General features: G+C 42.4%; 1 protein-coding gene across 1 annotated transcript; it reads left to right on the top strand.

Annotated features, from left to right (window-relative positions):
- Positions 1-29,202: 29,202 nt before the first annotated feature.
- Positions 29,203-59,190, top strand: TMEM248 (transmembrane protein 248). Its single transcript, XM_049789543.1, has 7 exons — positions 29,203-29,328; positions 43,708-43,884; positions 47,870-48,155; positions 50,818-50,968; positions 52,410-52,593; positions 55,275-55,418; positions 56,570-59,190. The coding sequence occupies exons 2-7, from the start codon at positions 43,726-43,728 to the stop codon at positions 56,588-56,590; spliced, it is 945 nt and encodes a 314-aa protein (XP_049645500.1). The 5' UTR covers positions 29,203-29,328; positions 43,708-43,725; the 3' UTR covers positions 56,591-59,190.
- Positions 59,191-69,471: the final 10,281 nt, after the last annotated feature.

Here is a 69,471-nt window from a genome sequence, read left to right on the forward strand (position 1 = left end):
GGAGCCATGTCATCCCCATGTTGCCTGCTGAAGCTTTGGACTCCCCCAGAGGCGTTTGCTTCCTAATTGCTGGAAGCTGGAAGTTCACCAGTCCCCTCCCAGCCCCCTGCAGGAACGGGAAAGCCTGGGGTCTCCTTTAAACTACTCCTCGCCAGAACCCACTTGCTGGGACCCTGAGCAGGAGGCCAGAGTTAACCCTGGGGACTGGGAGGAAGGAGAGAGAAGGCTGTGGGGGAGCAGCCAAAACTGCATCTTCCCCTAAGCTTGGCCAAAAAGCCTACCGCATGGAGCCATTTCATTTCGTACCCTTGTTGCCTGCTGAAGCGTTAGCTTCCTAATTGCTGGAAGCCAGAAGTTCACCAGTCTCCTCCCTGTCCCCTGCAGGAACAGGAAAGCCTGGGTCTCCTTTAAATTGCTCCTTGCCAGAACCCACTTGCTGAGACCCTGAGCAGGCGGCCAGGGGCAATGCTGGGGATTGAAGGAAGGAGAGGGAAGGCTGGGGGGGGGGGAGAGGCAGCTGAGGCTGCTTCTTCCCCTAAACTTGACCAAAAAGCCAACTGTATGGAGCCATGTCATCCCTGTGTTGCCTGCTGAAGCTTCAGATTCCCCCAAAACATTACTGTGAAAGATATGCAATACTAGGGGCTGGAGAGATAGCATGGAGGTAAGGCGCTTGCCTTTCATGCAGAAGGACGGTGGTTCGAACCCAGGTGTCCCATATGGTCCCCGAGCCTGCCAGGAGCAATTTCTGAGCGTGGAGTCAGGAGTAACCTCTGAGCACTGCGGGTGTGACCCAAAAACCAAGACAAAAAAAAAAGAAAGAAAGAAAGAAAGAAAGAAAGAAAGAAAGAAAGAAAGAAAGAAAGAAAGAAAGAAAGAAAGAAAGAAAGAAAGAAAGAAAAAGAAAGAAAGAAGAAAGAAAGAAAGAGAAGAAAGAAAGAAAGAAGAAAGAAAAGAAAGAAAGAAAGAAAGAAAGAAAAGAAAAAGAAAGAAAGAAGAAGAAGAAAGAAAGAAAGAAAGAAAGAAAGAAAGAAAGAAAGAAAGAAAGAAAGAAAGAAAGAAAGAAAGAAAGACAGAAAGAAAGAAAGAAAGAAAGAAAGAAAGAAAGAAAGAAAGAAAGAAAGAAAGAAAGATATGCAATAAACCTTGGCCAAAACAAAAATCATTAGTACAAAAAAATGGTTAAATGTGGGGTAATAGGAGGGAGTGAGGAAGTAAAGGAATAAAATGAGCTTCAGGACAGTATTCTGAATATGAAAAACAGATTAAACACAATGATATCAAATATTTGTGCCCCCTCCCCACACGGTTTCACATTGGACAGGGTTAGTAAGGAAAGTTCCCATGCTGGCAAAAACTCCCAGCTCCCAGGAAGGAAAGATATCCTTCAAGAGCTGGGAGCCCCGAAGTTCAAAGCCCCCACCCAAACCCTCCCTCCGGAGCCGAGTGGGAAATGGGCAAAGCCTAGGGTAACCTTTAAGCTCCTTGTCGGGACTCACCTCGCTGGCTTATCACTGTACTTTTTTCTTTTTCTTTTTTTCTTTTTGGTTTTTGGGCCACACCCGGTGGTGCTCAGGGGTTACTCCTGGCTGTCTGCTCAGAAATAGCTCCTGGCAGGCACAGGGGATCATATGGGACACCAGGATTCGAACCAACCACCTTTGGTCCTGGATCGGCTGCTTGCAAGGCAAACGCCGCTGTGCTCTCTCTCCGGGCCCCACTGTACTTTAAAAAAAAAAAATTTCTTCCTGGGGCCGAATAGATAGCATGAAGGTAAGGCTTTTGCCTTGCATGCAAAAGGACAGTGATTCAAATCCCAACATCCCATATGGTCCCCTGAGTCTGCTAGGAGCGATTCCTGAGCATAGAGCCAGGAGTAATCCGTGAGTGCCGCCAGGTGTGACCCTCCCCCCATTTTTTTCTTCCTTTTTAATTTTTTATCTTTTTTTTTATTCTTTTTTCAATAACTTTCTTCTCATTTGTCTGAAAACAAATGTATTATGGTCAACTATGTGAACTATGTGATGCATTTTCTTTAAATAAAGTAAAAAATAAAATAAAAAAAAACAAAGAAATGTTGATATTGTTCATACCTCTCCATATGCCAGCTAGCTACACATTAGCTTGGCACCTTAGCCAAAATTCATAAGCTGGAGGCAATGCTCTCAGATGTGTAGGAGATAGCCTTCAACTTTAGAAAAGAAAATCGTTCACCCAGGCATGGCTAAGGGTGTCTCTAGGACTATAGCACCACAAGGCCCAAACAGCACTGCATCCTCAGGCCCAGAGATCAAGAAGTGCCAAGAGAGACTATTGATTCTCTTAAGTGCTACTTGGTAGGCTCCTGAAGCCCAAAAAGAAAAACGTCCAGTAAAAATTTATGCCAGAAAATGTAGAGCATGATCTTTAGGGGGGAAAATAGTCATTACTCAATGCCTGAGGGGGCCGGGGGGATAGCATGGAGGTAAGGCGTTTGCCTTTCATGCAGAAGGACGGTGGTTCGAATTCTGGCATCCCATATGGTCCCCCGTGCCTGCCAGGAGCGATTTCTGAGTATAGAGCCAGGAGGAATCCCTGAGCGCTGCCGGGTGTGACCCCCCCAAAAAAAATTAAATAAAAATGAAAATAAAATAAAAAACTATTGTGCTCACTTCGGCAGCACATATACTAAAATTGGAAAGCTACTAAATACCTGAGACTCCACATTAGTGCTGTGACATAATTTTAGCATGATTTTAACATTTCAATTTCCTTAAGAGTACAAAAACTGGGGCTGAAGCAATGACACAGTGGTAGAGCCTTTGCCTTGAACACAGACGACTTAGGGCAAACTGCAGTTTGATCCCCCGGGGTCCCATATGGTCCCCCAAGCCAGGAGCGATTTCTGAGCCCATAGCCAGGAATAACCCCTGAGGGTCACCTGATGTGCCCCTCCCCCCAAAAAAGTAAAAACAAATAAATAAAATAATCATCTATTTTCTTTTTTTGTTTTGTTTTGTTTTGGGGTCACACCTGGCAGCGCTCAGAGGTTACTCCTGGCTCTATGCTCAGAAATCGCTCCTGGCAGGCACAGGGGACCATATGGGATGCTGGAATTCCAACTACTGACCTTCTGCATGCAAGGCAAACACCCTACTTCCATGCTATCTCTCCTGCTCTAATCATCTATTTTCTAAAGATGTGTGAGGTTTACATGTAATGAGAATGACTTTTCATCATCCTAGACATATGGAAACAGTTTAATTAATGTTAATCTTTATTACAATGAGAAGGTAAGGTACCCACAAACAGTGACCTTATCTATTTATCCCTACTGTATTTTTTACTTGAACCTTGTCTGACACATAGCAAGCACTTAATTATATTTATTGAACAAATATTTTGAAATCGAGGAGGGAGGACAGAAAGAATGTTAAAGATTTTTTAAAATGGCATGATTCTTTTTTTTTGTTTGTTTTTTGGGTTACACCCGGGAGTGCTCAGGGGTTATTCCTGGCTCCAGGCTCAGAAATTGCTCCTGGCAGGCACGGGGGACCATATGGGGCGCCGGGATTTGAACCGATGACCTCCTGCATGAAAGGCAAACGCCTTACCTCCATGCTATCTCTCCGGCCCCAAACTGGCATGATTCTTAAAACTACCTTTATTCTTAGCACCAAATTCTTTTATGAGGTAGGATATTTAGGATTATTTTATTTTATTTTATTTTTTTAATCAGGTTACTCAAAAGGGAATAGGATGCAGCATTTGTATAAATGTTTAAGATCAAGTTTGAAGCTTCCAAGAAGTTTCATACCTGGGAAATCTGCTTGACTCAAACTTGACAAAATATCCAACCTTCTTTTTTTGGGGGGTGGGTGGGTCACACCTGTCAGCGCTCAGGGGTTACTCCTGGCTCTATGCTCAGAAATTGCTCCTGGCAGGCTCGGGGGACCATATGGGATGCTGGGATTCCAACCACTGTCCTTCTGCATGCAAGGCAAATGCCCCACCTCCATGCTATTCTCCAGCCCCCACCCCCAACCAACCTTCTTCTTGAGGAGAGAAAGTGAGGTAGGTTGCCCTGGTGTTCTTCATGCCCCATACTTCAGAGAAAAGAAGGCCACTTCAGCAGCTTGAACAGTCATCTCAAATGCAAGTGAAAATGTGGCATTCCACCAAATGAAGTTTCTAGCCACAGACCTCTATAAAATGATAGAAAACAGAATATAAATACATGTAGGTAGTATACCAATATAAATAATATTTATAATAGGTATAATGCTGCTTAAAGCAGAAATATATAAAATGATCATAAGAAAAATTTTAGTAGGAATGAAATGATGGAAAGAATGAAATCAGGATAAGCAATTTTCCAGAGTAGTCAGAGATATGCCTCAGTAGAAGAGCATATACCTTACAGGTCTAAAGTCCTGGGTTTGATCCCTGGCACTGCAAAATTAGAAAAAAAAAAAAAAGTTTCACAAAGCATAGTGTGGAAATTTGAAGTGCTGGAATCTGAACACTTTTTTCATAAAGCAGCCACATTTTATAGTGGAGCCTACCCACTGAGGCTCATAGGTCACCTTGTTTCTCTATTCACTGAATGAGCACTTCCTTTTCTCTTTTTATTTATTGCTCTGTTTCTTTCTTGGGGGTGGGGGTCACACCCATCAGCGCTCAGGGGTACTCTTGGCTCTATGCTCAGAAATCGCTCCTGGCAGGCTCGGGGGACCATATGGGATGCCGGGGTTCAAACCACAATCCTTCTGCAAGCAAGGCAAACACCCTACCTCCATGCTACCTCTCTGGCCCTGATCTGTTTCTTATGTTTTTCTTTCTGTAGTGGTTGGGGAGCTAACCCAGATCTCATGAATGCAAGGCCTTTGCTTTACTGTTGGTGTTTTGTCGTTGTTGTTGTTTTTTAATTAAGACAAATTTATTCTGAAAGAAAAGGGAGGAGATACATTCTCAAGAGAAAACATAAGTTTCTCCAGAATAGAAACTATTTTACTGCTGAGCCACATCTCCAGCCACATCATTATTATTATTATTTATTATATTTTTATTTAAAGAACAATAGTTAAAGAAGTTACTTGTTAACTCTGAAGGTTTAATAGAATTCATGAGTGAACCAGTGAACCATCTGGACCACGACTGTTCGAGTAACCAATTTTTACTTTATTCAGGATAATTCTTTGCGTATGCTTGTCCTACCTGAGTAGAATGTGCCTCTGGTTTGGCCCCCTACTACCTGTTCTCCACCCATGGGGCTGATTCTACTTTCCCAATAAAGACTAATGAAGACCTCGGATCAGAGAGACATCTTTCAGTTTTAGTCCCACAGCTAGCCTGTCTGCAGCCGGTATCTGCCTGCTTACAAAGAACTGGCGGTGGAAGTTTAATTGTTTCATCTCCCTAACTTTGTGTGGATTGTTTCCTATCTTAGCATTGCTTCCAAACCCACATTTCCCAGTCCTTCATGATTGGGCCATGAGGCTACCACTATACCTGCTGGCATGAACAGGGACCTTTTCAACTACAGGTAAGATGTTTCCTGGCATGATTTTATGGTTACTCAACTGGATAATTCCACCTGGGCTATAGAATGCAGTTCCTGTTTGGCTCAAGGCTATGATAATGGCTTGGATTTGGGTCAAGGAACCCTGAACCTTCTTTGCATTTATTGCTACCTTCTTTCTTCCAGCAATCAATATTAAATTACCAAAGTAGTAATTTACATATTAGTCATTTTTGTATTGTCCTAGTATGCATTATAACTTTTATATACTGTTCACTACAGAATGCACATGCCAAGTGTTCTGAAATACGTCCAACTTCAGAAAATAAAAGCGACTTCCCAGTAGACACGCACTCAAGCCAAAAGCCCCAAGGCTGGAAACTCACCACCCTCCACTGGCATCAGGCCAGAGGAATTACCATGATGCTGAGATTAATATACCAGTTGAAACAAATGCCGAAAATGAACTAACCACACAGGACTTTTGTTCTTGGGGATATTCTAAATTCATGTTTTTATTTTCTTACTTGTGATTGGCTTATTTAGTCTTTCTACTCATCATTATTCAGCTTTGGAGATTACTTGACTCTAAGAATCAATCTATTTCTTTTAGGTTCTCCAGTTTAAGAACATAAAGTTGTTCATAGCAACTTCTCATTGTATTTTGAATTAGTTATGGGTTCATTGTAATTTCTTTTCTTTCACCTCTTATCTTGTTTATTTGAACATTTTATCTTTTTCTGAGTCTAACTAAAGGTTTATCTATTTGGGGGGGGGGGTCACACCTGGCAGCAATCAGGGGTTACTCCTGGCTCTGCACTCAGAAATTACTCCTGGGAGGGGAAAAAAGAAATCACTCCTGGCAGCCTCAAGGGACTATATGGGATACCGGGATTCGAACCATCTGTCCTGGATCGGCTGCATGCAAAGCAAACGCCCTACCACTGTGTTATCTTTTTATTCTTTTGAAGAAACAGCTCTCAGTTTCATTGATGCTTTTAATTTCTTTCTTGATTTCTATATTGTTTATTTCTGCTCTCGTTTTAACTATTTCCCTCTTTCTGCTACCTTTTGTTTTGTTTGCTGTTTCTTCTCCAGATTTTTGAGATGCATATTTGGGTTATTGATTTCGGCTTTTTCTTCCTTCTTACTATAGGCTATGAATTTCCCCCAGAGTCCAGCTTTTGCTGTATCCCATAAATTCTGATAGCTGTATCTTCATTGTCATTAGTTTCAAGGAAACTTCTTATTTCTTCCAAGATTTCTTCTTTGATACAGTTGCTGTTTAGCAGTGTTTTGATCAGCTTCCACATGTTGAAAATTTTCTCCATCTTCTTTCTGTGGTTAATTTCTGCTTTCACAGTATTATGGACTTAGATAGGGTATTGTGTACAATTTTGATGTTTATATATGTTTAAATTATGCCCTAATATGTTATCTATATTAGAAATCTTTTATGGACACTAGAGGAGAATGTGTATTCTTGTTTTCGGTGATGAATAGCCCAATGTATGTCCAACAACTCCATGTCTTTTAGCTCTGCATTTAGGGCTCTTGTCTCTTTACTTATATTCTGTACAGTTGATCTGTCTAGTGGTGGAGTGTTAAATTCTACTCCTATGATTGTGTTTCTGTCAATATATTTATTTAAGTTTTTTAGTAGAAGCTTTATGAACTTCACTGTATCTTCCATTTGGTGCATAAATGTTGATGACTGTATTTTTGGATCTATTATTCCCTTTAACTAATAAGTAATGCTCATTATTGTCTAATTATCTTCTTTATACTAAATGCTATTTGGTCTAATATAAATATGGCTATCTCAGCTCTTGCTTGTATTGACTTGTTTGATTGTTTTCCATCCTTTCACATTGAATCTGTCAATTTAGGTGTGTTTCTTTTTTTTTTTTTTTGATTTTGGGCCACACCGTTTGATGCTCAGGGGTTACTCCTGGCTAAGTGCTCAGAAATTGCCCCGAGCTTGGGGGGACCATATGGGACGCCGGGGGATTGAACCGCGATCCTTCCTTGGCTAGCATTTGCAAGGCAGACATCTTGCCTCTAGTGCCACCTCACCGGCCCCTTAGGTGTGTTTCTTATAGGAGCAAATGGATAAAATTTTCCTTACTGATCCATCCACCTACTCTTTTTTTGTTTGTTTGTTTGTTTTTGATTTTTTTTCAGCCACACCCGGTAATGCTCAGGGGTTACTCCTGGTTATGTGCTTAGAAATTGCTCCTGGCTTGGGGGACCATATGGGACATTGGAGGATCAAACTGTGGTCCATCCTAGGCTAACACGCGCAAGACAGACACTTTCCCGCTTGCACCACAGCTCTGGCCCTTCTGTGTCTTTTATAGAGGAAAATGAGAGAAATGTATGAAATACAGATCTTTGTTGCCATTTTTGCATATGTATACGTGGAATCTAGTTGTTTTTGCAAGAATTTGATTTTAAAAGTGGTTGTTCATTAATTCTTGTATTATTGGTTTAGCTGTCACAAATGCCACAGTTCTTGTTTCTCTGGAAAGGTCCTTAGCCCTCCTTCAAGTCTCAATGATAGTTTCAAAGGGTAGTGGATGCTAAACTGAAAATTTTTTCATTCAATAATTTAAATATATCATTCTACTCTCTTCTGACTTGTAAGATACCATACAGAATGTCTGTTGCGATTCTTTTGCTGTTTCCCTTAGATTCAAGGATTTTTCTTGCTTGGTGTGTGAAGTACACAGTACTTGTCTTTTTTTATTGTTGTTTTTTGTTTTTAGGTTTTTTAGTTTTGGGCCACACCTGGTGACTCTCAGGGGTTACTCCTTGCTATGCACTCAGAAATTGCTCCTGGCTTGGAGGACCATATAGGATGCCAGAGGATCAAACCATGGTGGTCTTTCCTGGGTCAGCCGTGTTCAAGGTAAATGTCCTACCGCTGCGCCATCGCTCCGGCCCCTGTACTTGTCTTTTGATTTTTATTATTTTGATTATTATGTGTCTTGGTGTTGTTTTGTTTGAGTTTAGTTTAGTTTAGTTTTGTTTTTTTGTACTCCCAGGGCCTCTTGAGTCTATGCAGGTGCTTTTCTCCAGAGATCAGGAAAATTTTTTGTAATTATTTCTTCTACCAGCCATTCTTTCTCTTTTTATTTTCCTTCTCTTTCTGGTATTCCCATGATTCAAAGATTATTCCTCTTGATATTACCTATCATATATTTGATGTTCTCTTCCATTAATTCTTTTCTCTTTCTTTCTTTCTTTCTTTCTTTCTTTCTTTCTTTCTTTCTTTCTTTCTTTCTTTCTTTCTTTCTTTCTTTCTTTCTTTCTTTCTTTCTCTTTCTTTCTTTCTTTCTTTCTTCCTTCCTTTCTTCTTTCCTTCTTTCCTTCTTTCTTTTTTTCCTTCCTTCCTTCCTTCCTTCCTTCCTTCCTTCCTTCCTTCCTTCCTTCCTTGCTTCCTTCCTTCCTTCATTCATTCTTTTCTTTCTTTCATTATTTATTTATTTCTTTCTTTCTTTCTTTATTTCTTTCTTTCTTTCTTTCTTTCTTTCTTTCTTTCTTTCTTTCTTTCTTTCTTTCTTTCTTTCTTTCTTTCTTTCTTTCTTTCTTTCTTTCTTTCTTTCTTTCTTTCTTTCTTTTTCATTTTCTTTTTGTTGTTGTTTTTGGGTCACACCCGGCAACGTTCAGGGGTTACTCCTGAATCTACACTCAGAAATTGCTCCTGGCAGGGGCTGGGAGATCATATGGGATGCCAGGATTCGAACCACCATCCTTAGGCATGCAAGGCAAACGCCCTACCCACATGCTATCTCTCTGGCTCCTAATTCTTTTCTTTCAGCACTTCATTTTGTTTTCAGTATCACTGCTGCAGTTCTCTGCATACTGAATTCTGTTGTGGCTTGCTATTGTATTTATATAATTTTTTTTTGCTTTTTGGGCCACACCCGGTTATGCTCAGGAGTTACTCCTGGCTATGCACACAGGAATCGCTCCTGGCTTGGGGGACCATATGGGACACTAGGGGATCTAACTTGGTCCGTCCTAGGTTAGCACGAGCCAGGCAAAAGCACCACCACTTGTGCCACCACTCCGGCTCCTTGCTAATATATATATAGGTTTTTGGGCCACACCCAGCGGTGCTCAGGAGCTACTCCTGTCTATCTGCTCAGAAATAGAATAGCTCCTGGCAGGCACTGGGGACCATATGGGATGCTGGGATTCGAACCAACCACCTTAGATCCTAGATCGGCTGCTTACAAGGCAAACACCGCTGTGCTATCTCTCCGACCCCGCTATTATATTTTTAACTCCTTCAATTCCATTTGTATGGACTCTTTGATAGCTTGAATCATTTCATTTTTCAGTTGGCTGAACTGTTCTTCACATAGTTGCATTATTTCCATGGCTATTACATGGAGCACAGATTTAAGTTCTTCAGCAATGAGGCATGATGTTTTATTTGAGCTTGATGATTTGCCAGGACAATAAAGCATGTTCATTCATTTCTTTGTTGTTTTTAAAGGTTTTTTGATGCTGAACTTTGAGCTTCAGATTACAAATTATCTGAGATCTGAACAGTTTCTTTATATTTTAGCAAAATGTTACTTCTACAAACTGTTAATCTAACAATGTCAGCGACCTAACATGCTATTCCAGTGTGTATACAGTTGCATAACTAATTATCCCATTTGTATAGAGTAATTATGGCAGTGTTTGAACCAAAATATAAAAACCAGAAACACTAAGAGTTAATGTAGTTGCAGGGGTGAAATTGCATGAGGACCTTCAGCCAAGTTTTGGGTTCCAGAGGCGGTAGCAGCAGGAGGTGAGGATGGGTCTTCCAGTCAGTGTATGCATGCAAAGAAGTGGCACAAGTTCAGTGGCAGCAGGATGGGCATGAACAATTTTTTTGTTTTTTGCTTTTTGGCTCCCACCCAGTGGCACTCAGGGGTTAGTACTGGCTATGCACTCAGAAATCACACCTGGCTTGGGGGACGGGGGATTGAACGCGGTCCATTCTAGGTTAGTTCATGCAAGGCAAACACCCCACCACTTGCGCCACCGCTCTGACCCCATGAACAATGTTTTAAGGTAACTAACTGGCTGTCATTTATATTAAGTCTCTGATCTGGTCTTTATTGCAGGTGGTTGAAAGTACTTACAGTTCTCACCCCAAAGCTCCTTTCTCATGACTGAGACAAGGTCACTGAGAAGTACATATTGTCTGATCACCCACAAAACATACAAGGAATGTAAGGAAGACCTAAGTGAGGTTGCTCTCACAGAGCTCTTCACAGTATTCTGCTGCTCTGAACCTCACAAGGAGGCAATTAGCCCACCACCAGTATACATTTTGTCCTCTGCAGAGAAAGCTCCGTATGCAACACAGGCTGGTTGTTAGAGGGTCTTTGGTGGTGTCATTATTGCCTTTAATAGCAATTATTATTAACTTTAACATTTCTTTTTTAATTTATTTTTTACTTATTTATTTTTATTCCTTCCCCCTGCCTTTAACACTTCTAAGGTGTCAGGTGTAGACCAGTTGCCCTGAGAGATCACAGTAAACGGCATATGCTGAGACCTAAAAGTTCACAGGAACTAAGCATTTGCCTTTCCCTTGTTCTTGTGGAAGTCTTTGGACACTCCCATTTTATGGAAGTTGTGTGGTAGGCCCAAACCATGAAGAATGTGCATGTATGACTCACTAATCCCAAAGAAGGCAGCATGAGACATAGATTTTACTTACAGAAGCACTGGTGGAAGCAGGCCTATAGAGAATCTGTGCCTCCTCACTGTTAGGGGATATATGTATGTCCAGGGAATAGATATGTATACATGTATATATACATGTTATATATATTAGAGCTCAAGAACAAACAGCTGCATGCTATACAGCCTTGAGGAGGAATAAGCAAGAGGACACCAACAGTTTCATATAATAAAGCCTCGAGGAAGAACAGATGGCATGGCTATGTCCCAGGGAAGAACTTGGCTTCTCACCTAAGAAGTTAGGGAGGGGCCAGTGTTCTTTACTGGTTTCTCCACTTCTACCCCTACTTAATCATCCTTATGGTGCTGAAAATCTTCCAGAAGGTTCCTGGAAGTCTGAGTGATGATTCACATTATATCCTTATTCCATAAATACTGTAGAGCATACAGCAAGAAAACAATGTTAACCATAATCCCCCTAAAGGGGAACTGAGCACTATACTGCAGGAAAGGGGGAATGCTAGCAGTGAAATGGTCATTTTGGAAATTAGTTATAGTTTTTGTAAGTCATTATAGTTATATAATTCCAGAGAGATAGTAAAGTGGGCAGGGCACTTGTCTTGCACGCAGTCAACCTGAGTTTATAACCTGGCATCTCATATGCTGCCCTGAGTTCACAAGGAATGATTGTTGAGTACAGAGACAGGAGAATCTCTGAATATGATGCAAACCTAAAAGAAAAAAAAAGAAGAAAACAAATAAACAAAAAAAATCAGAATCAAAAACAAACAAAAATCCCATTTATTCCTAGAGGGTGTAGCCCAGTTAAAGCCAGGTACTATATATTTGTTTTGATTTTAGTTGCTACATTTGTCATTCATTATCCTTGGGTGGCCTATTTGGAAGTGTATGGCTGGTACCCCAGGCTCTTAGCTGTTTCCAATCTAACCAAGAGTTTGCAGATGCAGGTTGCCAGGGAAGACAGACAGCCAAGAATAAAAGGGACTCCAAGAACACCCAGCAGTGTGCTCTGCCATTCTGGAGTTGGCCAGTATATCTTAACAACTCACCAAGGTCTCATCATAATCTCATAGATTCTTCTCATGAACCCTTTTCTAAAGGGTCCATCCTTATTTGAGAGGGGCTATGGATTTTGCATTTGAATAATATTTCAGTTTCTTCTAAGAGAGCTCAGGATTTGTATCAAAGGAATATGATCTTCATGCCTTTGGACTAGGCAATCTTTTAAGTTGTATTATTTCCTCCAGGGTCTTCTACCTATTTGCTGGCAATAACTGTAACAGCCAACTCACACTTTTTTTTTTTCTTTTGGTTTTTGGGTCATACCAGCAGCGCTCAGGGGTTACTCCTGGTTCTACGCTCAAAAATCGCACCTGGCAGGCTCAGGGGACCATATGGGATGCTGGGATTCCAACCACCGTCCTTCTGTATGCAAGGCAAATACCCTACCTTCATGCTATCTGTCCAGCCCCCTAACTCACACTTTTAGTCTGACTGAATATTCCTTGGTATTCATCTTTACAATCCCATTGTGCCACTGTTCTGCATACAAACAAGCCAAACCAAGTGTAGGATAAAGGTTCACCAAAATCCCTGCAACTATTTCTGAGTGATAGGGAAAGAGAATGTTTAGTTTTCATTATGGTAGTTTTAATTATGTCAAACCCTGAGCATTTGACAGATAAACCAGGCCTTTCACTTTTTTTGTATTGGCTGCCCATCCTTATTCTCGGAGGTAGGTTAACAAAAGTGTCACCTTCAAAGAATCAGAGATTGAGAGGATATCAGGATAGAGTAAAAACACTTCCACATCAAGGGCTTGGACCTTAAACTGAGGCTCTCCCTGACCAGCCACAGCAGATGGTTGGATTACATAGATACTTGGGAAGAACAGTAACCTTCACTTGTGAGGTATACAGCTCTTGACTATCAAAATGGATGTGAATATGGAAGCATACACTGAACAGGCCCAGTACATACTGGTCCATATATTCCTTAGCTAGAAGTAAGTCCATAAGTGATACTATATTATAAATCAGTGCATGCATTTGGGGCAATCATTTTATTCAACTCCACTTTCATTCTTTATGTTCCACTTAGTTTTCATAAAAGTTACAATGGATAATTAAAGGAATTTTAGATGGATGTAATGATCTGTATTTTAGCTTTTTTGATTATAGTGTCATTATTTCCATTTGGCCACCAGATAATTCATGTCTGGTAGCAAAGACATAGTGGGACTTTGGAAGAAGAATGGAATGAATGGCCTCTCAGAACCACTTCAACCAATCACACTCGAAAGTGGAATTCATCAATGCTAGTTTTATATGTTTAGACCTTGCAGACATCCACTTCTCTAAAAAGCATTTTTGAATAGGGGAAAAATGCCTATATTAATGTGGGATAGCACTGTATGCTTAGCACCAACTGTATTTGTTAGACCTCCTCCTTTCCTCCACCTTATTTCTCTAATGCTTCTATTCCATTACTCTTCCTGAAGATGCAAATTTTTTATGAGAGTCTCACTTGTAGGATTGAATGTTCTGCTCTGGTGACTACTGTCAATATACAATTAGCATCTTTCTCCCATAACTCTTGAAAACTGTTATGCAAGATCACTTACTTGTTTTTTTCTAGGTCTTATTAACATGCCTTAGCTGTATGCCTGAGCCAGACATGTGTTTCATTCTAGCTTTAATTCCTCCTATAAACTATTTGAGCTATTCTTGATATTCTAGATTTCTTCTATTACTAATTGGACAACCCAGGTAAAGGCCAGCTTACACCTGCAGCTATGTGGCTTTCCAATATTGCTCTTTCAGTCTTGCATCAGTGAATCCACTGACACAATCACCATTTTAGGGCATCCTTTTCCTCATGCTCCCCGTTATCCAGGAGATTCACTACTCTAGACTGCCTAAATTCTAGAGCCCAAACTGCATCTTTCTGGGCAAAATTTTCCCAACATCCATGACTTTCTTTGTGAATGCTTCAATGGAGAATTTCTTAGGGTTCTTTTCAACTATTCCTATTGTTGCATGTTAAGTACAGATGGCTTGAGATTCTGTGTGTAATGCCCACTCATCCCAAAGAAAGCACTTTGAAGAAGTAATAAGAGACATGGTGTATTGTTACTTATACACAATTCATTATATAGATCAAAGACAAATTGCTAAATGCAATACAATATACATGGTAGAGATTAAAGAAAAACAGCTACAGGATATAATATTGAGAAGAGATAGGTAGGGAGACAATGGCAGGTAATACAGCCTTGAGAAGGACCTGATAGGGTCCCAAGGTCAACTGTGGCTTCCCATCCAAGAGGTTAGTCAGTGTCATTCAATGCATTTGTGAACTGCTGGGTTTGCAAAGTTGGGTCTCAAATTGCTCTTGGCTTTGGGTCCATATAGGACATCGAGGAATCGAACCCCGGTCCGTCCAAGGTTAGCACATGCAAGTCAGATGCCCTACCACTTGCAACACCTTTCTGACCTTGTGATGCCTTAAATTCTTGTATACAAATCTATACTTTGACAGAGCTAGCTTTGTTTTTTTTCTCTATAAGAGTTATTCAAGGGCCCGGAGAGATAGCACAGCGGCGTTTGCCTTGCAAGCAGCCGATCCAGGACCAAAGGTGATTGGTTCAAATCCCGGTGTCCCATATGGTCCCCCGTGCCTGCCAGGAGCTATTTCTGAGCAGACAGCCAGGAGTAACCCCTGAGCACCACCGGATGTGGCCCAAAAACCAAAAAAAAAAAAAAAAAAAAAAAAAAAGAGTTATTCAAGATAGAAATAGGAAGAACCCTGAGTGGACAGGCATGGGGAAAGAGGAGCTTTGAGAGAACAAGTTTTTCAGGGGTGCAGCTGACTAAAGGGTACTGTCACTGCTAGAAACAGAGAACCCTAGAAAGAGGAAGGAATTTTTCATGGCCCCCAGTCCTGAGAGAGAATGAGTGACAGGCTGACCAGATTCTTGCAGAGCCAATAACTAACTACAGCTAACAGAGGGAGGGACGGAGGGAGGTAGGTGAGGGAAGGAAGGAAGGAAGGAAGGAAGGAAGGAAGGAAGGAAGGAAGGAAGGAAGGAAGGAAGGAAGGAAGGAAGGAAGGAAGGAAGGAAGGAAGGAAGGAAGGAAGGAAGGAAGGAAGGAAGGAAGGAAGGAAGGAAGGAAAGATGGAAGGAGGGAGAGAAGCAGGGAAGGAAGAAAAGGAGAGAAGGAGGGAAGAAGTAAAGAAAGGAGAGAACAGAAGAAAGGAAGAAAGTAGCAGGTAGGTTCAGAAGTCATGGACAGGCCACCTGCCTTTAAGGACTAGAAACCAGAAATCCTCGGAGGATCCAGGGAGGGCCAGGGCTTGGATGACATTGGTGGCCAAGGGGCAGAGGGTTGGTTCTAAAAATGGGATGTCAAGTCCTCCGTGGAGATGAACTCGAGGAGAACGCAGGGGATTGGTGGAGAGAAGAGTGCAAGTGTCTGGGTTGCCAAGGCTACGCCCAAGTAGAAGCCTCCCACTCCCCAGTCCTTTGCCCCCTCTTCAGTCGTCTCTGGGACAGATCTGACCCTAATACTTTCCCTGCCCCACCTGTTCCCCACACCTCGGCCCCTTCTTCCACACCCCCTCACCGAAGCATCTCAACTTCAACCTGCTTCTCCTGTTTGCCCCCAGCACTCCCCTCTACTTCTGCCCCTACCGAGGGGCTGATGGTCAGGTGGACTAAAGGCTACTCCTGCTAGGGGATCCTCAATACGAGTACGAAGGTGAGTACACCCGATCCCAACATTTCTCACATCTTGGGGGAATCTCTGTCATGCATTGGGTCCCCTCGCGGCATCTCAGGACAGGTGTGACCAGCCGAGAGGGCTGTGGCTACTGCTGTCCAGGTCGAATTTTGGGGCCTTGGGCAAGATTCAGGGTGAGGAGCCGGGGACCTGGAAATGGCGCTTGATTGCGCTCTGATCCACAGAGCTGGGACTAGACCGGACACATACTGGATTGGGCCTTGAATGAGGGAATCTAATGACATGTGAATCATGTCTCAACAGAGTAGGGGGAAGCATCACATGGGGAAACCATATGATGTGGTGTCAGGGATCTAAGTGGGGCTCCCACATACAATACGGGAATGTGCTCCACTCTTTTAAGACATTTCTAGAGTCCAGACTTAGTTTTGTCGTTGTTGTTTTAAGTGTTTTTTTGTTTGTTTGTTTGTTTTGGGACCACATCTAGCGGTGCTCCAGGGTTACTCCTGGCTCTGTACTCAGAAAATACTCTTGGCAGGATCCAGGGACCTTAGTGGATGCTAGGAATCGAACTCGAGTTGGCCGTATGCAAGGCAAACACACTATTGGCTGTACAATACATCACCCCTCCTTTTTTGGGGGGCCTACAGTTATTATATTCTAACACAGATCTGCTTGAGGGCTACTACTGAGGACCATGTAATTTCCATGATTGAATCCAGAGTTCACACATGAAAATGATATGTTTCAACCCATTAAGTTATCTCTCTGGTCCTAAATTAACTAAGAATTAAGTAGATCTTTTTACTTTTTTTTTCTCCTCCCCCCCCCCATTTTCATTATAATTTTAAATGTGTAATAGTTTTAAATTCCAAATGGTAATTCTGTTGCCTCTGCCATATCTTAGAAATCATAGTTCTATTTTGCCAATCTTTGTCTCTTAACCATTGTATTAGTCCATTGATGTTGAGAGATGATTGTCAAGGAATTAGGTGTCATCTTTTTGTAGGAGTTTGGTGTGTTTGTTGGGTCTGCCTTGCCTTAAAGTGAACCTGTCAAGGTTGGTTTTGAGTCTGTAAATTTTTTTGTGTGTGTGGGGAGTCCCACAACCAGAGGTACTCGGGGTTACTCCTGACTCTGCATTCAGAAATCACTCATGGCAAGCTCGGGAAACCATATGGGATGCCGGGAATTGGACCGGTGTCTGTCCTGTGTTGGCTGCGTACAAGCTAAATGCCCCACCGCCGTGCTATCGCTTTGGCCCCTTGAGTCTGCAAATTTTTCTTTTCTTTTCTTTTCTTTTTAGTTTTTGGGTCACACCCGGCGGTGCTCAGGAGTTCCTCCTGGCTGTCTGCTCAGAAATAGCTCCTGGCAGGCACGGGGGACCATATGGGACACAGGGATTCGAACCAACCACCTTTGGTCCTGGATCGGCTGCTTGCAAGGCAAACGCCGCTGTGCTATCTCTCCGGGCCCTGCAAATTTTTCTAAGCTGTTGTTTATCCATGGAACTGTGTATCCTTTGTTCAAACCTGAATGTAAGTCTTTTTTTTGGTTTTTGGGTCACACCTGGCATTGCTCAGGGGGTTATTCCTGGCTCTATGCTCAGAAATCGCCCCTGGCAGGCACAGGGGACCATATGGGATGCCAGGATTCAAACCACCATCCTGCATGAAGGGAAAATGCTCCACCTCCATGCTGTCTCTCCGGCCACTGAATGTAAGTCTTGCTTGGAAATTTCTAGTGACATTTCTTCAAGCTCAATGTAAGTCTGAATGTGAGTCTGGCTGGGTGAAGTATTCTTGGTGAAGCATTCCTTTTGAGTTTTGTCACTATATCCCACCACTGTTTTGGGGTCTTGAGGCTTGTTTGTGATAAATTCGCTGTAAATCTTTTTTGTTTTTGTTTTTGTTTTTGGGCCACACCCGGCGGTGCTCAGGGGTTACTCCTGGCTGTCTGCTCAGAAATAGCTCCTGGCAGGCACGGGGGACCATATGGGACACTGGGATTTGAACCAACCACCTTTGGTCCTGGATTGGCTGCTTGCAAGGCAAATCTCTCCAGGCCCTCCGCTGTAAATCTTAAGGATGCTTCTTTGTATGTAATTTCCCCCCTTTTGATCTTGCCGCCCTTCAGTATTCTTTTTTTTTTTTTTTTTTTTTTTTGTGGTTTTTGGGTCACACCCGGCAGTGCTCAGGGGTTACTCCTGGCTCCATGCTCAGAAATTGCTCCTGGCAGGCACGGGGGACCATATGGGACGCTGGGATTCGAACCGATGACCTCTTGCATGAAAGGCAAACGCCTTACCTCCATGCTATCTCTCCAGCCCCGCCCTTCAGTATTCTATCCCTATCTGTGTGCTCATCATTGTGACTAAGATGTGCCTTGAGGTTCTTTTCTTTGGAACTCTTTTAGCTGGCAATCTTTGGGCATCCAGGATGTGGTTACATGCATTCTTTAGCTCTGGGAACTTCTCTGCAATGATGTCCTTGTCTGTTTATTTTTCATGTGGATTTTCCTCCTGGGCCTTTGAGACTCTCATGATTCTTATGCTGTGTCTATAGAGTTCATTCCAGAATTCTATTTTCATCTGTTTACATTCTTTAAGGAATTTTTCCATTGTCTGATCATTTATTTTAAGGCTTTTTTTTATAACCTCTTATGTTGTATTGAGTTGTTATGCAGCTCATATTCCAGCTCACTGGTTCTGTCCTCAGTCACTGTCACTGTGCTGGTGAGGCCTTCCAGTGAGTTTTTCATTTCACCTACCAAGTTTTTTCAGCCCTGTTATTTCAGTTTGAAGTTTTTCATTTTCTACTTTTATATCTTCTTGAGTCTTCTTTGTGGTTTGTTCAGTTGTTTCATGCTTTCTTTGAGTTCTTTGAACATCTACCATATTTCTTCTCTAAAGTCCCTGAGAGGTTATATGGATGGTTGGTTCATGTCAGGTCATCAGAGCTACCATCTTCATTCTCTAAGCATGGTGGTCTGCATTATTTCCCCATTGTAACCCTTGCAGTGTGGTGTTTTCTACATGTTGTACTGGGTTTCAATGACTAGAAGAAGTGTGCAGCCAAATGCTCCTCTTGCTCTTTCCCTCTAGACAAGGCCACACTCACCTGTACAAAGAAGTCCTGTGGGAAAAGGGGCAACTGAATTTATTAGGGTGTGGTTTGTGCTAGTTGAGCCTGCTGTGTTACTACTAGTGAGACTCACTGAGCTTGGTGAGTCTTCTATGTAATTTCCCCCTCAGATTTGCCGTTTTTCTATTGGGCTGACACTACTGTGAAATTTTGGGTCACTTGTGGCCACACTACACGGGATCTAGATTTGAAACCTATTTGGTGGCTTGGCAATTTGATAAGGTTATGTTGTGGAGTTGGCTGTTTCTGCCAGAGGGTGTCAGGTGTGACTCTGAGCTATTGTCCCTTAAGCAAAAAGAGAAATCTGGGGCCTGCACAGTGGTGCTAAAGGTAAGGTGCCTGCCTTGCCAGCGCTAGCCTAGGACAGACCATGGTTTGATCTCGGCATCCCATATGGTCCCCCAAGCCAGGAGCGACTTCTGAGCACATAGCCAGGAATAACCCCTGAGCGTCACCGAGTGTGGCCCAAAAACCAAAGAGAGAGAGAGAGAGAGAGAGAGAGAGAGAGAGAGAGAGAGAGAGAGAGAGAGAGAGAGAGAGAGAGAGAGAGAGAGCTGCACGTTCCCATTCTGAGAAGGGCCCAACTATATCAGCTTGAATTAGACTACCAGGGAAAGTTGGTGAACATCAATTTCTTTTGGAGCTTAATAGAGGATTTGGGCCATTTTTCTGCTGGGAAAATGGCAGGTGTGGGCTGCTGGATTTTCTAGTGTAGGGGAAAGGGTTTTGCGGGGAGGACTTGACCTGTCCCTATTCACAGAACAGTCAGAGTTTTTCAGCCTCTAGTCTGGCTCTATCTGAGAAAGTTCAGTTGCTCTTATTGTGAGAGTTCATTCGTGGAACTGGGCTGATTCTCAGTTATTTACATTGGCTGCAGAGTGCTCAGAATTCATTTGTGGCGCAAGGAATGACAGAGAACAGAACTGTCAGTGTCGAACAGCAGAGCTGCCAAGTTCAACAGATACAATTACTGTGGACACTGCAGATGTTAATCCAAGGCCATACACATGTCTGACATGTGCTCTAAGCCACTGAGCTACTATTCTAGAGCTAAATCTAGCTTTATTTTGATTTATATTTGTTCACATCAAGTTGCTTGACTCTCATCAATTACAGAATAATTTTCCCAACATGGGTGTTTAAGTTTCTACAGATTTTTTTTTGGTCAGACCTGGTGGCACAAAAAATAAAAACAAAACAAAACAAAACAAAACAAAAAACAATCCACAAATGGGGTGATTTCACAACTAGCACTCAAACAGCAATTCAAGTACCTGAGAAAATCCCAACGATGATGAGTGATTGGACCTTCTGATGGATCATCATCATCATGGCCTCCTTCAGCTGGACTGAATGTGCAGTGCTGTCACCTTAGTGTACATGACTCTCCATTCTGAATGATTTCATGTTGCACTGATCTGGTCGCTCAGCTGCACCACCACCTATGGTATCAGAGGTCCCCTTAGGTGGTACAGAAGAGAGAGAGTTGAAGACTCTGGGTGGTGTTCCAGAGGCCAATGTCCACTGCCTTTCTTCTACCAAAGGTGTTTTGTGCAAGGATTTCCCCCACCCATCCTGAAGCAGCCTATTGAGGTCACTGACGGGTAGAAGACAAAGAGAAAACCCCCTTAGAGGATGACCAACTGCAGGAAGATGAGCAGGTCCCCCCCACCCAGATTCCAGCTCAGGAATCAAAGGCCTTACCTTCCCAGGCGGCCTCAGCAGCCTACTACAGAAGGCGAAGATGAAGAAAACAAGCCCAGCCAAAGCCCAACTGAAGAGAAGCTGCTTTCAGAACCTCCTCAAATTTGCGTCTAGGTTACTCTTTTTTTTTTTTTTTTTGAATTATGAGAACAAAAGATGCAAAGAAAGAGGACAAGGTAAAGTTACAGTGGAAGGACAATCAGCCATAATATAATTCTCAGAAGTCCCCTTGCTGATATCTTAACTTTGAACTTTCAGCCAAAGAACATTAAGATAAATAAAACAGAATCCATGTACAATTACTTTGTCCCTCAAGTCCCCAGATTATAGCACATTATAATATTTCTTAACAGCACACAAGGCAATATAAAGCCATAAAACTTATGTAACTCTTTAAACATTAGAGGCATAGTATTTTTTACATTTCCATGTACATGCATATTAGCTTAAGTTAATTTTTTTTTGATTTTTTGGGCCACACCCGGTAACGCTCAGGGGTTACTCCTGGCTATGCGCTCAGAAGTTGCTCCTGGCTTGGGGGACCATATGGGACACCGGGGGATCGAACTGCAGTCAGTCCAAGGCTAGCGCAGGCAAGGCAGGCACCTTACCTCTAGCACCACCGCCCGGCCCCTAGGTTACTCTTTTGACCCTATTTGCATAGGTCACTATATTGCTGGTTAAACTATGTGTTCTATCTGTATAGATCTTTTGTGTGTGTGTGTGTGTGTGTGTGTGTGTGTGTGTGTGTGTGTGTGTGTGTGGTTTTTGGCTCAGAAGTTATTCATGGCTCCAGGCTCAGAATTTGCTCCTGGCAAGCATGGGGGACCATATGGGACTCTGGGATTCGAACCGATGACCTCCTGCATGAAAGGCAAACGGCTTACCTCCATGCTATCTCTCCGGCCCCATCTGTATAGATCTTAATTGCTACTCTTTTGTTCGATGCCCTACTGCATATAGATAATTATGTATCTAACTATAGTAGTTTAATATTAGTTTACATAGTTCTGGGGAAATTCATAATATTGTTAGATTTTTAATGATTCTCATCTCTTCCTAGTGAATGTTTTCCAATTGCTGTCATGCTTGATTGTGTATATTTAGCAACTTATTTTCAAATTATGTCTGCAAAAATGTTCTAATGTCTTTGTCCTCATAAGTTGAGGGAAAAGGATCCTGAATACTATAAACTCTTATTACAGTGCTCATTATAAGAATATTTTAGCAAATTTATTTTCAAACTGTATACAGATACTCCTCACTTAATGACCTACCTTTTTAGTGACCACTCGCACTTACAACCATCTCTTCACCGTTATTTATTTTATTTAAAATTTCCTTTTTCCATCTTGTGCACTCTACAGTACAGTGCTGTGGTTTTTGGTGCTTTAATGTACCTACTTTATCAGGGGTCTCAAACTCAATTTACCTGGGGGCTGCAGGAGGCAAAGTCGGGGTGATCCTTGAGTGCAAAGTCAGTAGTAAGCCTTGAACATTGGGGGGTGTGACCCAAACAACTAAAACAAAACAAAACAAAAAAAGATTCCTCTAGGGCAGGGCCACAAAATGTTGTACGGAGGGCCATTTGCGGCCCATGGGCCGCGAGTTTGAGACCCCTGGCTTAGAGAAACTACATTAATGATACCATCTCCCCTGACTTCACGACAGGGTTGCTAGTCTCAGGAAAGAACCCATTTCATTAGTTTATGTTCTGTAATACATTGCAGTACTGTGTGTAAATTACACAACCTATGCAAATCAAAACAACTGGAAGTTTGCAGTTTGATCTTTCTCGTTATTTTACTTATTCAGAATACTGTATTGTCAAGTACTATGCATATGCTGTACTACTGTACACAGTACATGCAGTTCCTCACTTAATGACCAATTCACTTAATGAGCAAGTCTTTGAAACAGAACTTGGTTGTTAAGTGAGGAGTAGCTATATATATATCTGCAGAAAAGTTCTTACAATTTTGTTTAGAGAAGTTAATGGAAAAGGAACTTGGAAGTTATAAACTCATAATACTGTGCTCAGTGTAAGAATGTTTAAGAATTTCCAAAGTACGTGCATCTGCAGAAAGGTTCTGTTTATTTAGTCAGAGAAATCTATTTCAAAATTTTGTGCTATGTATAAGACAAGAATATGGAAAAAGCTGATTGTTTTAAGAATGATGTATGCCCAATCTAACCTCTCTAATCTAACAACCTAATCTAACTTAAAATGATTTTTTATTTGGGGGGGGCACAGGGGCACACCCAGTGGGGCTCAGGGGTTACTCCTGGCTATATGCTCAGAGATAGCTCCTGGCAGGCACGGGGACCATATGGGACACCGGGATTCGAACCAACCACCTTAGGTCCTTGGTTGGCTGCTTGCAAGGCAAACGCCACTGTGCTATCTCTCTGGCCCCCTTAAAATGCTTTTTTTACAGCCCATCACCTTACTTACTGCTAAAGGATTTTTTTTCTTTTCTTTTCTCAGTTTTTACTGTGCCTAAGCAAAATAACAACCTCTTTTATAAGTTCTGATTTGGGGTTCCCACCTCTGGCAGAGAACAATAGAACAAAACTTTTGTAGCCTTTCTCAATTTTATTTATTTTGAACAGAAAAAATGAATATGTTAGATGACACCCAGCTGTTACCCAAAACAAAGGCGTTTCCCCAATTTTCTCTTTCCTTTTGACTTAGCCCATTGATATGTAAGAATCCACCTGGATCTCACTCTTCCTTCCCCATATGGTTGAATTTGTACTGGGAGAATGAAGAAAGGTCAGTCTAGCTTGATGGGCAGGGAGGCCACAAGGCAAGAAGCTGCTGACTCCATGAATCTCTCCTGATTGGCTTGGTTTATTATTTCTTTGCAGCTATCTTTTCTTGTTTGTTTGTTTGTTTTTGGGTCACACCCGGCAGTGCTCAGGGGTTCCTCCTGGCTCTATGCTCAGAAATCGCTCCTGGCAGGCTCAGGGGATCATATGGGATGCCGGGATTTGAACCACCAACCTTCTGCATGCAAGGCAAATGCCTTACCTCCATGCTATCTCTCCAGCCCTTCAGCTATCTTTTTTCAGACCTGTTCATCTGGGTTTGGAAATATGGTATGGGGCTTTATTTTAAAATAAGGAACTTGCCTGAATATTGCCTTGCAGAGTCAGATTCCTTCCCTAGTGCCACACAGGGACCCTGAAAACATGCCAGGAGTGATCCTTGAGCACAGTGCCAGAAAAATGAGCACCCTGAGAATGGCTCAAAAACTGAGAAAAAAACTCTATTGGCATTTCTTGGTACCCTGGTTTAATTAGATCTATTTCCCTAACAGGTCTTAAACCCCTACACCCACTAGATTTCCTGCTCTGCTCAGACACTAGTACAATGCCTTGGAAGTTGGGTCAAGAAATCCAAGACAGGAACTGGAGAGATAGCATGGAGGTAGGGCATTTGCCTTGCATGCAGAAGGACGGTGGTTCGAATCCCGGCATCCCATATGGTCCCCAGAGCCAGGAGTGATTTCTGAGCGCATAGCTAGGAGTAACGCCTGAGCGTCTCTGGGTGTGGCCCAAAAACCAAAAAAAAATTTTTTTTTTTTATTTAAACACCTTGATTACATACATGATTGTGTTTGGGTTTCAGTCATAAAAGGAACACCACCCATCACCAGTGCAACATTCCCATCACCCATGTCCCAAATCTCCCTCCTCCCCACCCGACCCCTGCCTGTACTCTAAACAGGCTCTGCATTTCCCTCACACATTCTCAATATTAGGACAGTTCAAAATGTAGTTATTTCTCTAACTAAACTCATCACTCTTTGTGGTGAGCTTCCTGAGGTGAGCTGGAACTTCCAGCTCTTTTCTCTTTTGTGTCTGAAATTTATTATTGCAAGAATGTCTTTCATTTTTCTTAAAACCCATAGATGAGTGAGACCATTCTGCGTTTTTCTCTCTCTCTCTGACTTATTTCACTCAGCATAATAGATTCTGTGTACATCCATGTATAGGAAAATTTCATGACTTCATCTCTCCTGACAGCTGCATAATATTCCATTGTGTATATGTACCACAGTTTCTTTAGCCATTCGTCTGTTGAAGGGCATCTTGGTTGTTTCCGGAGTCTTGCTATGGTAAATAGTGCTGCAATGAATATAGGTGTAAGGAAGGGATTTTTGTATTGTATTTTTGTGTTCTTAGGGTATATTCCTAGGAGTGGTATAGCTGGATCGTATGGGAGCTCGATTTCCAGTTTTTGGAGGAATCTCCATATCGCTTTCCATAAAGGTTGAACTAGACGGCATTCCCACCAGCAGTGGATAAGGGTTCCTTTCTCTCCACATCCCCGCCAGCACTGTTTGTTCTCATTCTTTGTGATGTGTGCCATTCTCTGTGGTGTGAGGTGGTATCTCATTGTTGTTTTGATTTGCATCTCCTTGATGATTAGTGATGTGGAGCATTTCTTCATGTGTCTTTTGGCCATTTGTATGGTCCCCAGAGCCAGGAGTGATTTCTGAGCGCATAGCTAGGAGTAACGCCTGAGCGTCTCTGGGTGTGGCCCAAAAACCAAAAAAAAATTTTTTTGAAAAAGTTAAGGAATACCCAGATTTTTATAAAATTCTATCAAGGTTGATTCCCCATGAATGTAGTTGCCATGTCTGTATTCGGCCATCTCCATCGTTTCAATTTGTTCTTGAAAGAGATGTAAATCAAGCTGAGAAAAATTATGGGTACACTGGTCACATAGCTGAAAGCTGGCAAACTCTGGGGGAGAGGGTTAGCTGAGTTCCCGTACTGGTGAAGTCACACTTGCCTCACCTACCACCCACCCATCATCACCACTTCACAAATAACCCTGCTTCACCACCACTCTATGATTCTCTGTAGAGATACCAATCTGACCAAATTCTAGATATTTGGCCTGACATCACCACATCACCAGGACTTTTTTGTTTGTTTGTTTGTTTTGGGTCACACCCGGCAGCGCTCAGGGGTTATTCCTGACTCTGCACTCAGAAATCGCTCCTGGCAGGCACAGGGGACCATATGGGATGCCGGGATTCGAACCTGTTCGTCCTGAGTCGGCCACTTGCAAGGCAAGCACCATACTGCTGTTCTTTCTCTTTAGCCCCATCCAGAACTTTTTTTGGAGTACAGGCACCCTCCTCCCCACCCTTATCTTCTCTTACTTCTGGGAGCCTTGGTAGCTGAAAACATGCCCCCTAAAAGCCAGTGTCAGCAATAGTGCTTGGAATTCTTGGGCAGGAAGGCAGAATGTGGTCCATTTTTTTTTTAAAGATGTATCCCTATAAGAACACACCAATTTGAATGTATATTTGAAGCCATATAATGTTTAGAAACAAAAGAAGCAACAGAATGATCGACTAGCACCAAGAACTTAATAAATTTTCTGACAATGACTTAATGACCTCATTGCAAGATACAATAATTTCCACAAATTCTCTTGTTGCTGTACTTTTTATTTCTTTTTTAATAATTTTGTTCCCACTTCCCTGAAAATTATCATATGATTAGAGCCTGAATTATTGCTACTTTAATTTGATTTCCTTTCTTTTGCAAAGTTCTAAATACTAATCATATAATTTATATCCTATTTAGTTAAAATGTACAATGGGTTTTTGTGTAGTCTCAGAGTTGTGGCACCGTCCTTATCACTATTTTCACAGGTCAAAGTGATAGTACAGTGGGTAGGACACTTGCTTTGCATGTGGTCAACTCAGGTTCAATCCTTGATGTCACATATAATCCCTGAGTCATCAAGGAGTGATGCCTAAGTAAAGCCAGGAATAAGCACTGAGCACATCTGGGTATGACCCCAAAATTATAAAATGTCTTAAAAATTTGAAAAATTCGGGGCCGGGCGGTGGCTCTAGAGGTAAGGTGACTGCCTTGCCTGCGCTAGCCAAGGAAAGGACCGCGGTTCGATCCCCCGGTGTCCCATATGGTCCCCCAAGCCAGGAGCGACTTCTGAGTGCATAGCCAGGAGTAACCCCTGAGCGTCACTGGGTGTGGCCCAAAAACCAAAAAAAAAAAATTGAAAAATTCTGGGGCTGGAATGATGGAGCAACTGATAGGGCATTTGCCTTGCACACACAAACTTAGGATGGACTGTGGTTCTCCATGGTTCTATCCCCCAGCATCCCATATGGTCCCCCAAGCCAGGAGCAATTTCTGAGTGCATAGTCAGGAGTAACCCCTGAGCATCACAGGGTATGGCTCAAAACGCAAAAAAAAAAAAAAAAAAATTGAGAAATTTAAACATTTATACTCCTATAAAGATGTTCTATGTCTCTATAGTTATTGTTCTAATCACCTTCCACCTTAGGCAACTATTAATCTACTTTTTTTCTATCTTTATATTTGTATAGTTTCATTCTTTCATATAGATTGAATCATAAAATATGAGTTTTATCACTAATTTATTTCATTTAACATGTTTTCAAGGTTCATATCTACTGTGCAATTTATTGATTTCATTCCTCTGAACAGGTAATATTCTATTTTATGGACATATCATATTTTATTTTATCTATTCATCAGTTGATGAACATTTGGTCTAGGTTCATTTATTTGGGATGATGAAAAAAACCATTTTGTTCTTAGGGGGCCTTGAGACCAGATTGATTCTCCAGGCTTGATATTTAGTGGTTGGGCACAGTGATATTGCTGCTCAGGCCAGTAATGCTGCGAGCCACAAGTGGCATACTTAGTACTTGGGAGTCACCAGTGATAATACAGCAAGAAAGGTGCTTGGATTGCACATGGCCTACCTGGGTTCATTTCTGGCACTATATGTGGTCCCCCAAACCTTGCCAATAAACAAGAGTTAATTACTGAGTACTAAAGGGTACGGCCCCGAAACAAAAAAATAATTGTGTATAAACAGTGTAATATTATGGAGGCTGTAAGAAAAGATGAAATTATGCACTCTGCTACTATGTGGATGGATGTAGAGGATCAGGCTGAATGAAGTTAATCAGAAGGAGCAAGACAGATACAAAATGATCTCTCTCAAATGTAGGATATAAAGATACAGACTAAGGGAGAAAAAGTGTCCAAAAATCAGGACTGGAGAGTTGTTCTACAGAAATAAGCTTACTCATGGTGGTGGTGGTGGTGAGGAAAAAGAAGGATCCTCAGCACTTTGTTGGAGGAAGGTGGGCATGCTTTGTAGTGGTAAGTGTGTATTGAAATGCATGAAACTATCATTAACAGCATTGCAAATCTTGGTATCTCAAAAAAAATGGGGGAAAGAAAGGAAAGAATGAAAATTTCAAAGTTTTAGACTTGGATTTAGAAATCTAAAATTTTGCCAAAACTTTTTTGTGGGGGCCATACCCAGTGGTGCTCAGTCAGGGGTGGGGCCACACTAGGCAGTCTGGGCAGTCACGTGTGAGGCAAACGCCCTACCCCTGTGCTTTTGCTCCGGCCCCCATTTCACTTAAGATATTTGCAATATTACCTTTAGTTGCCAACTTTCTAACGCAGGAGTAGGTGTCTTTTCATTTAGCAATTATTCAAGAGGCAATTATTTTATTTTTAATTTTTATTTGCAAAATAGTATTACATTTGCAATTCTTTTTTTTTTTTTTTTTTTTTTTTTTTTTGGTTTTTGGGCCACACCCTGTGACGCTCAGGGGTTACTCCTGGCTATGCGCTCAGAAGTTGCTCCTGGCTTGTTGGGGGACCATATGGGACGCCGGGGGATCGAACCTCGGTCCGTCCTAGGCTAGCGCAGGCAAGGCAGGCACCTTACCTCCAGCGCCACCGCCCGGCCCCTGCAATTCTTTTTTTTCAGATTTTTTAAAAAAATTTTATCTTTATTTAAACACCGTGATTACAAATTATGGTTGTAGTTTATGATTTCAGTCGTATGTAAAGAACATCCCCCTTCACCAGTATATTTGTAATTCTTACAAGAGGTTTTATATACGTGATGCATGAAATATAAGCAATAACCACTCAATAGGGTTTAGCCCCAAGGTGCACCCGTGTAGGAAAGCCAGGACCTCAACACGCCTGTCAGCTACGCAAGTGTCCACACACTGTGTACAAAAGGGCCTGGCTGTTCCCGACCCTTCTTCCCCAGCCAGGCACACAACATAGACGAATCCCGACTCTCCAGGTGCGCAAGCGCAGTCGGGCAGTCACACGCCGGCGCCCACGTGACCCGCGAGGGGGCGGAGCCTCGGCGGCGGCGGCCGTCCCTAAGGCGTCTGGTCCTGGCCGGCCGCCGTCGGACGCCGGGGTCAGAGGTCGCGGCCGCGTCGCTGGGGCTGTTTCCCCCCCGGAAACCCGCGGCGGCCTGACCCGAGCGCGGCTCCTCGTCTCCGGCCGGGCCGTGTGCTGCTCGCTCGGACGGAGCCGGACGGATGCTGGCGGCAGCGTCGCGGGGGAGCATGGTGCCCAGGGGCGGGCGGCGCCGCCGCCAGTGAGCTCCGAGCGGCCGCGGACGGCCGGGAGCGCAGCTGGCCGGGCCGGGCGTCCAGCGCGCCGCTGCCGCCTTGGCGGGGTGAGCCGGGCCGGGCCGGGCCGGGCGGGGCGGGCGGGGCGGGCGGGGGCGGCGTGGGGGTCCCCGGCTGCTCGGCCACCGCACCCCGGCCGTGCCCATCTGCATCCCCATCTGCATCCCGGCGCCCTGGACATGCGTGTGTGGCGCTGAAGCTGCAGATTCGAGGTTCAGTCCTGGTATAACGGGCCGCCCAAATCGTGCGATTTGGGACTTGGGGAGGCCTGGGCGTGCACGATCTCTCCCTTTGCACGTTCTCAATCACTGCAAAAGTAGGGGAGAAGGAGGGGTGCAGAACTTGGTGTTTGTGCCCAACCCGGCCAAGCCCTGCACTGAGGTTCGGGGGTGATCGGTGAAACTTAACACGAGAAAGGAGCATCCAGGTGCGTTTTTTTTTTTTTTTGGGGGGGGGGGGCGTCCCTTCCCAAGCCCCTCCAGGTGCTGCTCTGAATTCTGTCAACTAACTGAGTCACCCACCGTTCAGGCTTGTCAGGGCCATTGGCTGGGAAAACCTGAAGTCTCTCGAGTTGTTGGCATCGACCAGGTTTACAACCCCGCGGGCTGCTTAAGGAGAGAAATGGCCAGGAAAAGGAGGTTTGCTTCGTTGAGGGCATTTTCCCGTTAGCCTGAATTCCCTCTACTTGGAGGTGAAGGTTCAGTGGGTGCTGGCAGGGTCATTGCCCCCCCCCCCCGCCTTATTTACTGGTGGAAAATTGTGCCCCTCTGATACCTTTCAGTCCTCCAGCATCTATCTGGCCTACTCTGAGCTAGGGTGCTGTGCGGTGTTGATTGACTTATAAGTGCAAAGAATTTTCCTAGCCTTGGCATTGCCTTCTGGTGGGAGTTAGCCGAGATCCACCCATTGCTGATTGAATTCACCTTCTCTGTTTGAGTTCTAGCTGAGCTATGAGCAGATATAATTTATGCCCACTGGCAACTTAATTTTGATTTTGGAGGCCAGAGCTGGAGGCTATTCTGTGGCTTCCACAGGGAACTTTCCATTTAGAAAACCCTATTAGTCTATTAGAGAACTCCATAGTCGATAAAGCGTGGCCAGACTTAATTGCCACTTGGAGAGAACCAAGCTTCAGGGATTTTTGTTATGGTTAGGATCAGAAGGGACTTCCTAGAGACTTGAGCCGACCCATCAGGAGGCCCTGAGCCACTCCAAGTGAAAAGGAAATGAGAAAACTAAGACCAGTTGGTACTTGTACAATGAGAGGCCTGGGGAGAGGCTTAGACGTGGGGATAAAGAGCTGGTTAATGATTAAATACTTCTATAAGACAGGCATATCCTATCCAGTCTGGCTTCTGGGAGATTTGTGAGTACTAAAGAATTGTTTTCATTTAATGAGCTTGTTTGTCTTGTTCTTTGAAGCAGCCAGTGACATCAAGTGGCACTTAACTTTTTCAAGGGACATTGAAAAATGTGATTGTAATTTCTCTGGTATTCGCAATCAGGAAATTCATCTTGGGGTCTGCTTGTTATTTTAGTGCCCGTATTTAGATGGCAGGGGCAGGGCTTTCATGCCATCTCTACCAGCTAAATGATAGATAACTCTTTAATCATCTCCTGAGTGCTTTTAGTAACCACCAGTTCCTTTCACAGAGATGATATTTATTTTTCTCTTACCCAGTATTGTCATTCCAAGTAATGCACTTGCCATGGGCATTTCCTTGCTATGAAGCAGAGTTTCAGAACTAACTTTACCAATAGCCTTTAAAGTAGCACAGAATTCTACCCTCCTACCTTATTTTTCACTCTCTCCTTTTTTATCTGCCTTGTAGCACTAGAAAAAGAGTGATCTTAAAGGCAGACAGAACTTGACAAGGATGGCTGAGCTGTGGGGCTTGTTTTTATTTTGGTCAGTATTAATGTGCTGCAGAATTACATTGCCATGTCAGAGGACCTTACATTGTGAAATTCTCATGGGGGCAGGAGATAGTATTAGAGGTAAAGCACTTACCAGTAAGTGCGTGTATGGGGTACATCGGCTGCATCCTGATTTGAATCCCTGGTATCATATAGTCCAGTAAGCTCTGCCAGGGGTCATTCTGATCCCAGAGCCAGTTTTGAATATATCTGTCTTTGGGGGCTGGAGAGGTAGCATGGAGGTAAGGCTTTTGTCTTGCATGCAGAAGGTCAGTGGTTTGAATCCCAGCATCCCTTATGGTCCCCTGAGCCTGCCAGGATCGATTTCTGAGCGCAGAGCCAGGAGGAACCCCTGAGCGCTGCCGGGTGTGACCCAAAAACCAAAAAGAAAGAGAGAGAGAGAGAGAGAGAGAGAGAGAGAGAGAGAGAGAGAGAGAGAGAGAGACAGGAAAGAGAGAGACAGAGAGAGAGAGAGAGAGAGAGAAAGACAGAGAGAAAGAAAGACAGAAAGAAAGAAAGAAAGAAAAGAAAATATCTGTCTTTACAACTAAGTTTGATGTTTAATATGGTCTCATACTGAGGATTAAATCATTGAATTTTGTGCTTCACCTTGATTTTTTATTTCTCACATATTAATATGTTAACATATTTGTTATTATAATAACAATCTAAGGTCCTCTGATATGGCAATGTAATTCTGCTGCATATTAATGCTGACCAAAATAAAAACAAATCCTAAATGATTACATATTAGTATGACAATATTCCCCTAATATGACAATACTTTTAATTTGGTTTTTGGATGGATACCAATCAAACTAAATAACAAAGAAGGATTATTTTTATTTTCATGACCGGTGAATTTATTTATTTTTGGTAAAGCAAGATAGTTTTTACTGTAATCTACTTAGAATAGTGGCTTTAGGGCCCAGAGAGATAGCACAGTGGCGTTTGCCTTGCAAGCAGCCGATCCAGGACCAAAGGTGGTTGGTTCGAATCCCGGTGTCCCATATGGTCCCCTGTGCCTGCCAGGAGCTATTTCTGAGCAGATAGCCAGAAGTAACCCCTGAGCAATGCTGGGTGTGGCCCAAAAACCAGAAAAAAAGAAAAGAAAAGAAAAGAAAAAGAATAGTGGCTTTATCTATTTATTTTGGTTTTTGGGTCACACTCGACAGCTCTCAGGGGTTACTTCTGGCTCTGAGCTCAGAGGTCCCTCCTGGCAGGCTCAGTGGGCCATAGGGATGGTGTAAGAGGAGAGAAGTATATGTTTGAGAATACAGGCTTCTCCAGAGCAAAAATAAGAAAAGAAACCAAGACAAACAAATGAGATATATGTTCAAAGGAGAACATAAGTAAGGCTAAGGAATTTATTTTAAGAAGAGATTGTTGGAGCTGGAGAAATAGTTCAGTGGGTAAGGTGCTTGCCTTCCAAACAGCTGACCCAGGTTGATCCCTGGCACCCATTTTTCTACCACCCCAGCCAGCCAGGAGTCATTGATCCCTGCATGCAGAGCCAGGAGTAACCCCTAAGCATCACTGGTTGTTTCCCCAAAACTAAAAACCAAACCGTTTAAAACAAAAAAGTGAGGGGATAGCTGGGAAGTTGGAAGATAGTAATATAGAGGTTACCGTGCCTTGTATATATTCGATCCAGGTTCAATCCTTGTTGCATCATGATCCCCCCATCATTGATTGGTGTTGCTCTATAGGCCACCAAATACTGCTGGGGTGCTGAGTAATCCCCAGCTCCCAGAATCAGAGCATTAATAAATCCTTGGTTTCTCATGTTAAACGGCTGGACTGGTTGTTAGGAATTGCCAGGAGGGACCCTCAGGCTTTCTGAGTTCCCATGGTTTTATATTGTGCTTGAGCATTGTGAATAGAAATGCAATTATATTTAAATTTTGGAAACAGTCTTTTACACATATAATTATCATCAGCCTATGTTGCTTCTTTCCATTTTGTCTCTAATCAAGTATAATTTTGCCAGAAATGTTTGTTTAAAAATTAAAACTGTAGGGCCAGAGCGATAGCACAGCAGGTAGGGTTCTGTCTTGGAAACGCAGACCCGGGTTTGATCTCCAGCATCCCATATGGTCCCCTAAGCCTGCCAGGAGTAATTTCTGAGTGCAGAGACAGGAGGGTGTGGCCCCAAACCAGAAACATAAAAAAAATTAAAACTGTTTTTTTGTGATAATTTTTCTTGTTAGAATCTAATCTAATCTAAACTTGTTAGATTAAAAGGCTCTCTGCACTATGAATTGTATTAGATTAAAAAGCCAAGAAACCAGTGGTGAAAGATGTCATTTATCTGCTTTATACTAAATATATTCAGAGTGCTTAGAAGTTGGCTTGTTAAAGAGGTGGAAAATGAATTTTAGAATTTTTAGCTTCAAAATAATGGATCTTAAACGTACTTTTAAAAATAGAAATCTTGGGGCCGGAGAGCACAGCGGTAGGGTATTTGCCTTGCTTGCACCGACCTGGGAGGGACCCAGTTCGATTCCCGGCATCCCGTTTGGTCCTCCAGCCTGCCAGGGACGATTTCTGAGTGCAAAGCCAGGAGTAATCCCTGAGTGTCACTGGTTGTGGTCCAGAAACCAATCAATCAATAAATGAAGTTTAAAAAATAAAATAAAAATAGAAATCGATATCTAAAATTCACTTTATATGTCTTATATATGAATTTTTTTCTTTTAGAGGCAGGTACAGCGGGTTGGGTACTTACAAACAACCTGGGTTAAATCCCTATACTCTACCAGAAGTGATCCCTCAGTTCAGAACCAGAAGTGTACCTTTAACACTGCTGGATATGACCAGCCCCCCCCCCCCATTTTTTCTTCTGCCATTCAATTTGAAACCTACTTTTCAGCCTTGGCATTCTAATTGATGGCATGCTTTTGAGTCAAATGAGTGAAGTCAGCCAATCTCTGCCAACTCATATGTAGAGCAACCTTGTACAAATTATTGAATATATTTTTCCTCAACTTCCTTTTCTGTAAAGTTTGGGCATAAATATCTACCTAATAATGTTTTGAGTATTAAAAAATACAAAGTATATTGGGGGCCGGAGATAACATGGAGGTAATGCATTTGCCTTGCATGCAGAAAGTTGGTGGTTCAAATCCCGGCATCCAATATGGTCCCCTGAGCCTGCCAGGAGCGATTTCTGAGCATAGAGCCAGGAATACCTCCTGAACGCTGCCGGGTGTGACCCAAAAACCGAAAAAAAAAAAAAAAAAAACAACCCAAAAAAACAAAAAACAAAGTATAGGGTTGGAGAGATAGCTCAGTGGTAGGGCGTTTGCCTTGCATGCTGCTGACTTGGGACAGACCCGAGTTCGATCCCCGGAATCCCATATGGTCCCCGAACCTGCCAGGAGTAACCCCTGAGCACCTCTGAGTGTGGCCCCAAAACCAAACCCGAAGTATATACAGCACTTGACATGGTTTCTGGCACCTGGTATAAAACATTTAAGTAGAAACTTAAATGATTGATATTTTATAATCTGTTTTCTGCCTTGATGTCAATCTAATAAAATGGGTGTTACTTATATCACCATGGTGTCTTAATTATAAAATTTTGTTCAGTTGCTTTCTCTGTTAATGGAGTTGACTTTTACTCTAAACTGACATTTATTGGATGGAAAGTAAGAGCAGTTAGGGGTTTAATGATTAGTGTATGAACTCTGGAGATTGGGTTTGAATCTAGGCCACATCCTCCTCTATTTTACAAATGTGAAGATTGGGTTCCCACTAAGTATGTGCAGAGCTCTTAGAACAGAAAAGTGGGCAGCATGTTAATATTATATATTGTCAAGAATCTCCTTAGGGAGATGCAGTACCTGGGAATGTAAAGGACATCTTGGCAGTGGGCACAAAAGAAGCAGGCTGTTTTGGGAATTCAGTTGACCAAGAAAGCCAATGTTTTCAAAGAGCTGTTTTGGTTTTTTTTTTTGTTTGTTTGTTTTTGGGCCACACCCAGTGGCGCTCAGGGGTTACACCTGACTCTATGCTCAGAAATCACTCCTGACAGACTCCTGGGACCTATAGAAGCCTGGAGATGGATTCCGGGTTGGCCACGTGCAAGGCAAAATGCCCTACCTGCTGTGCTATTGCTTCAGCCCCCAACAACTGATTTTTGAGAAGCTTTTGAGAGGTGGGAAGGCCAGGGCTAACTGTTTAACTATTGTTTGTAAGAGAATCAAGAATGACTGGCAGGCATTGCTACTTGGTGGCTGTGTATTCCTAATGTCTATGGCTCCCTTTGTTAGTGAGTCAAGAGATGAGCTCTGATAAGTGGATTCTTGGATCTATCTGGAGGGAGGAGACCTATAAATTACCTGCAAACTACTGATGAGATGGATGATTGTGTTTGTCTTTAGCAGAGGCCTCAGCCAGAGTTTAGCTTTATATAGCATTAGCATCTAAGACCTTGATAGTTTCCTTCTATCTTTGCTGCTGAATTAATTGCCTTTCTGATTGTCTTTTTGGGTGTTTTTGCTGCTTTGTGGTGAAGGAGGAAGGATGATTTCTCCTCCGAGCTTAGGGTAGCTGGGTGTTTGAAGCTCCCTAGAGGTTTTTATTTTGATACCAGAAACTGCCCTTATCTCTTCTCAGTCTTGGATTTTTTGTTGTTGTTTATTTTGTTTTTTGGGAGGCCACACCCAGCATTACTGGGTACTGCTAGTAATCCAGTAACCCAACAGCAGTAGTAGGTACTGCTAGTAACTTAGCAGGTTACTCCTGGCTCAGGTTACTCCTGGCTCTCCACTCAGGAAACAATTCCTGGTAGACTCAGACTTTAATTTAACATATTAAATTAATATTTAATTTTTTTTTGTTTTGTTTCGTTTTTGGGTCACACTCGGCAGCACTCGGGTTTCTCCTACTCTGCACTTAGAAGTCGCTCCTGGCAGGCTCGGGGGACCATATGGGATGCAGGGATTTGAACCAGGGTCTGTTCTGTTTTGGCCATGTGTAAGGCAAATATCTGACTGCTGTGCTATCACTCCAACCCAAATTAATATTTAATTAATAAATTAAATATATTAACTAATATTAAATATTAAAGCCATGGATTGAACCCGGGCTGGCTACGTGCAAAACAGGCACCCTACCTACCTGCTATACTATCATTCTGGCCCTGGTCTTCGATATTTGGCAGCTCATCCAAAAGCTTTTCAAATAACTCAAATGTTATAGGATATTTTTCTAAATGCCAGTTTGTTTGTTTGTTTGTTTGTTTGTTTATTTATTTATTTATTGGTTTTTGGGCCACACCTGGCGATGCTCAGGGGTTATTCCTGGCTGTCTGCTTAGAAATAGCTCCTGGCAGGCACCGGGGACCATATGGGACACTGGGATTCGAACCAACCACTTTAGGTCCTGGATCGACTGCTTGCAAGGCAAATACCGCTGTGCTATCTCTCCGGGCCCTTATTTTTGTTTTGTTTAAGTTTTTGAGTCACACCCGGCAGCACTCGGGCCACTCCTGGCTCTGTGCTCAGAAATCACTCCTGGCAAGCTGGGTGAGGACATATGGGATGCTGGGATTTGAACCACCATCCTTCTGCATGCAAGGCAGAAGAGCAAACAAATACAGATCTCGCCTATAAGAAAGCTTTAATTCATATTTAGCCCAAGGGGAAAAATCTAATTTGAGATGAAGGGCAGTGTCATTATTTAGGTAGTGAACTTAATCATATGTATAATGTATCTTGGATGAGAACAGGAAGACATATAGTAAATCTTATTGGAATATGGTATCCCTATCAGTTTTAAACTTGGACAGGTGGCCATGGAACATAATCTTGTTGCTATTATTTTTTAATTGAGTTTTGGGCCACACACTGCAGTGCTCAGGACTTAGCCCTGGCTCTGTTTTCATGGACCACTACTCTCCTGGTAAGTGCTTGAATGACCATTTGCAGTGATAGGGCTGAAAGTAAAGTCAAATGTTGATTTTTTTTTGGGGGGGGCACACCCGTTTGATGCTCAGGGGTTACTCCTGGCTAAGCGCTCAGAAATTGCCCCTGGCTTGTGGGGACCATATGGGACGTCGGGGGATCGAACCTCGGTCCTTCCTTGGCTAGCGCTTGCAAAGCAGACAGACACCTTACCTCTAGAGCCAGCTCGCCAGCCAAATGTTTTTTTTTTTTGGTTTTTGGGCCACACCCGTTTGACGCTCAGGGGTTACTCCTGGCTATGTGCTCAGAAATCGCCCCTGGCTTGGGGGGACCATATGGGACGCCGGGGGATCGAACCGTGGTCCTTCCTTGGCTAGCGCTTGCAAGGCAGACACCTTACCTCCAGCGCCACCTACCCGGCCCCAATCGCCAGCCAAATGTTATTAGAAAAAAAGACCTTAACCCCCTGTACTATCTCTCCTGCCCTTGCGAAGTATACTCTGTAGAACATGAACTTTGTTTGTTTGTTTGTTTGTTTGTTTTTGGTTTTTGGGCCACACCTGGCGGTGCTCAGGGGTTACTCCTGGCTGTCTGCTCAGAAATAGCTCCTGGCAGGCACGGGGGACCATATGGGACACCGGGATTCTAACCAACCACCTTAGGTCCTGGATCTGCTGCTTGCAAGGCAAACACCGCTGTGCTATCTCTCCGGGCCCAGAACATGAACTTTGTAAAGGAGACATTCTGAAAGTTCAGGCATCATTGATGTTAACTTTTTGCTGTCTAAAAATAGAGAACTATGTTACAAAGTTATATTTCTGCTTGCACTGGTCCTAAATTCCTTTCTAAAAAAGCTCTTTGCTTTGCTTACAAATGTGTTTGTTCCCTCACTTTTTTGTTTCTTTTGGGGCCATCCGTTTACTCATGGCTCTATACTCCTGGTGGGGCTCAGGGAACCATATCAGACGCTGGGGGTTGAACCTGTCTGGGCCACATGCCATGCAAGTCCCTTACCACTGTACTATTGATTGCTCTGGCTCATCCTCTTCATTAGAAAACAGTCTGCTTACTTGTTTCTTCTCTCGGGATCTCTTCCTACTCTTTGATTTCTCTTGTCTGGGTTCAGTCATCATGCCAGTGGCAGATGTGCAAAGCTCATATTTACTTGAATCTAGGACCCTTCAGCGATTCTTAGGGATTACTCCTGGTAAGTCTGGGTGCTGAGAATTGAACCAGGGTGACTGCATCTAAGGCAGGTGCCTTAACCCCTGTCCTGTCTTTCTGGACCCACTCGAATCCTTTCTAAATACCAGAGAGGTGTTAACTGGCCCATTACTCCTTTGATGAAGCTCTTCTCCCCTGCCATGTAGGGTTCTTCTCCATCTACAGCATCCCTTCCTTCTCAGGCTTCTCCGCTATCCAGAGTACAGAACCCAACACTTACTTGCCCAGAGAACCACTGGGCACCACCTGGCCAGGAGAAACTAGATTGTAAAGCTCTTTCTCACTTTATTCTTGGTTTCTCACAGATCCCTTCAAGTCAATCAATCACTGTAAATTCAAGTCTGTCTTTAGCCCCAGGATGTATTAGAGGACTATCTGATTTTTGGGAGGGGATTGGATTAATAAATGATCCCTCCCCCCAATAAATGATTCTTAAAAAAATAATAAAAGTTGGGCCAGAAAGATAGATTGCTGCCCGTGGGTAGGTTGGGAAGTGGATTCAGGACCTCAGGCCTCCTGCGAGGATGCCACTGAATCATCCATCCTAGGCTCCAGAAATCATTGTTGTTTTTTTTTTTTTTCATACCCTACATATTCACTTTTATTTATAAGGAAAATCAGTGACATCAAAATTTATTGAGTTTTGTTTTGAGCACAATGGAAGAATATACTTGTAAATTCTATTGTTGGAGATTATTTACAGGAAATACATATTTATGAATATTATAGAAATTTAAAAAATAAAAAGTAAAGGAGAAAGCTCTATGTAGTGCCTTACTTCATTGGCCTTTTGTGTTCTCACATTCCTTTGAAATTGTTTCTTTGACCATGAACCTAAATCCCTCTGCTTTCATCATAGCTCTCTCCTGTCTCTCCTGGTGAAAGTCTAATTGGAGTCAGGATTCATTCTTGAGAGGAAAGTCAGATACTATGCTTTCACTCTCTCTTCTTTTCATCTCTCCACACCTAACTTAATGTATTCTTTATAAATAAAATAGTGGTATTTACTGTTGTGAAAATGGGAATATTTTTGATAATTCATTGTACAGGAAATAAATTTTATTAGCTTCTTACTAACATATTTGAAAACACCTGTGAATGGTAGACGGGAATTTTAAGTTTGTGAAATAGTGTGAATTTACATAGTTTTCTCGAAAAAAATGCCTTCACTAGGAAATAGGTCTCTGAAATATGGAAGTCTAATTAAATTTATGTTTGTTGGGGCCAGAGAGATAGTATGGAGATAGAGCGTTTGCCTTGCATGCAGAAGGACTATGGTTCGAATCCCAGCATCCCATATGGTTCCTCAAACCTGCCAGGAATAACCCTTGAGCGCTGCCGGGTGTGACTCAAAAACCAAAAAAAAAAAAAGAAAAAAAAAGATTCCAAATTAATGTTTGTTGATTATGTTTGCTAACTTTTGGGTGTTTTATGTTGACATGTGTCTAAATTCTGGTGTAATATAATTCGGAGGTGGGTTGGGCCACACACAGTGGTGCTCAGGGGTTACTCCTGGCTCTGAGCTCTGAAATTACTCCTGGCAGGCTCAAGGGACCATATGGAATGCCATGGATTCGAACCACTGTCATCCTACATGCAAGCCAAACGCCCAATCGCTGTGCTCTGTCTCTGGCCCCTAGATGCAACACAAATTTTACTCTTACTGGACCTCTACTAATTAAAGTTTTTGTTTCTGAATCTCACTCATCTTAACCTAATTAGTATTATTTTTAGATATTTTTTCTTAAAGACTTTACTTTTTTAGTTCAGTATTAGGGTCACAGAAAAAAATGAGAGGAAAGTACAGTCATTTTATAAAATGTTTTACTCCCAAACATTCCCTGTTGTCAGTATCTCATCAGTGTGGTTGGTTTGTTACCGTTGATGAACCCACATTGAGATTTATTATCCTTCCCTTTTGTAGGCTCCCCTCTTGGTATCACACTTTATGTACCATTTTGGTTTCATGGATTATCATTTTAGGATTATTTCACTGACCTAAAAATCCTCAGTGTACCTATTTTTTCTTTTCTCCCTTTGCAGCCTTTACAACACCAATCTTCTTACTATGTGCACAATCAAATGTTTTCAAAGCGACTATTCCCTTTGTTTTAGTTGTTGGTTTTTTTTTTGGGGTGGGGTAGGGTGGGGGGGGTGAGAGTACAACTGTTACTGTACTCAGGAATTATTCCTGGAAGTTCTCAGGAAACTATGTGGGGTTGTGAGACCTAGTTATCAACCCCAGATGAGCCATGTGCAAGGAAGGCCAATACCTTAACTAACCCCACTACATCTCTTAGGCCCCCTATTTCCTACTGTGTTACACTAGCAGTGAGTGGGAGTTTCTAAAGATCCATGCCCTTGCTAGAAATTAATTGGCCTTTGTGAGAAAACGAGGGTCAGGAGGTCTGGTCTAACTAGGAAACTTGCCACAAAAATAGATAGGGAGGAGTACAGTTTGGACAGAAAAGACCTCTATGACAATTGTTGCATTAATTATTGAGTCCTAGTAAAGTTAGATGGATGAATGGTGGGGCTTTTCTCTGCCCGGCCTGGCACCTGCAGCCCCTACAGCCTGTCGGGTCTGTAGGTGCAGGGTGACAGTGAAGAAAGGATCCACAGCTGTCAGATGAAGTTTCAGGAGAAATCCAGCTTTATTATAAGGCCCTAACTGCTATGTGCATATTCCTCACATGGCTTCTATGCTAAGCAGCCTCACTGCTTCCAACCTGTGTTTCTGATTGATTGCCTTCTTGCAGCATCTCTTGGGTCCCCTTGCTGCATCTGCCTCCCCCACTAATAATGACCAACCTCAGGCCCCTCACAGTTGTGGGAAGGTCTCACCATCCAGGTGAGTTAGGCAGGAAGTTGGGAGAGGGGTAACAACAATGACAATGGTAACTGGAAGTGATCACTCTGGACTAGAACTGAGTGTTGAAAGGGGTAGAGGGATTTGCATGACTCCCCTTCAGTAACAGTGTTACAAACCTACAGTGTCTAAAAGGGAAAAAAATAGAGAAGAAAGTTATTTTCCATAGAGGCAGCTTTCGGGGAGAGGGCTGAGAAACTCAGGACATTATGGCAGGAAATGAAAATTGGTGAAGGGTGTTGGAACATTGTATGACTGAAAATCAACCATCAGCTTTTAACTTATTTCAGTGATTCCAGATTTGTTTGTTTTTTTTGTTTTGTTTTGTTTTGGTTTGGTTTTTGGCCACACCCATTTGATGCTCAGAAATTGCCCCTGGCTTGGGGGGACCATATGGGACGCGGGGGGGTGGGGTGGGGGGGGGATCAAACCGTGGTCCTTCCTTGGCTAGCGCTTGCAAGGCAGACACCTTACCTCTAGCACCACCTCACCCGCCGCTTGTTTTTGTTTTTGTTTGGTTGTTTGGTTGGTTTTTGGGCCACACCCATGACACTTAGGATTACTCCTAGCTCTGGGAACCATATGGAACACCAGGAATTGAACCTAGGTCTGTCCTGGATCTTCAATGTGCAAGGCAAACGCCTTACCACTGTGCCCTGGCCCCACTTTTTAAACATTTCTTCTGTGTGTGTATGCTTGTATAGTGGACTTCTTTTGTGCATGTGCTAGTTGTTACAGTGATCAGTTCCAGGACTATTGTGGTGAACAAGCTCTCCCAAAAATCTCTGCTTTGATGGGCCTCATAACTGAGGGATGGTAGACAACAAAGAGGTTTAAATTAATTGTACTTTTGACTGGCACTAAACAGTATGAAAGCATTAAAGCAGGGGACCGAGAGACATGGGGCTAAGAGTGATCTGGGAAGTTATCTCTGAGTTATTTAAATAATGCACAAACAAGATTGTAGAAGAGCGGGGCGAAGAGATAGCATGGAGGTAGGGCATTTGCCTTCCATGCAGGACAGTGGTTCGAACCCCAGCATCCCATATGGTTCCCTGAGCCTGCCAGGAGTGATTTCTGAGCGCAGAGCCAGGAGTAACCTTTGAGCGCTGCCAGGTGTGACCCCTTCCCAAAAAAAGGATTGTAGAAGAGCAATATTGTGGAAATTCTTGAAATAATTTCTGGCAGAGGTAAAGTCTTTAGCTAAGACATGTAAAATTTTTTTCAAGAAATAAATACTTGGGGATAAATATTTAAAGACTTACAAACTTGTATTTTAGAAACATTGCTGAAATAAATGAAAGAAGACCTGAGTAAACTAAAAACATCCCAGAAAGACAGTGTGGTTAAGAAGACAGTCCTTGGGCCCAGGGAGATAGCACAGCGGCATTTGCCTTGCAAGCAGCCGATCCAGGACCAAAGGTGGTTGGTTCGAATCCTGGTGTCCCATATGGTCCCCTGTGCGTGCCAGGAGCTATTTCTGAACAGACAGCCAGGAGTAACCCCCTAAGCACTGCCGGGTGTGGCGCAAAAACAAAACAGAACAACAAAAAAAAGAAGACAGTCCTCAAACTCATCTACAGATTCAGTGGCAAGTCTCAGGTTAATCTCTTGCTGAAACTGACAAGCTGATTTTAAAAAATAACAAGACTAATGTAAGCAGAGTCCAGTGAGCGAGGAAAGGAAGTTGGTAGGGATGTAGTCATTGAGGTGATGGGGACCTCTGGACCCTATGGACTGAGACAGTTTAGATGTCCTTGGCCTCATCCTAGAACTAGTTAGGAAATTCTACAAAGGTTTAACTTAAGCAAAGGACTGGTGAAATTCACTATTTATTGAGTGCTTTTCTGTACTAGGTGTAGATTTGGCATGAGTGTGATAGTATACTGAACAGACAGAATGTTGTTAAATAGAATTTCCAGTGGTAGAAAATTAGAGCATCTCTTTTCTTCTGTGTGTTGGCATATTTTTCTGCCATATACACCTACTTAAACACTTTAAAATGAAAATAAAAAATGTTCGATATAAAATAATTAGAAGACTCAAAGAATACAGATATTTCAAGACTTACCACTTTGAAATAATAACCTTTGACATTCAGTAATTGGTTTCTTTTTGTTTGTTTGTTTTTGATTTGGGGCCACATCTGGTGACTCTCAGAAGTTGCTCTTGGCTATGCACTCAGAAACAGCTCCTGGCTTGGGGGACCATTGTGGGACACGGGGATTCAACTACAGAAACCGCTCCTGGCTTTTGGGGGACTATGTGGAACGCAGGGGGGATTCAACCACGGTCCATCCTAGGTTAGCGTATGCAAGGCAAATGCCCTACCGCTTGCTACCACTTCGGCCCCAATTGGTTTCTTTTTTAACTGCATTCTTTTGAGTGGATTTGTTATCAAACATTTCTCAAGTTTACTGTTGTGAGATCTTGTTCCCTAAAGCAAAAGTGAGAATCAGGATTTCTTTGGGCAGATGAGTCTGAGTTTTCTGATTTATTCCTTTCAGGTGGGGCTGGTCAGAATAATGTTCAGCATCAGTCCGCTGGAGAACCTGAAGCTGTACATCAGCAGCCGGCCTCCTTTGGTGGTCTTTATGATCAGTGTAAGCGCCATGGCCATCGCTTTCCTCACCCTAGGCTACTTCTTCAAAATCAAGGAGATTAAATCACCAGAAATGGCAGAGGTACAGTATGTTCCAACTTCTCTCAAACTTGACCTTGTAGAGTGGGGAAAATGCCATTTGACTCACCATAAATCTTGTGATTTGTTTTTCAGTCCCAGGAATTTGAGGTATTTAGTCTGATTTTCCCTCCATCTTCTGGTGATTTGTTTTGATAGAATATATTTCATCAGGGGCTGGAGAGATAGCATGGAAGTCGGGTGTTTGCCTTACATGCAGAAGGACAGTGGTTCGAATCCCAGCATCCCATATGGTCCCCAAGTCTGCCAGGTGCAATTTCTGAGCAGAGAACCAGGAGTAACTCCTGAGCGCTGCCGGTGTGACCCAAAAACCAAAAAAAAAAAAAAAAAAAAGAGAGAAAAAAAGAATATATTTCATCAGATAGTTACTGTTTTAAATAACGCTACTGTTTATTATAGAGTGTATTTTGAAAATCATATTTGTAAAGTGTTTCAGAAATCTAGAGAACTAGCTTTTATATTTGTGTTAAATTAGCTATAGTTAAAAGCTTTAAATGGGCTTACGAAAGAGTACAGGTGGTAAGGCTCTTGCCTTGCATGTGGCTGACCCTGGTTTATTCCCGGCACTGCATAATCTCCCAAGCACTGCTGATTGTGGCCAACAAAACAACACAACTGAAATATTTATTTTGGTTTTGGGGTCCTACCTGGCAGTGCACAGGGTTTACTCCTAGCTTTGCACCTAGGGAATCACTCCTGGCAGAGCTTGGGAAACCATAGCTAGCATTTGCTGGGGATTGAACCGATGTTGGCTGGATGTAAGGCAAATACCCTACCTTCTGTACTGTGACTCGAGCCCTTATTTTATTTATTTATTATGGTTTTGGACCATGTCCAGCGATGCTCAAGGGTTACTCTTGGCTCTGCACTCAGAAATTACTCCTGATGGTGCTTGAGGGACCATATGAGGTACCTGGGATAAAACCCATGTCTGTGCAAGGCAAGTTCCCTACCTGCCATACTATCACTCTGGCCCAAGGCCCCTGTTATTTTAAAGCTATATATCATCATGGAACTATCAACTTTTTTCATTGGATAAAGTGGGATTGAAATCCTAATGAAATTAAAAATTAGATTTAAATACAATTTTTTTTTTAATTTTTTTTTTGGTTTTGGGGTCATACCCGGCGGCACTCGGGTTAGTCCAGGCTTTGCACTCAGAAATCTATGGGGGACCATAGAGGATGCCGGGATTCGAACCAGGTCAGCCCTGGATTAGACGTTTGCAAGGCAAATGACCTACCACTGTGCTATCTCTCCTGCCTCTAAATACAAATATTTAAATCAAGAAATTTATTATTTATCTGTAAACACAACTTCTAGATTTTACATTTGGTAAATTTAAATATCAGTATATTGTCCTTTACTACTTGATAAATATCATAATTTGAATTCTTGGGCAGATTTTAAGATCTGTTATTTTTTCATAAATTAAATGTTTTTCATAAGAGCGATAAAATATGTTTAATAGGGATGAGTGACAGTATATCTGTGTATCTATTAATAAATATGCATTAGGAGTCATGTTAAATTGAATAGTTGAATTTGTTGATGTATAAAGTTTTTAGTCATTTTCTTCATAAATTACTTTAATACTTTCTCATCTTTTTTTGGTTTTGTTTTTTTTTTTTTTTTCCGGCCACACCACTGACACTCTGGGGTTACTCCTGGCTATGTGCTCAGAAATCGCTCCTGACAGACTGCCAGGTGTGACCACCCCCCCCCCCCCAAAAAAAAAAAGAAATCCTTTCAAAGAGAGGTTTTTCTTTTTTTCTTTTTTTTTCTTTTTTTGGTTTTTGGATCACACCCGGCAGCCCTCAGGGGTTTCTCCTGACTCTGTGCTCAGAAATCACTCCTGACAGGGTTTTGAATGAGATGCCGGGACTTGAACCACCATCCTACATGCAAGGCAAACACCCTATCTCCATGCTAACTCTCCGGCCTGGAGAGTGTTTTTTTCAAATTGAGAAGTATTTCTTAATCAATCACCGTTAATTAGTGTTGGCTTAATTTCTGGCCTTGGCAGATTTCTTTTTTTTTTTCCTTTTTTTCTTTTTCTTTTTTTTTTTTTTTATTTTGGGTCACACCTGGTGGTGCTCTGGGGTCCGTCCAGGGTTGCTGCAAGGCAAACGCCCTACCACTGTGCTATTACTCCGGCCTCACCTTGGCAGAATACTTACCATATTTTCCAGCGTATAAAACGACCCCCTAATTTTACAGTTAAAACATAGGTTTAGGCCTTTATTCGCTGTATAAGACAGAACGTTCCTGTGCTGCAACTGTATGTACCACAGTGAGCCAATCACAACAAGCAAAGGTTCAAAGGTTATACTGTAACAACTTCCTCTCTGACTGTCTAATCTGAGCAGGCTTTTTACAGTATAGATTCGGGTATAGAACATTGTATAATTTGCATGTATAAAAAGCTGCTTGGATTGGCTGAGTAGGAGAGGCGGTCCGAGCAGCCTTGCAGTGATTGGTTTAGGATCGAGTTGGAAAATTTGTTTCATGGCAATATACAGACGATTTTCATTTAACAGCATATTGAAACGTTTTCTGGGATATACTCGGCGTATAAGATGACCCCCGATTTTCAGTTGACTTTTTTTGTTTCAAAAGTCGTCTTATACGCCAGAAAATACAGTAGAGGTTGTGAAAAGAAATTGCATAGAATTTAGGGTGTAAAGTGAACTATTAAAGTTCTTTAGCATTCTGGCATTGCTTTTTGTCAGACAGAGGTCTAATCTGAATTAAACCAATCATTAGGGTGTATCCTGGATAATTTCTCTCTAATAATGTGAATTTAAACTCTGGTGTCAAAATGCTGAAGAACTTTGGTTATGTTTAATTTTTTTTTTGTTTTTGTTTTTGTTTTTGGGCCACACCTGTTTGATGCTCAGGGGTACTCCTGGCAATGCACTCAGAAATCGCCCCTGGCTTGGCGGGACCATATGGGATGCCGGGGGATCGAACTGCGGTCCTTTCTTGGCTAGCGCTTGCAAGGTAGACACCTTACCTCTAGCGCCACCTTCCCCCCCCCATGTTTAATTTTATGATTTTATTTTCAAATAAGCTCCCTAGGTTCTCAGAAAGATATACTGGAAAAATTTTAGGCACTTATCCTGATTCTGCTTACAACTGTGGAATTGGAGAATTCCTAATTTGCTCTGCACTTCTATGTCTAGAACAATATGCAAGGATGAGACTAAAAAATATATTTTCATCTTTCATGCTCTAGAATTGTTGGCTTTGAGTTTGTAGGTGTAGGAAATGTAACTTGCTATATCAAATTGTAGTCATTAAATGCTAATGTATGGTTGTACTGATAGGCTCCTTCGACTGCCTGGAGGTTGCTCAAATGGTGTTTTTAATTAATACTTATACTAGAGTAATTTGTATAATTTGGGTTATCTTCACTTCTGGCAACTTTTTCTACATGAATTTTGCTTGGAAGGAGTTATATTTAACAGTTGAAGATAGGCTTGTTGTTGCTATTTCAGCATGAGTTCATCTTTGGGTTTTCTGCTAACATCAAGATTCTACTGGATGCTTTTTTAATGAATGTAATCATGACATATAAGCTATGTTTTAAAAACTCAAGATTTAAATCAAAGTCTGAAAATGCCTTTTTCTTTCCTTTTGAAATTGTTCATATTCTGAGATGGCATACAAACTCCCAAGATGGAAGAGAAAAACATACCACATAAGTAAAGTTATTTACAGCTTTATAATCTAACAAGAGTAAACACGACAGTGAAGCCTTATTTTAAATAATTGGCAATAATTTAATGCCAGGTTCAATCTTAGGCACTCTATATGGTCCCCCAAATCCTATTAGGAGGGGTCCCTTGTTATTTTACAAAATTGACTCTGAAGTATAGTTGTTCTGTTCCTGTGAAATATCAAACTGTCTTTTGTGGGGCCAGCTCTTTCGACTACTCACACTGGTTTCTCTCATTTTCCTGAAGGATTGGAATACTTTTCTACTGAGATTTAATGATTTGGACTTCTGTGTATCAGAGAATGAAACATTAAAGCATCTTACAAATGATACCACAACTCCAGAAAGCACAATGACCAGTGGACAAACCAGAGTGTCTACCCAGTCTCCACAGACCCTGGAGGATTCAGGCCCAATTAACATCTCAGTTGCAATCACCCTAACTCTGGACCCACTCAGACCCTTTGGAGGATACTCCCGAAATGTTACTCATCTGTATTCAACCATTTTAGGGCATCAGATTGGACTTTCAGGTATCTGTCGTCACTTTCTTTTCAGGTTTCCTGGGCAGCACCTATTTCAAGACTGATTCCTAGCAGCATCTGGTTTACTTACATTATATTTGCATGTGTCTCACCTTTAGTTGAGTTTCAAATAAATAAAGTCAAGGAGCTGCATCTTTATGTAATAAAATGCTTGGGCATGCAATAGACTAGTAAAAGTTGTAGGGTTTCTTTCTGTACTTACATTTACAGACAACCTTTTTTTTCCCCCTTTTTTTTTGTCTTTAAATGACATTAGAATATATAACGGCAAATCTTACACAGTGATATTTAAGGTACACAACGGCAAATCTTGCACAGTGATATTTAAGGTAATGGTGACAATAAATGAGGGCCTTTCCACCAGCAGTGTTGTCCTCCCTTCATCTCTGTTCCCAAGCATATATCCCTTATCTCCTTTATCCCCAGAATGCTAGTGCATCTAAAAGCATATATGTTAACACTAATGTAAACCTTTTTTTTTTTTTTTTTTGCAGTTCCAGATATTTTTTTTCTTAAAGGTTTGGAGTCAAAGGAGCACTGTAAAAAAAATGTTAGTGTGGCAATTATTGTTTGCATGGGCCCACCAAAGTATGGGGGTCATGGAAAGGAAAAACTTTGGCCTAAGTACAAGGAGAGCCTTCCCCTGAAGTTTCCTGACATAAGACCATTTCTAGGCTCCAGGCAAACTAGTTCAGACAACCTTTTTTTCGATTAATTTTGTTGGAGTTTTCAAAGCATGCTATGAATATTGCTGTTCAGCTACAAATTTTTGAAATTCATAATAGCTCAACATTGAGCTATAATAGCATTGTTTTGGTTGCTGGGAAGAAATAGAAAAATGCTTACGATATAGCTTTTTTTTTTTTGGAATTTTGGAACTCTGGTATAGGCATGGATAATTTAATATTTTCAAGCACTAAGAGTAGTTTTTGTGCAAGTTCACACGGATACTTGGTAAGAAATTTTAAAAATAAGATCAGAATTCTGGAGAGATGGCCCAAGATCCCAAAGAACTGGAAGTCATACTTCGTGTGTGGCAGGTCCAGATTTAATCTCCTGCATGTAGTCTCCCAAGAAATACCACAAGTAGCCTTAGAGCACTATCAGGTATAACCCCACACACAAAGCAGTAAGTTAGGATGTTGAGAAGGTGTTAAAAGGCTTTATACTGGAGACCTAGGTCTTGAAAGAATAATTATTGATTCTTTTTATACCAACTGTCATTTTTAAGTCTTCAGAAGAAGCCCAGAGAAATGGTTTAATGGACTAGAGCAAAGCTTTGCATGCAGGAGACCTGGACTTGATTACCACTACCACATGGGCCGGAGAGATAGCATGGAGGTAAGGCGTTTGCCTTGCATGCAGAAAGACGGCGGTTCTAATGGTTCTAATCCCGGCACCCCATATGGTCTCCCAAGCCTGCAGGAGCGATTTCTGAGCATAGAGCCAGGAGTAACCCCTGGGTACTGCCATGTGTGACCCAAAATCCAAAAAAGAAAAAAGAAAAAAAGAACCAGTAGAACCAACCTTTGAGCAGGGAGTAGCCCCTCATTACTGATGGTGGCTCCAAAATCAACCAAATAAATAGACCAAGTCTTTAAATGAACATGGAGTATGTTTCACCCTTCTGTTGACTCAGGGTGTGCTGTTCCCATTGTCATATGGTCAGGAAATTTCTGAGTTTGCCATCCTACAAGGAGATCTATTTCTTGTTTGTGTGTGGGAGACTCTGGTTTTCATTTAAATTTTATCACTTACTAGCCTCTAACCTTAAGTCTGTTAGATCCTCTCATCCTCAATCTCCTGGTATGTCAAAGGGAACTAACAACACCCCTTTGGTCTTTTTATTGGGGGGAGGGGTCACACCTGGCAGTGCTCAGGGTTTATGCCTGGCTCTACGCTCAGAAATCGCTCCTGGCAGTCTTGGGGGACCATATGGGATGCCGGGATTCAAACTACCGAACTTCTGAATGCAAGGCAAATATCTTACTTCCATGCTATCTCTCTGGCCCCTCCTTTGGTCTTTTTAATGAGTTTAATGGTAAATTTTAAGTGACATGTAAGATATATGAAAGCATTTTTTTTTTTTTTTTGGTGTTTGGTTTTTGGGTCACACCCGGCGGTGCTCAGGGGTTACTCCTGGCTGTCTGCTCAGAAATACCTCCTGGCAGGCACGGGGGACCATATGGGACACAGGGATTCGAACCAACCACTTTTGGTCCTGGATCAGCTGCTTGCAAGGCAAAAGCCGCTGTGCTATCTCTCTGGGCCCATGAAAGCAGTTTTAAAATAATAGGAGTGCTTTGCAAATGCTGTGCTAGAACAGTGGTGATCATAATCCAACCAGCCCCAGGTTTCCAACTTGGGCACTGCCTGCCTTCTTACTTGACATTGTCCCAGGCCCTGGCTAAAGACACTTTGTAGCTTTATCAGATGAGTAGTAAGTCTCCATAGTCTACCTTGGGACAGTTGTTCCTTCAGTCCTACATAGACAAGTGGTCTGTTTTATGGGCTGTTCTGTGGATGTTTTCTTTTTTATAGTCTCTGGGTGATTCCTGGGTAATTTTGATATCAGGATTCCCTTCAGGTCCAGGGAATGAATGATACTTGGATTCTTGCCTTTATTTACCAAATGGTTTTTCTCTCCTAGGCAGGGAAGCTCAGGAGGAGATAAACATTACATTTACACTCCCTACAGCGTGGAGTTCGGATGACTGTGCCCTTCACAGTCACTGTGAGCAGGTGGTGTTCACAGCATGTATGACCCTCACAGCCAATCCTGGTGTGTTCCCTGTCACAGTGTAAGTGGTTTCCTGACCCAGTGGATGTGGGTGAGATACCCTTTTACTAGAAATAGGACTGGGGTGCCTTGGCAGATTCTCAGGAGGCTCACTTTGACTATTAATTACCTTGACTTCTTTAAAGAACTTCTGGGATTCTGTAGATAGAATTTCTGCAAATAATTATCCGGGTTGATGCTTTGGCGAAGTAGCAGAAGCCCTGACTGTTGTGTTATCTTAAAGTACCTTTACTGATGATAGAATAAGCATATCTCAGAAAATATAAACAAGAGCTGAGCCTGTGACCAGAATAAATCATAATTTGGGATCCTGAAGAGGAAAATTTTGTTCTTCTCCATTGTCCAGATTGTCCAGATCTTACAGTTGAGAACCAACATTTAACTGAAAGAGAGGTGGGGAAAAAAAGAAAAATAATATTTTTGTCTTCGAAGTAGAAAGTGTTGTTTTTAATTGGGGGGGGGTTAGGCTGGGTCATACCCAGCAGTGCTCAGGGGGTTACTCCTGGCATGCTCGGGGGACCATATGGGATGCCGGGATTCGAACCACCTTCCTTCTGCATGCAAGGCAAATGCACCACCTCCATGCTATCTCTCTGACCCTGAAAGTTTTGTTTTTGAAATAAAATGTCTCAGTAGCAGTCATTTGAAACTCTATTTCTGAAGCTTTTTCATATTTTTTGAGCAACATTAATGTTCTCACCAGACCTTTCTTCCTTTTTTCTCTTTATCGTCATCTTTGCAGAGATACAGATCTATAAATACATGAAATACAAATTGTAGCTATTCAAAGGATTTCCTTTTATTATAATAATAATCCTGGGGTTTATCTTAGCCATTTGGGAGTTTATAGGACAAGATGAGATGATTTGCTGCTAAGATGATGGAGATGATTGCATGTAAAGTTTCCTGTTATAAAAAAAAATAGACTGAAAAGAAGTGGTTCCTTTTTTGGCAAAATCATAAGTGAAAGGACCATGATTGAACTTTGAAGCAGAAATATAACCTCCAGACACATAAATATCAGATGCTTATTTCTTGTCCTGTTACAAGATTGTCCTGTTACAATACAATCTGTTATTCAAAATTCCTTCCACTAGATGTATCACGGTTCTGATAAAGAAATAAGTATGTGTCTCTTCTTTTTTTTTCTTGGTTTTTGGGTCACACTTGGCGGCGCTCAGGAGTAGAGTTACTCCTAGCTCTGCACTCAGAATTCCCTCCTGGCAGGTTCAGGGGATCATATGGGATGCTGGGATTTGAACGGGGGTCAGTCCTGTGTTGGTCGCATGCAAGGCAAATGCCTTATCATTGTGCAATTGCTCCAGCCCCCCCTCCTTTTTTTTTTAAATGCATATGGCTTGCTCAGTATTGTGTTAAGGGATCAAAGGCAACAAATGTCTCAGACCACAGAGCATGTGTGTCTCCCTCTCTCTTTCCTGCAGACAGCCACCCCACTGTGTTCCGGACACATACAGCAATGCTACACTCTGGTACAAGATCTTCACAACTGCCAGAGATGCCAACACAAAATATGCTCAAGATTATAATCCTTTTTGGTGTTACAAGGGCGCCATTGGAAAAGTGTATCATGCTTTAAACCCCAAGCTTACAGTTATTGTTCCAGATGTAAGTGAAAATAAGAGAGAGAGAGAGAGAGAGAGAGAGAGAGAGAGAGAGAGGAGAGAGAGAGAGAGAGAGAGAGAGAGAGAGAGAGAGAGAGAGAGAGAGAGAGAGAGAGAATGAGAGAATGAGAGAGGAGAGTGTGTGTGTTTTCAAGATTTCTTTCTGGGCTGGGAGATGAGTCAGAGAGACTTGGGCTGTCAGCCACATAACTGAAGGGCAGTAAAAGAAGAGACATATAGGAGTTAATGACTGGATTTCTGGAAGGAGTGAGGATCTACGGTGAGTTTTTTTGTTTGTTTGTTTGTTTGGTTGGTTGGTTTTTGGGTCACACCCGGCAGCACTTGGGTTATTCCTGGCTTCTACGCTCAGAAATCGCTTCTGGTAGGCTTGGGGGACCATATGGGATGCCAGGATTCGAACCACTGACCTTCTGCATGCAAGGCAAACGCCCTAACTCCATGCTATCTCTCCGGCCCCTAGGGTGAGTATTTTCATAGTGTTGGGGTACAGAAGTCTTGGCAGGGGGCCAGAGAGATAGCATGGAGGTAGGGTGTTTGCCTTTTATGCAGAGGGTCAGTGGTTCAAATCCCAGCATCCCATATGGTCCCCCGAGCCTGCCAGGAGCAATTGATTTCTGAGCATAGAGCCAGGAGTAGTAACCCCTGAACACTGCTGGGTGTGACCCAAAAGCTAAAAATAAATAAATAAATAAATAAAAATAATAAAAGAAGTCTTGGCAGAGGGCTGCTTAGGAAGGTCTCTGGAATACCATGTCTTCACTTAAGAATTAAAATAGTTGATAATTGGGGCCGGAGCAGTGGCACAAGCCATAAAGCATCTGTCTGCCTTGTGCGTGCTATCCTAGGACAGACCACGGTTCGATCCCCTTGGCGTCCCAATGGTCCCCCAGGCCAGGAGTGATTTCTGAGCATATAGCCAGGAGTAATCCCTGAGCATCACCAGGTGTGACCGAAAACCAAAGCCAAACCAAAACAAAAAAGTTGACAAACCTGGGCCCGGAGAGATAGCACAGCGCCGTTTGCCTTGCAAGCAGCCGATCCAGGACCAAAGGTGGTTGGTTCGAATCCCGGTATCCCATATGGTCCCCTGTGCCTGCCAGGAGCTATTTCTGAACAGACAGCCAGGAGTCACCCCTGAGCACCGCTGGGTGTGGCCCAAAAACCAAAAAAAAAAAAAAAAAGTTGACAAATCTTTGACCTTAGGTTACAAAGTCAATCACCAAGCAAAAACGTGGGGTGGAGTGAAATACAGACTGCAGAGTAGAAGAACCATTGGTGGAGAGTATTGGATACTTGGGTGGTGACCTGTAGTAATTGTGGACATCAAAACCACTAGCACTGTTGTAAACATGTGACCTAAATTACAATTATTAAAGCAAAAATAATTATATGATTTCAGAGAGTATAGGAATTAAGTTGTTTCATGCTTTGCATGTAGCTAACTATATAGTTCAATTTCCAGCACTGCATATGGTTCCTCAACCACCCCCAGGGGTCACCCCTGAGTACAGAGCCAGGAGTAGTTTTTTTTGTTTTGTTTTTGGGATCACACCCTGTAGCGCTCAGGGGTTACTCCTAGCTTATGTTCAGAAGTCACCCCTGGCAGGCTCCATCCCTCTGCATGCAAGGCAAACGCCCTACCTCCAAGCTATCCCTCCAGCCCCAGGAGTAGTTTTTTTGTTGTTTTTTGTTTTTGGGCCACACCCAGCGGTGCTCAGGGGTTACTCCTGGCTATCTGCTCAGAAATAGCTCCTGGCAGGCATGGGGGACATATGGGACACCGAGATTGGAACTGACCACTTTTGGTCCTTGGATCAGCTGCTTGCAAGGCAAACGCTGCTTTGCTATCTCTTCGGGCCCAGGAGTAGTTTTTTTATAGACTGTTTTTTGTGAGTTCCTAAGCAGGTAATGGTGCAAAGACAAAAAGATTAAATGGATGGGCCATGGAGAGAGCTCAAAGGACTAGAGAACATGCTTTGTATGAAATCAGGAGCCAGGAGTTTGGTCCTGGCACCTCATACCCTCCCCCATGACACCCCACTGGGTGTTACCCTAGTGACCACTATTGGGCCCAAACATTGAACTATCTGGTCCAGTTAACCATGAATCACCAAGAATGGCACTTTGTGCCCCTTCGGCTTTGCTTGAGAGACCCACATGGTAAAGTTAAAAGTTAAAGTTGAGGGGCTGGAGAGATAGGATGGAGGTAAGGCATTTGCTTTTCATGCAGAAGGTCATTGGTTCGAATCCCGGCATCTCATAGGGTCTCCCGAGCTTGCTAGGAGCGATTTCTGAGCATGGTGCCAGGAGTAACCCCTGAGCGCTGCCAGGTGTGATCCAAAAAAAAAAAAAAGTTAAAGTTGAGATTGTGAGCCCTGTTTTTAGAGACAATATTAAAATATGTTGATATCCTAGGGGCCGGAGAGATAGCACAGCGGTGTTTGCCTTGCAAGCAGCCGATCCAGGACCAAAGGTGGTTGGTTCGAATCCCGGTGTCCCATATGGTTCCCCGTGCCTTCCAGGAGCTGAGCTGTTTCTGAGCAGATAGCCAGGAGTAACCCCTGGGCACCACCAGGTGTGGCCCCCCCCCCAAAAAAAAAAAAAACCAAACAATAAAATGTTGATATCCTAATACAGATGTATCTGGTTTATTCTCTTTTTTAGGATGATCGTTCATTAATAAATTTGCACCTCATGCACACCAGTTACTTCCTCTTCGTGATGGTGATAACAATGTTTTGCTATGCTGTTATCAAAGGCAGACCAAGCAAATTGCGTCAGAGCAATCCTGAGTTTTGCCCTGAGAAGGTAAGCTGTGGATGGAGTCTGGTCCAGCATTTTGCTAGAGATTTCTATATGGAAAGTCCCATTCAGGTTTTTTTACATTGTTCTTCTGAAACCTAGCTTCTTAAACTGTGGATTATGACTGCATATAGTTTCCTAGCTGAATGTGGTATCATGAAAAATTTGACCACAGCAAAAGGTTTCTGAATGTACAGTGGTCAAAAATTAAGATCAACCATGGAATGAATGTAGGTGTTTCTGACAGTGCTTGCTTGTCCATGTTTCATATCTCCATCATAAAGAGATTACAAGTCGGGGCCAGAGAGATAGCATGGAGGCAGGGCGTTTGCCTTGCAAGCAGAAGGACAGTGGTTCGAACCCTGGCATCCCATATAGTCCCTCGAGCCTGCCAAGAGTGGTTTCTGAGCTTAGAGCCAGGAGTACCCCTGAGCACTGTCAGGTGTGACCCAAAAACCAAAAAAAAAAAAAAAAAAAAAAAGATTACAAGTCGAAAGGATTTTAGAAGCCCTATGTAGAGCAGAGATTCCCAAATTAGTTTACAGACCCCTTTTCAGAAAAAAAAATTATTCATGTGTGGCCCTACTATTGGGAATGGATTTGTTAAGTGAACAAACTGAATGCACTCTCACAGTTGCATCTGAGACAACTACTGCCCACTGGATTGTCCTATTGCTTTGGGAGTTGGCATCACCCACTTGGAGACTACTCTAGAGCAATGTTTCCTAGTTGGAGATCATAGGATATTCCGGAGTGAAAAATTACATAAATGTTGCCATTGCATGGACTAGACGGCCAACTGGTAGATCAAGTCGCAGGAACAAATCAAGGTTGAAAGGAGGCCTGGTTGGAAAAAACATGGGAGACATTGCTTGAAAGAAGCCCACCTTGTAGAACACAGGTCAGGATTCTGAATCAGCAGATTCTGTCACTTAGCATAGTAGGTCCAATAAATTGCAGGAAATCATTCTATCCTGGATGAGATTTAATAACCTCAGGAGTATTTAGGGATTTGCTGAAGGAGTTGAATGGTTCCCTTGCCTGATGTAGCTGGGCATGTGATGCAGGCTTTGGGTAGAGAATCCAGAAAGATACAGGAGGCTGGGTTTATCTGAATGTTGCTATGTGACTGGTTTGTATATCTTAATCTTCTCTAGGTGGCTTTGGCTGATGCCTAATCCCATAATTGGTGGTTTGCTGAGGGAGAGAGACTGAGAAAACCATAATCATTGCCTGCTGAACCCAGCCTGGACCTGGACACTCTGAATACATTATCTTGCAATGTTGGGTTATTCCAGCCAAAGACATTTCAAAGTGCCTGTAACTGATTTGTATATATTTATAAAAAAAAAAAAATCCAGAAATTGGTCCAATGATGCACGTGCTTTGCACTGGGTACAGCCAGAACCTGTCAGCCTCACCTGTTCACTTGGCAAGATGGTTTCTTGGAGCACCAGAGAGGAATGGTGATCAAGCCATCCGCTGTCTTCAAGAGGTCATGGGGCATTCATTACCGGTGGGGTTGAGGTTTGCTTTGGTTCTCACTTTAGCCCAATATGTACAGAATGTTCAAAACAGTCTGCACCTTTGATATGATACTGCATTTCCAAAGCCACCAATCCATTTTGTGGATTTATGTGTCTGTGGCTTAACAATCATAGTAATAATGGTAATAAATACCATTTTCTCTGTTTTGCTTGCAAGGAAACATGCCTATCTTTCTATGTTTTTTTTTTTCTTTGAAGAAAAATAAAAATAGTCGCATTTTAGTACTACTCTAGTTAGGACAGACTTATGCTTTTTTTAATCTTGAGTAAAAATTAAGTATTTAAAAGAGTCACCTACACAAAGATCTAAGTTTCATTTTCCACTTGGAGGTGTGGAACATGGCTTGACTGAGTTCACATAGAATATCCCTCTTTTTTTCCTCTGTTGTCCATTTTTCTTCATTCTTATAGTTATAGCAGTTTTTTCACGAGGGCTTAAAAAATAAGAACATGGCTATAGAATAAATTTAACTTCTGGAATGCAGATAATATTAAGAAGAAAGAATGATTTGGTCTAATAGTTGACAGTTTCTTGGTGTTTTTGAAGAGGAGATTAACTCACTCTCCTCTTTTGCAATTAAAGTATGTTAGGAAGGAAAATAGTAACATTTTCTGGCAACAGTGCTGCGTGACATGACAGATACACCTATGAAATTGAATTAAAGCATTTCTTAGGAAAACCAAAGCTCTTTTCTTTCCTAATAACATTTTGATGATGTAGTTGCTGCTCTCTTTTCCCTTTTAATCCATTTTCATTTATATTTTAAAATGTGTGTCATCTTTTCCTGTAGTAGTTTTATTTTTTTTCCAGAAAATATTAATAGCCTTTTTGCCTTTATAACGCATCATCATGAGTGATATCTGTTATCCCAAGCATTGTTCTATCAAAAGGGCAAATAAGACCTTAGACATAACTGGCAACTCTTCTTTCTCTTAATTCTATAGTCTATTCTAAATTAGAATTTGTCTTACAATCTGGAATGTATCAGCCTAGAATATTTTATTCCAGGCATTCTTGAATGGAAAGCAATGTTTTTTAACTGAAGATTGCCAAATCACCATAGTTACTAGATGTAATGGTATTCCTTTTAGTACATTTCAAGCACAATAATATATTTGTCTGTCTAGTTGTTTTTTTTTTTTTTCTTTTGATATGTTCTGAGTTACTTAATGATGCATGGCTAATATGTTCATTTGGGTTTTTCTTTGTACCTGAGGCTCTTATGAGATAAGATAGAGATTTGGCTTGGCCTTTACAAACTCAGCATCATGAAGACCAACAGATTTTAGATTAAGCTGCTACTGAATTAATGAAGTCCCATCAAAGTGGAATTATAGGATTAGATTTATAGCTGACAAAGTAATATAAAAGGAGAAAGACAGGCAAAAAAAAAAAGTCAGGTTCACTGATTTGTGTAGTCCAGTAAGTTTTCTGACTTTACCTATCTTTATTTGTGTAATAGGGAATGGCTGGAATCTGTAGCCAGGAGAGGAAGGACTCTTAAGTTATAGGAAAGGAAGTGCCAAAATACCTAGACAATATGATTTGTGTTAAGGTTAGGACACAGTTTAAAATCCCAACATCCACCTAAGCAGGTAATTCAAGGAGTTTATTAAAGCCCAGAATCATGAAAGCTGGGAGACCAGGGAACTGGGTGAAGAAGTCTAATAATTGGAGACTTCCACAGAGCCACAGGAAGTCCGGAGGATATGTTAGTACTGGAACCTTATGCACAAGACCTGGTCGTCTGCTGTATTTGGCTGGTGGACATCAGGATCAGAAGAGTGTTACAGACAGGGCCTGTTTGCTGTCCAAGGGTGACCTACCACAGGAGCATTGGTCATCCTTGGGCCTCTTAAACTAGAGGTCCAATAAAAGGTCAGCAACTTACTATTACAACGATTGTTTCAGATCATATTGATCTCTTTCCTTTTTCCTTTTGTCCTTTCACTGTATGACTTGAATCAGTTTTGATTCTATTTGTGAGTTTTTCTTTTCATTAGGAACCTGCCGTTTATGTTACATTTTTTTTGGCAGTATGTAGGTGTTCAGTATCCTGGTTTTGAACCCTCCTGCGGGCATTGTGGGGTTACAAAAGCCGGCAGATCTTTTCACTTATCTTGCTGCATGATGGTCAGTAGCTGATCTGTTATGGCATTCACTTCCAGATTAATTTTCTGTGTTTGAAATATGTGCATATGTGCTTTACAGAATAAAACATCTGAATTTATTTGCTCTGTCTTTGTTTCTTCCAGACAGATGGGTGTTTTGTAAGGAAGAACATATGCGATAAATATTCGGGTTTGGTTTTTATTTTGGGGGGGGGGGGCACCTGGCAGCTCTCAGGCATTACTCCTGGTTGTTTGCTCAGAAATCATTTCTGGCAGGCTCAAGGAACCATCTAGGGTCCTGGGGCTGGAATCCGAGTCGATCTCATATAAAGCAAATGCCCTACCAGCTTTGCTATCTATCCGGTCTCAAACATTTGGTTTTTCTCTGCTATTCTTTACAGTGTCACCTATTATTGGGATAAGAATCCACAGTGATTCCTACTGAGCTGTTTAAGAGTCTTGCCAAGTTTAGAGTCTTCTCCCTTAGATGACAGAATCTCTTTAGTGTAGTAGACCCCAGGTGCTCATAACCCTGACCTAAAACCTGCCCTGAAGAAGTAATGCAGGTTAGTAGAGCGCCTTTTAATTAGATGTGGGGATTTAAAAATGCCCTCTCAGTTACACAGACCCTTCTTATGTCTTACCTGAGCTACCTGAACTACTAAGCAGGGCCCTAGTTGGTTCTGTTTTTGCAACCTGTAAGTTTAGTTGTTGCTACTAAGAAGGAAGCCCTCCCTTCTCTGCCTGCTGCTTTCCTGTAGCCCTCCCAGAAGCACACCGAGGAGCAGAATTAAGGCTATACCAAAGCCTATGCCACTCATCTCTGGGAATAATTTCAATGATATCTTTTATTTATTTATTTTTTTTTTGGTTTTTGGGCCACACCCTGTGACGCTCAGGGGTTACTCCTGGCTATGCGCTCAGAAGTTGCTCCTGGCTTCTTGGGGGACCATATGGGATGCCGGGGGATCGAACCGCGGTCCGTCCTAGGCTAGCGCAGGCAAGGCAGGCACCTTACCTCCAGCGCCACCGCCCGGCCTATATCTTTTATTTTTATTAAAACCCATAGATGAGGGGTCAGAGAGATAGCACGGAGGTAGGATGTTTGCCTTGCATGCAGAAGGATGGGGTTTGAATCCCGGCATCCCATATAGTCCCCCGAGCCTGATTTTATATATTTATTTAAATGTTTTCAAGAGCTTAGAATAACAGCAAAGCCTACCCTCATCTGAACACTGCATATACATTTTTCATACAAGCAGCTTTAGATTTCAAAGGCTTATTCTCCTGAGTAACAATGTTGATAGGCATGTGAGAATAAACAACCTTTTCCTTGAAGTGCAAGGTGGGTCTGGACATCATCCTTGGTCTGGACATGTGCATGACTCCAGAGAGTGAACTATAACCAGTTCTGTATCTCATATTCTGTTACCCAAAGTGGTATCCTGGCTTAGGATTTTTTGTTTCCCCTCAAATTCATGATATGTTGAAACCTAAACCCATTGAGTTCTTATTTCAAGGTGAAACCTTTGGGAGGTAATTTAGATAATGCAGGTAAAAACCTCAAGGGTAGAATTAGAGGGGCCAGAGTGGTGGCGCTATAGGCTAGGGGTCTGCCTTGCAAGCACCAGCCTAGGACAGACCACGGTTTGATCCCCCAGTGTCCCATATGGTCCCCCCCAAACCAGGAGCGATTTCTGAGTGCATAGCTAGGAGTAACCCCTGAGCATCAAATGGGTGTAGCCCAAGAAAACAAAAACAAGGGGCCGGAGAGATGGCATGGAGGAAGGGAGTTTGCCTTACATGCAGAAGGACAGTGTGGTTTGAATCCCGGCACCCCATATGGTCCCCTGTGCCTGCCAGGGGCGATTTCTGAGCATAGAGCCAGGAGTAGCCCCTGAGCTCTGCTGGATGTGACCCAAAAACAAAAACAAACAAACAAAAAAAGGATAGAATTAGTGACAAAATAAAAACCACACAGTTCTTTCCTTTTCTGTATATGAAGACAGTCAGGAAATGGGTTCTCTTAAGACTAACTGGCTCTTCCGGATCCTTATTTTTCAAGATCTGATAAAAGTTTCTGTTGTGTACAAAACATCCAGTCTGTGGTGTCTGCTGCAGCAAACTGAGCTGGCTAATATCCTGCTACACTGTCATGGGAGCTCACTATCCAAGGAGAAGAGTCCATACTGATAGGCCTGAAGGGTTCACAGATTGGTTGGACAAGAAGAAAATTTTAATTGTGAGAGATTACAGACGCATCAAAAACAGGTATATGGGGCCCGGAGAGATAGCACAGCGGTGTTTGCCTTGCAAGCAGCTGATCCAGGACCAAAGGTGGTTGGTTCGAATCCCTGCCAGGAGCTATTTCTGAGCAGACAGCCAGGAGTAACCCCTGAGCACCGCCGGGTGTGGCCCGAAAACCAAAAAACAAAAGAAGTTTGGCTGGGAAAAAAAATAACGATTGCCAATATTTCCCAGGCTGACATCTCTGTGGCATTCTCAGCAAGAGGTGCCAGGGAAGTCACTTTCTTCACAAACTACAGCAGCTCAGTGCCACACCCTACACCTCCAACAGAAACAGCTCACCTCCTTGACTTAACCTTATCAAACTTCCAAATCACCAAATTTGTTTTAAGATTCTGTACTGTGTGGTCATACAACACCTCAATATTTTTTATTTTGTGGGGCACACACCAAGTGGTATTCATGGTTGCTCCTGGTTCTGCACTCAGGAATTGCTTTTGATGGGCTTAGGGGACCTTTGGGGCTGCTGGGGATCAAGCATACAAGACGAGAACCCTATCCACTGTACTGTCTAGCCCCCAACACCTCAGTATTTTACAGTAGGATAGCCCAGTGGTATCATGAAAGTTACATTTATCTGCCAACCTGGTGAGCCTGAACAGTAACATAGAAAGAAGGCTCAATGAGCACCAACCACTGGCTAGTAAATCCTTAGACAGTGACTTTATTAACACTGTGGAGAGATGTACCAATCATTTCAAATTGACTCCTGTTGACCTAATTTTTGATCATTTGCCTTTGTTTTTTTTGTTTTTTGTTTTTTTTTTTTTGTGTTTTTGGGCCACACCCGGTGATGCTCAGGGGTTACTCCTGGCTATGCGCTCAGAAGTTGCTCCTGGCTTGGGGGACCATATGGGACGCCGGGGATCGAACTGTGGTCCGTCCAAGGCTAGCGCAGGCAAGGCAGGCACCTTACCTCTTGCGCCACCGCCCGGCCCCGATCATTTGCCTTTGTAACAAGCAATATGAAGTAAGTTTGAGCCTGAAATGGGGCAGGCTATGGTGATGGGTGGTAGATTAAGGACACTGGTGAAGGGAAGGTCCCACTGGTGCTGGTGGTGGGACTGGTGTATGAACATCTAATACCAGAATAACTTATAAACAACTTGATAAATCTCAATGTTATAATAAAAATTAGGAAAATTGGTTTTACTGAATTAACTTATTTGCTGATCTTTTTATCAGCACGTTTTCTACCTTGCTTTGACTTTTTCCTCTAATTCTCCCATTTCATAATCCTGAATTGTCAATATGCATTTATTTATCTGATTATATATTGCTGCACTATTGAGTGTCTCAAACACCATGAGGCATTAATCTTGATGCTCTTTGTTTATAGACTTCGGGCAGGAATCTCTAGGCATAAATTGTCTCTGTTCCCTGGTGCCTGAGTCTCAGTTGGAGTGATGTCAGTGGCTGTAGACTACGTCTGCTGAGGTCCTAGTGAGGTTCTGCCACTTACTTGTCTGGGTGTTTGGAAGAGGATGTTCACCAGGAATAGAGAGTGGGGTGCCATCACATTCCCTTTCCATCTAGTCTCAGCTTCTGGGGGTGTCACGGACTGATTAGTCCTGATACTAAGAAATCTTCTAGGGTCCCTTGGAAAGGTGGATGCAGAGTCAGCGATGGGTGATAGGCCAAAGATTCAAGCTCTGTTCTGTTTATTCAAAGCAAAAGGTGAAATACTTTTACTCAGTTTACCACATTTACAAATTTATTCAATTTCTTGACAAGACATTTTCAGACAGAACTAATTGGTAAAAGATGCACAGGGGCAAATTGTTCAAGGCATTTTCTGATGCAGGGTGTTTCACACTCTTGAGTCATTTTGCTATCTGAGGTTTTTAGCTAGCAAGTTCAGTTCCCAGAGACTGGTGTTATTTATTGTTTGGGCCTTATTTCAGTTCATGCATTCTGAGCTGGGACTTGAAATATTAACCCTAGATAAGACTGCATGTGGGCTAACAGCAAAGCTAGATTTGAGAGTAGTAATTATTCTGTAAGACTAAATAAAGAATATTTGAATTTGCAAATGTTCCTAATCTGTGTTTATATAAATCTGAGTAATCTTTTAAGAGAAGCTCTAAGAAAAGTGAGTAATAATTATTCTTTAAGACTAAAGAATACTTGATCCACGCAAATGTTAAATCTGAATAATCTTTAGAATGTCAGCTTAAGTTATCTTTTTTTTTTTTTTTGGTTCTTGGGTCACACCCAGCAGCGCTCAGGGGTTACTCCTGGCTCTACGCTCAGAAATTGCTCCTGGCAGGCACAAGGGACCATATGGGATGCCAGGATTCAAACCACCGTCCTTCTGTATGGAAGGCAAATGTCTTACCTCCATGCTATCTCTCCAGCCCCAAGTTATGTCTTAAAATAATATTTATGCTACATCCCCTTTTTCCCTGAATGCTTCATGGACAGGCAACCAAGATTTTTCAGGGCCCTAATACCTGTGAGTATAGGTTACTCTCCAAGCATCCTTTCTTACAGGTGTTACTTTTCAAACACCCTCTCATGAGTACAGGCATGCCACGCTTTGACACCTCCATTTTAGGGGAATTAAGCAGGCCCACCAGATGTATCTATGGATTTTTCTGGAGCAGTGAGCTGATAAACCCCCAAGAAATATTTTAGCCAGCAAGCCTATTTGTGGACATTAATTATACCTCTACGTGGATTACTGGCAATATTTCTGAAATTCATGCCATGGTAGTGACATTAGATCTTTCTTTATATTATTTGGCATTGTCTCCCTTGCAAAATTACAGGCCAAAATATGGCCTCAGTCAATGATTTTGTTCAGGGAAACTTTCAGTACCAAAAGTCTACAGTTTCCCTCTTGGGGCCAGAGGATTAGCGTTTGCCTTTCATGCAGGCCATTGGTTGGAATCCCAGTATCCCATATGGTCCCCCGAGGGAGCCAGGAGTAACCCCTGAGCCCAACCTAGTGTGACCCAAAAACAAAAACAAAAAGTTTCCCTCTGGCTAAATAAATCTACATTTCTAAAGTTAGGACCAACTAGGTCTTCCAATCCTCCTTTCTAAACTAGCTACACCCCTTCCCACCCCCATCTCCTTATTCTGCTAGATCCTTCTTCCTAGCTGGGGACTTCTTAGATTTTTTTTTTCACCTGTACTGGCTACTTTTGATATGTATATTTTAGCAGGACCTGCTGTCATTGTTTTCTGTGCTTCTATGACTCCTGCCTTTTGTCAATGCGGAAATTCCTTTCCTGCCTAAGACTGGGTTGGCTATGTATATATACTACCAACATGGAAGAGTAAAATTGTCTCCCGTCTATGCCAGAAGACCTGGGTCCTCATACAATATTTGTGTGTGGTTATCATTTAATTCTTTGGTTTTGTTTTGTTTTGGATTTTGGGCCACACCCAGTGGTGCTCAGGGGTTACTCCTGGCTGTCTGGTCAGAAATAGCTCCTGGCAGGCACGGGGGACCATATGGGACACCGGGATTCGAACCAACCACCTTTGGTCCTGGATCGGCTGCTTGCAAGGCAAGCACCGCTGTGCTATCTCTCCGGGCCCGGTTATCATTTATTTCAATATTATTTTGCTGCCTGTGCAACCCACTCTCTCTGAAGTGGATTCATTGAAATCCCACTTCTGTAGGACAGAAGCTGCCTGCATGGGCGCCAATTGCTACAGATATCTTGCGTCTGAGCAACTCTAGTGGAAAAATCCTTCATGAGAGTAAAGTAGGTAAACATGAGCAGCTGGCAGAATAATATTGAAAAAATGACCACACACAGTAAAATTGTCTCACGTCTATGCCAGAAGACGTGGGTCTCCATACTCTGCAAGACGCCCACAGCACAGGCAGCTTTGAAAAGTTCTTGTAATAGTAGACAAGCATTTGAAAAAAATTCTCGGGTAGCTAAGCCTTTTTTTTTTTTTTTAACTTGGTGCCTTTCTAGGTCTCAGGGTCTATTTGGTGGATGATGTAGAATGGGGGTATACCCTGGAAAGAGTTCCAGGGAGAAATAATGTTTCCAAGAAATGACACATTTCTTGGAGGTCACATCTGCCGTTCTCTTTTCACCTACCCAGATTTAAAGGAAAGGGGTACAGGTGCCAACGAGGTAGTTCAGTGGGTAGGAAGCTTGCATTGCACACAGTTGACTTGAGTTAATTCCTGGCATCTCTAGGGTGTCTGAGCACCTCTAGGGAGTGATCCCTGAGTCCCGAGTCAGGAATAAGCCCTGATCACTGCCTGCTCCCACCCCCCACAAAACGGGAGAGATGCTGATTCTCATCTCCCTGAAGAGAGCCAATGCATTGTGGTGGGGCCATGTGGGAAAGCCACCTTCTCATTAGTCAATGCAGAAATTCCTTTCATGCCTAAGACTTACTTTCTCTTTCTACTGGTGCCTAGGATGTTCTATGTTTCATTATTTTCTGTTTCTCTTAAAGATACACCAGGCTGTACTAATGAATATGGTGCAATGAACATGTAAGAATGTCTTTTTCATTCTACTAAAACCAATTTTGAGTTAAAGTTGCTTAAGGGATGGGGCCGGCAAGGTGGCACTAGAGGTAAGGTGCTAGCCTTGCAAGCGCTAGCCAAGGAAGGACCGTGGTTCGATCCCTCGGCATCCCATATGGTCCCCCCAAGCCAGGGGCAATTTCTGAGCGCTTAACCAGGAGTAACCCCTGAGCATCAAACAGGTGTGGCCCAAAAACCAAAAAAAAAAAAAAAAAAGTTGCTTAAGGGGCCAGAGCAGTGAGGCAAGCAGCAGGGTGTTTGCCTTGTATGTGGCTGACCTAGGATGGACCGTGGTTTGACCCCCCCCCCCCCCAGGGTTCCATATGGTCACCCAAGCCAGGAGCATTTTCTGAGTGCATAGCCAGGAGAAACCCCTGAGCTTCACTGAATGTGGCCCAAAAACAAACAAACAGAAAAGGAAAACATTAAAAAAAAATGCTCTTTATCACTTAATCATTAGGGAAATCCAAATCAAGACAACAATGAGATATATCTTACACGGTGAGGATGGCATATATCAAAAATAATTGGAACAATCTCTTCTGGCTGGGCTGTTGTGAGAAAGGAACTCAACCACTGTTGGTGGGAATGCTGCCTAGTCCAACCCTTCTGGAAAACAGCTGCCATATGACCCTACGACTCAGCAATCTCTCTCTCGACAACAGAAAAACATTACTCCTGGCTGTCTGCTCAGAAATAGCTCCTGGCAGGCACGGTACAATATGGGACACCTGGATTCGAACCAACTACCTTTGGTCCTGGATTGGCTGCTTGCAAGGCAAAAACCACTGTGCTATCTCTCCTGGTCCCCAAGAGCAATTTCTAAGCACAGAGCCAGGAGTTACCCATGAGTGCCACTGGGTGTGGTCCAAAAACCAAAAAAAAAAAAAAAAAAAAAAAAAAATCTAAGACTTGGAATCAACCTAGATGTCCAAAAACAGATGTGTGAATCATGTAGATTTACACATACATACAATGGAATAGTACATAGCTGTAAGGAATGATGCAATCATGCAATTTGCAGCAACATGGATGGAAGTAGAAGACATTATGTTATATGAAGCAAGCCAGAAGAATGATAAATACAGAATATCACTTATATGAGGTATTTAGAACAACTGCATGAAGAAACGCAGTGGTTTAAATAGGAGCTATCTTGAACATCCTTGCCCCAGAGTATAGTGAGGAGAAGGAAAGAAACTGAGTGGAAGAGAAAAAACACGAATATGAAAGGATGGAGGCCAGGGGGCAAGAGGTCTCAGGTGCATTGATAGTGTTAAAAAGGACAAAATTAGGGGCCCGAGCTATAGCACAATGGTAGGACATTTGCCTTGCATGTAGTCAATCCAGGATGGACCTTTCTTAGTTCATTCCCTGGCATCTCATATGATCCCCTAAACCAGGAGTAACCCCTGAGCATCACCAGGTATGGCCCAAAAATAAAAACAAACAAACAAAAAAGGACAGAAAATATCCATGCCAAAGGCAACAACAATGGAATCAAGAGACCCAAACTCTAACAATCTAAACTTGGGCCTGGGCCTGTTATACTGGCAAGCCTGGGGGAGTGGGGTGGTGGTGGTGATATGGGATGCACTTGGGGAATACTGGTGGAGGAAGTTTGACACCAGTAGTGGGATTGGCCCTGATTCATTGTATGTCTGAAACTCAAGTATGAAGGACTTTGTAAATCACAATGGTTTAAATAAAATAAAGCAAAACAAACTGGGCAGCTCAGGCTGGTCCTTCCATGGAAAACATTTTCTCCCACCTGCCAAAAGCTAGGTAGGCCTCTTGCCCAGTTTTTCTATAGTAGAACTATACCTTTCAAGGTGGGTGAGTAAATGGAAAGGTAGGGATAGCCTGATAGGACTGAGCTGTTTCTATTTGTTCCTTCCTTTACTCCAGCAAATTCTTCCAACTTTCCTGTTACTTAAGATGTGAACTGACTCAGTCCTGCTGCTGGCTCCCAAAGAGGTCTGATGACATGGTGTGACCTTATCACCTGAGACCAAGCTCAGTTGTAGCTTTCCTAGTATTCTTAGGAGGGACACAAACCAAGAAACTGGGGAGCTTATTGCCAATCCTAGGAAACATAACAAAGAATTGATAAACTTTCAGCAGGCATCCTTAGAGCAGTATTGCTGGGCCATATGCAAACTCCACAGCTAGTCCTCTGAGGTATGTCCATATTGTTTTCCAAAAGGGTTTTCCCCAACTCTGTGTCAACACTGGTTGTTGTTCTCACAGATTAATGTCAGTCACTTTGGTGTGAGGTGGTATTTCATTGCTTTTTGTTTGTTTTGGGGCCACACCCAGTGATGCTCAGGGGTTACTCCTGGCTATGTGCTCAGAAATCATTCCTGGCTTGGGGGACCATATGGGAAACCAGAGATTGAACCGTGGTTCGTCCTAGGCTAGCGCACGCAAGGCAGACGCCTTACCGCTTGCGCCACCACTCTGGTCCCGTTATTGCTGTTTTGATATGCTTTTCTCTTTGAGAAAATTTTTGTTCATCTCTTTTCTCCATATTTTTATGGAATTGGATTTTTTTTTTTAGTAAATTTGACCAGTACTTTATATATTTTGGATATTAACCCTTTATCTAGTTAGTGGTGGGCAGATACTTTCTCAGTCTGTGGGCTGTCTCTGTATTCTAGTCCTCATTTTCTTTTAAGTGCAAAATCTTAATTTAATGTAGTTCCATATTTTCATATTTGCTTCCAGTTGCTTGGTCAGTGTTGTTTTGTCTTTAAAGATGTTTTTAGTTTCAATGTATTTTATTGATTCTGGTCTAATCTTGAGGTCTTTCATCCACCTTGACTTTACTCTTGTGAATTGTGTAATTATGCTCTAATTTCATTTTTCTACATATGGCTATCCAATTTTCCCAGTACGATTTATTGAAGAGATCTTCTTTACTCCTCTTCATATACTTAATCCCTTTATCATATATTAACTGTGACCATATATCTGGGGGTTTAACTCGGAATTCCAGTTCAGTTCTATTGTTCTCAAAGTTTATCTTTATTCTAGTACTGTGCAGTATTATAGCTGTGTAATCTAGCTCAAAGTTGGGAAAAGCAATGCAATACCTCTAGTTACCAACCCCCCCACCCCCCAGGATTGCTTTGGCTATTGAAGAGTTTTATGGTTCTATACAAACTTTAGTGTCAGCTCCCATTGACCTGGAAGATGTCTTTCTTTCTTTTCTTTTTTTCTTTTTTGGTTTTTGGGCCACACCCGGTGGTGCTCAGGGGTTACTCCTGGCTGTCTGCTCAGAAATAGCTCCTGGCAGGACGGGGGACCATATGGGACACCGGGATTCGAACCGACCACCTTTGGTCCTGGATCGGCTGCTTGCAAGGCAAACACCGCTGTGCTATCTCTCCGGGCCCTGGAAGATGTCTTTCTTAGAGTAATCTCCAGTGGAAATTTCCTGAATATTTTAAGCTTTATCCTTCATAGTTGGAGATCTGATCTTTCAAGCAATAATACTTTGACTAGTAACAGATAATATTACTTACACAGCTGTAATGTCCTATTTGGCCAAAAAGTCGAATGCAGGGGAAAGTCCTTTTTCTTT

Source organism: Suncus etruscus, chromosome 15 (assembly GCF_024139225.1).
Source record: "Suncus etruscus isolate mSunEtr1 chromosome 15, mSunEtr1.pri.cur, whole genome shotgun sequence".
Lineage (NCBI taxonomy): Eukaryota > Metazoa > Chordata > Mammalia > Eulipotyphla > Soricidae > Suncus > Suncus etruscus.

Bases quoted from the DNA above. Each gene is read 5' to 3' on its own strand.
- TMEM248 (XM_049789543.1), top strand. From the start codon at position 43,726: ATGTTCAGCATCAGTCCGCTGGAGAACCTGAAGCTGTACATCAGCAGC. The intron at 50,969-52,409 runs GTAAGTGGTTTC...TCTTTCCTGCAG, and splicing joins GGTGTGTTCCCTGTCACAGT to ACAGCCACCCCACTGTGTTC. The intron at 52,594-55,274 runs GTAAGTGAAAAT...TCTCTTTTTTAG, and splicing joins TTACAGTTATTGTTCCAGAT to GATGATCGTTCATTAATAAA.